General features: G+C 47.5%; 1 non-coding gene and 14 pseudogenes across 1 annotated transcript; all 15 read left to right on the top strand.

Annotated features, from left to right (window-relative positions):
- The first annotated feature begins 1,261 nt into the window (after nt 1-1,261).
- Nucleotides 1,262-1,403, top strand: LOC142474133 (U1 spliceosomal RNA; annotated as a pseudogene).
- A 22,228-nt stretch (nt 1,404-23,631) lies between these two features.
- On the top strand, nt 23,632-23,795 carry LOC142474134 (U1 spliceosomal RNA). The gene has a single exon (XR_012790130.1). It is a non-coding gene; the product is annotated as a U1 spliceosomal RNA (small nuclear RNA).
- A 1,440-nt stretch (nt 23,796-25,235) lies between these two features.
- Nucleotides 25,236-25,408, top strand: LOC142474136 (U1 spliceosomal RNA; annotated as a pseudogene).
- Nucleotides 25,409-26,848: 1,440 nt separating this feature from the next.
- Nucleotides 26,849-27,021, top strand: LOC142474124 (U1 spliceosomal RNA; annotated as a pseudogene).
- A 1,453-nt stretch (nt 27,022-28,474) lies between these two features.
- Nucleotides 28,475-28,647, top strand: LOC142474137 (U1 spliceosomal RNA; annotated as a pseudogene).
- A 1,441-nt stretch (nt 28,648-30,088) lies between these two features.
- LOC142474139 (U1 spliceosomal RNA) lies at nt 30,089-30,261 on the top strand (annotated as a pseudogene).
- Nucleotides 30,262-31,718: 1,457 nt separating this feature from the next.
- Nucleotides 31,719-31,891, top strand: LOC142474125 (U1 spliceosomal RNA; annotated as a pseudogene).
- A 1,443-nt stretch (nt 31,892-33,334) lies between these two features.
- On the top strand, nt 33,335-33,507 carry LOC142474126 (U1 spliceosomal RNA; annotated as a pseudogene).
- A 1,459-nt stretch (nt 33,508-34,966) lies between these two features.
- On the top strand, nt 34,967-35,139 carry LOC142474128 (U1 spliceosomal RNA; annotated as a pseudogene).
- Nucleotides 35,140-36,577: 1,438 nt separating this feature from the next.
- On the top strand, nt 36,578-36,750 carry LOC142474129 (U1 spliceosomal RNA; annotated as a pseudogene).
- Nucleotides 36,751-38,205: 1,455 nt separating this feature from the next.
- LOC142474130 (U1 spliceosomal RNA) lies at nt 38,206-38,378 on the top strand (annotated as a pseudogene).
- A 1,437-nt stretch (nt 38,379-39,815) lies between these two features.
- LOC142474131 (U1 spliceosomal RNA) lies at nt 39,816-39,988 on the top strand (annotated as a pseudogene).
- Nucleotides 39,989-41,474: 1,486 nt separating this feature from the next.
- On the top strand, nt 41,475-41,647 carry LOC142474123 (U1 spliceosomal RNA; annotated as a pseudogene).
- Nucleotides 41,648-43,077: 1,430 nt separating this feature from the next.
- Nucleotides 43,078-43,250, top strand: LOC142474135 (U1 spliceosomal RNA; annotated as a pseudogene).
- Nucleotides 43,251-44,705: 1,455 nt separating this feature from the next.
- Nucleotides 44,706-44,878, top strand: LOC142474132 (U1 spliceosomal RNA; annotated as a pseudogene).
- The last annotated feature ends 26,462 nt before the right edge of the window (nt 44,879-71,340 follow it).

Below are 71,340 nucleotides of genomic sequence, written 5' to 3' on the forward strand. Positions count from 1 at the left end.
TCTAGCAGAGTCAGAAATATGCCCTAGAGAAGGGTGTGGAGGAGTAGAGGATGTGGTCCATCTGTTCTGGAATTGTAGCTTTGTCAGAAGGGTATGGAAGTGTCTGGGGAAGCTGATAAAAGAGCTGATAGGAATCAGGACTCTAGAATTCAATATGATGATGTATGGGTTGTGTGAGGTGGAGGTGGAGAGGAGGAGCGTGTTGTGGAAGATAATAAACTGTATACAAGAAGTGGTGTGGGATGTAAGGAATGTGTTAATATTTAATAGAGAAGAGATTGGAGTGAATGTGTGTGAACCACAGCAGAACTAGCTGCACACTATATCAGCACCTGTCACAAGCTGAGAGATGTACATTAACCCCCACACCCCTGTGTGAAACTGTTACCCATATACCCTGCAATCATTATACCCTATCCCCTAGTATTCGTGTCATTATTGTCCCCCACCCCCTATTATTCACGCTTTGGCAATACTGAAATGTTCTTTAAAGCTGATTTGATTTAATTTGATTTGATTTGTGTGTGAGAGTTGTTCTGAGCAAAATGTATACATATTATCTGTTGGATGTGAAGCGGTTGGGGGAAAATGAAGGAAGAGAATTATGGAAACCAAAAGTGTGGAATAAAATGGTTAAAAATGTATAAAAGAGTGGGGAGAGGAGAGATTATCTGGGTTTTCTTTATAGCGATAGGAAAATGTATTACTGTTTGTGCAAAATGTATAGAAAAATATAGAGGGAAAAAAAGAGGTGAAAATGTTGATGTGTTAATAGATTGAGAAATTGAGGGGTGTTTTGGGAGTGAAAGGGAGTGTGGTGAGAGTGTATGGGGGGGGGGGGGGCATATGCTCTTACCAAAGGGAGAGAGAAAGAAAGCTTCCCGGAAAGGGGGGAAAGTAATTGTGAGGAGCAATAATGTGCTACGAGGGTCCGTTTGGTGGAGTATCGGAGAGAAGGGGCCGGTGCTCCCCTCCGGTGGGAGACCGTCGGAGGAAGAGCATATGGGGAGTGTGCGAGCTGGAAAGAGGGAGAATGTGTTGGATGAGGGAAAACAGGACAGGTGTTTGTCCCTGCATAGGGTGCTAGTTAATGAGGGGAAAGCGTTTTTCTTTATTATAAAATGTATTTGAATGTTGAAATATGAAATGTATTAACAAAATGTATGGGTTGTTGTAATGAAAGGGGGGTTTGTTATTTTCCGAAAAGTAACTCTGTAAATAAATATAAAAACATTTAATAGAAAAATAAAAAAAATAATAAAAAATGATCCTGCAGGTGGCTCTCCCAGGGCGAGGCTTGCTCATTGCACTTGGAGCTAGCTGACCTCTGCGATTTCCCCACATGCGGGAAACTCGACTGCACAATTTCTGGTAGTGGGGGACTGCGTGCGCGCTCTCCCCTGTTTTTGGACTGTTAGAAAAAACAGAAACAAAAATCAACAACAACAACAACCACCCACAGCACAGGTGTTTGTTCAGACAAGCTGCTATTGCCACTGCTTGGGCTTTGGGCCTGGTCAATAACTGTGGCATAAAAGGAGCACCCACCCACCCACCAACTAGCCAGGTAGCAACATCTCAAACAGGGAGAAATTACAATTAAGCACCTGGATAGAAACAAAAAAAGAACAGCGCAAAAAAACCATAGTGTAGTATATTTAAATAGTTTTATAAAAAATAAGGGTGAGTATTGCACGTACATCAAAAAGAAGGGTTAATAGCAAGACATGTTAGGGACATGTTACCACTCGGCAGGCATAACGGGATACAGGCACCGGGAATTGGACGTCCTCCCTCAAGAAGCTGGTGTTTGGATGCAGAGTATACTGCTCAGCTCGGTTCACAGCGTTGGGGAACCTTCCCGCGCCTTCACGGAGCTCACAGCAGTTGTTCTCAGGGGTGGATCACCGAGTCTCTTCCTGGTTAGTCCACGTTGGCGTGTGACGTCATCCGGCAGCGTCTCTCGGCCGGTCGCGTCTTTAGTGCGTCACTCCTTGGCGATATGCAGTCGAGCAGTATACAGAGTCCCTTGCAGGTCCCGCAATGAAACAAATGTCCCAATATAATGCCGCAATGGGGGTATAGGTAAAGAATAAAGGAGCGCGTTAACATGTCTTGCTATTAACCCTTCTTTTTGATGTACGTGCAATACTCACCCTTATTTTTTATAAAACTATTTAAATATACTACACTATGGTTTTTTTGCGCTGTTCTTTTTTTGTTTCTATCTAGCTTGGTGTTTGAACCATTCCCACTGATCAGCAGCACAAAACATCACCTATCAGGTTGTATTATTAATTTATATATAAGTCACTATTCTCTAGCACAGACCACATTGAGCGCAACATTTTTCTGTTTTCAAATTAAGCACCTGCGCAGACATTTAGGAATAAATTCAGGTGGATTGGGAAATAGGGAAACACATATAATTCATGAAAAAAACATTCTAAACAAAAAGGGCCAAGAACTGTAGAATATGAGTCTCAGCAGCAGCAGCAGCAGCAGCAGCAGCAGCAGCAGCAGCAGCAGCAGCAGCAGCAGCAGCAGCAGCAGCAGCAGCAGCAGCAGCAGCAGCAGCAGCAGCAGCAGCAGCAAAAATGTATCTGCTGAGCGCTGCAAAAAACAATCTCTATCTATCTATCTATCTATCTCTATCCAGGGAGCAGCAGACAGTGTCAGCTTGCTTCTATATGTAGCCCTCTTTCCCCCCCCCTAAGTGAGATTGGGGTGGGTAGGTGTATCTGACTACTTCTCAGTGTGGTGCGGTACCTGTTTGGCAACCAGGAGAGCTGAGCTTCCGCCATGGGGAACCTGGGGTATGTACTTACACTCGGTGCAGCGCCTCCACTGATGAGGGATCCCAACGGGGTGGAAGTGTGCCCTCACCAGAACAACCATACAGTAAATACACACCGTGTGAATAAACAGTATTTACTGAGCATGACTTGTAACTTCACTCTCTTTGCATAACATCAAACAATATATGAATAACAGTGCATCACTCTGAATGCATACCATCCCCTCACCCACATGTCCATCATCACATTCCCCTCAGTCTCTTGAGTGTCCACAACAGTAAAGAAAGTGTGTGTGAGGGATAGCGCTTCCTGTGTTGGGGCCCGGTGGTGCACTTAATGTATACTACCTCCCTGACCAGTCCTGGTCAGGAAAATCCTTGGACGCAGCAACACCGCACAGTGATCCCACGGCGTGCTGCGTTGCTCTCTGCAGGAATGGATGCACACGTTGACTCCACAGGGAAAAGAATCTCCAGCCGGAATGATCCTTGAACACAGTCTCTGATACACGCTGTACTGACAGTCAGGTACTGTCAGACAGAAATCCTCTTGCTCTCTAAATATGGTGAAAGAGTCCCTGTCCTAAGGCCGACCCTATACCATACAGCTTCCTCTGGTGTCATAGGGGACTAACTGGGCCCTGGGGTATGCCTCTACCCTAGTCCCTGCACGCAGAAGAACTCTCCCTGTAGCTTCTGTCTGATCCCAGACTCTGGCAGCTCACCACATGCAACTGCCACTGGTGATATAACACACACTGAACAACTAGAAAGCAACCCCCCTTCTTCCTATGAGGGGACTCTCACTGACACAGCCAAATAACTGCTGTGGCTGCACTACAAAGCTACTCTGTATATTCTAGTCATAGCACACACCACGGCAGCTGTGCCACTGACTAGACTTACACACACCTAAGGGCAGGGTCCCTATCTAAGGGGCCTTCCCTAAGAACTTACCCACAAGCCTAGTGGGGAGTGGGACCTACCTGGGACCTGTTGGTAACCTGGCCTAGTGTAAGAGCCTTGCTCCTTACACACTTCCTCCCCCTTCCTGCTCCCAGCTCCAACTGACAACGTGGTCCCCGCAACATTGTATCCTTCCTCCACAGGAGAAGCTGCAAAACCCTATTTGCTGGCTGGCTGCATGTGATGTGGGTGAAAGGGCAGTCCCCAGAGGCTGCTGGGAATTGTAGTCCACTCAGGACCTCTGTAGCATTGGGACCGCATGCGCTATCTTTACTGCGCACGCGCGATCCTGTAATGGCTACCGCGGTGGTAAGGGGGCTAGGGGGAAGACTGCTACACTCTCCCCCTGGTGAAAAATCCAAAGTCCCCGCTTGGGGAACGACGTCACTCAGCATACGTTTATACAATAAAAATGCAGAGCATGATATGTACAACTTATCACACTTGACGCTAAATAATAGGGTACAGTTCAGTTCACATAAAATAAACGAGGCCGGGGTGCATGCTGGGAGATTGGAGAGCATGGAGGCATAATCCTGTAGCTCTGTGCCCCTCTCCAACATAAGTAAGCAAAAAAGACGAATAACTACACCGATTTACACCAAAAAAGCACAAACGCTGCACAATAACCCCAGGATGTCAAAGAAACTGGCGAAAACCCCAGGAAAGCGGGGCTTACCAGCATATTTCGGCGAGAGCAGAGCCCGCAGAGCGGCCTCAGCAATGGCCCCCGCATCAAGACCAGGCTCTGAGTCAGAAGGAGAAGAGAACCCAGACAACCAGGGGCTGCTGCCGTATATTGAGCGGCTCTTTCAAGATTTAAAAAACGTTCTGCAAGCAGAGATAAGAGCCCTGGCCAAGGAAGTAGGAGGTCTGGGGGCCCGGACACAGGAGTTAGAGGTGCGGGTCGACGCGAACGCAAAAGCAATTCAGAAGGGCGCTAAAATCACGGTGGATCTCCAGTCCCAGATTAATGAAATACGGAACCGGCAAGAGGACGCCGAAAACAGGGACCGCCGCAATAATGTGCGCCTTCGCGGCATCCCTGAGGACATTGGGGACTGTGAGGAATTTGTAGGGCGCTGGATGGAGCATATCTGCCCGGAGTCCCCAAAAGAGAGGCTCGTGATGGACCGCTGCCATCGGGCATTGCGCGCTCGCCCCCAGCCCAATGAACTCCCTAGAGACGTTATAGTGCGTCTACATCATTACCGCACACGGGAGGAGATTCTACAAAAATCACGAAATATCCCCTTCATGGCGTTTGAGGGAGCTAAGATTGCGGTGTATCAGGATTTGTCACCCATCACACTGGCCAGACGGAGGGACCTGTGGCCTGTTACCAGGGTGCTAAGGGAGAAAGCGGTCCGGTACCGGTGGACGTTCCCCTTCGGCCTCATGGTGATCCGTAACGGGCGACCCATACACCTCAAGGCACCAGAGGAGGGGAACAAGTTCCTACAGAAACTGGGACTCGGCACGGCTCCTGGCGCTGGCAACGAGGAGCCTGAAGCCCCGGCGGTAAGCCCCGTGTGGAACACAGTCGGGAGCCCAGCCGGAGGAGGGGTCGTCTAAGTTACTAGTTTATCGCTGTTAAAATAAACCCCCAAGTTTTACAAGTTTTAAATGGTTCTGGATTAAAGTTGCACCAGCCCCAGCGAATATGCTGACACACGTTCCATACGGCGGGACTCCCCACGACAGAGGACCGGGGGGGGGGGAGGAAATAGCCCCCGTAATCTCCCACACGGCGCTGAGCCCTACGGAAGGAAAAGGAGACTGAACAAAAATTTCTGCTTACCTCGTGGTCCAGTCATGGCGACCGAGGTTGCAATGGCGGCTCCCCAGCTTGCAACGCAGAACACGGAAGCGGAGAGCGCGGGAAGAGCTCACCAGGCGGGAAAAAGGACCAGGTAGGAGGAGCGGCTTCAGCTGCGTCTTCCTCGGGCGACTGCCTACTCCAAGATGGCGGAGGGAGCAAGACGTCACAGGAAGGGGCGTCCCCAAAGGCGGCCATCTTGAGTGGGGCGGAACAAGGGGGAACAAGGAAGGACGTGACGCACGGAAGTCGACGCGGTTCCGGCGGCGACGGCCATTCTACACCGGAGGGAGGCAGCATAAGGCGCAAGAGGAGAAACGGAGGGACAAGCGCAACCGGAGAGCAGAGGCCGAGCGGACAGCCGAACCAAGCCGCGGGGAAGAGCGGCATAGCAACAATTAGACAGAGGGAGGGGATGAGGGAAGACAACAAGGGACAATAGGAGCCCCGGTAGCAGCTTAGTAAGGGGAGTTAGAGAGATAAGAGAGACCGGACGCTGAGTAGGTAGAGTAGATGGTATTGAGTGGTAGAAAGTGTGGGGAAGTGGCAAGCACGAGCGGATAGAGAGAGAGTACTGTAAGTGAGAGGCAGAGGTTAGAGCTAAGAACATATGTGAAAGGAAAAGCAGGGGGAAGTGAACGCAGAAGGGGAGGAGTCGGAGTAGCAAGTGACGGGAGCAAGAAAGAAAAGTAAGTGAGAACAAGATGGGGATAGGCAAGTGTGCAGGGAGGTGGCAGGTTATAGGGCACGTGAAGGAGAAGGAGGTGAGGCGAGAAAAGAGGTGAGGGGAAAGGAAGCCTAATAGCGGCAGAGTACCTAGGGAGAGGTAAGAAGGAAAAAAGAGGTGAGAGGGGGAGCTAGAAGACAATGGGGAGCTCAAGGAAGTCAGCTGCAGAGGAGCAGAGTACTTAGGAGGTGGGAGGCACGATATATGCTGGTGCAGACTGGCATAAAAAAGATATTAAAAAAAAAAAAAAAAAAAGGGGAGGGAATTAGCGGAGGAGAAATTAGCCAAGTGGAGACAGGAAGTCCTCATAGGTAGAGAGAGAATGTGAGAGAGAATGTGGAAGGTCACATAGTGGGCAGCACAAGAGGTTGGGGGTGAGATGCAACACGGGGTTATTAGTGAAAGTTATAAGCGTAGTTATTCGTTCATTTAGAGATAACGGGAAACAAACGGGGAGGGGCGGGGGGGTAGAGGCCTGCCCTGATCTCCGCATGTGCTCCGAGTCGGGACTGGCTGGGTTTAGGCTAGTGGATTCCGACAAAGTCCCCAGGTTGGGTTGGGCGACGGGGGAGGGGGAGGGACGCCAAGAGGGAGTGCGGGAACCCCCCCCCCCCCGTCGGTTACCCAGGGGCGAGGATCACGGGCCTGCGGCACGGGTGCCAATGCCACGTGACCCATGTTCTGATATCTGTTTTTTCTTTGTTATTTGTCTATATGTTCCCCTCCCCACCCCCCTTTTGTGTCAGCCCTCCCTGGATGTCAATCCCAGAAACAAAGGCTTGGTGCACAGAGAGAGAGAAGCGGGAGACTGATCGGCGAAAAAGACATCAGGAGACAGGTTACCTACCGGTCCAACAACGGCGGTTACGTAGATGGTTCACGATATACTGTTCAGATGAGTAATGAGATTATTATGGTTTCACATAATGTGAAGGGGTTCAACAGTCCCGTTAAGCGGAGAATTGCCTTTAGGGAATATACCCGGCGGAAGGCCGACATTATTTTCCTACAGGAAACTCATTTTTCCCGCGTAAACCACCCGAAATTTCTAGATAAGAGCTATAAAACATTCCACCTGGCATCGGCAAATGTCAAAAAGAGGGGCGTAGCAATTATCACGCACAACAGGCTTGCCCTGACCATAGATAAGCAATACTCTGACCCATAGGGTAGATTCTTAATCTTAACGGGCAAGATACAAAATCAACAGGTAACACTAGCGTCAGTATATGCCCCGTGCGAACAAAACCCTGTTTTCTTTGAACAGTTTTTCTCCATACTACATAAAATGGCAAAGGGAAATACCTTCCTCGCTGGGGACCTGAACCGCACACTGGACCCTGACCTTGACAGATGCACCCAACCTAACACTACCCACAGACAGGACATATTAACCCTCCGCAAGGGCCTTCAAGACTGTCAGTTGACGGATATCTGGAGAGAGCAACACCCGGTGACCCGAGAATATACTTTCTACTCACATCCCCATGACAGATATAGCCGAATAGACTACTTCCTGGTATCAAACAGAGTGGTTCCAGTGGTGGGCCACACAGAGATTCACGAGATCTCGTGGTCCGACCATGCGCCTATAGAGCTGAGGTGCACGATTGTAGGGCTAGACAGACCCGGAGCAAACTGGAAGCTCAATGAGCTTCTTCTCAAGGCCCCGGCCACCGAAAGGGCGATACGGGACCGGATAAAAGATTTCTTTAGGGAAAACGAGGGAAGCGTACAGTCGCAGGCCACGCTTTGCGAAGCCCATAAGGCTACTCTTAGGGGGTTCCTTATGAATATCGCTGGTAAGCGGAGACGAGAGAAAGCTTCTAAAATACATGAGCTGCAGGCGAGATTGACACTTCTCACTGCACAACACTCCGCGGATAAAAACCAGAACACGTGGCAAGAATTGTTAGATACCAAGGCGGCCCTTAATTTGGTGTTATCATCCCAGGCCGAGAAGGAGTTAGCTTGGTCCAAACGCAGATTTTATGAAAAAGCCAACAAGCCAGATACCTTACTAGCCAACAAGCTCCGAAACAAGCTTCCAAACTTTCGGATAGCAGCAATTAGAACCCAGCAGGGTGATCTTACCTCTGATCCGAAACAAATAGTGGAAACATTCCGGAAATACTATGCTACACTGTATGATGGAGATAAGGTCACCCATAACCCAAAAACATCGGCTGCCCTCAAGAGGTTTCTGTCTGAGGCACAGCTTCCGACCCTGGGCAGGGTTGAGAAGGAGGCCCTGCAGGGTGATTTCACCCTGGAAGAGATCACAGAGGTAATTAAGTCCCTCAAACCAGCCAAGGCCCCAGGCCCTGACGGATACTCAAATTTATACTATAAAATTTTTTGTAAGACCCTAGCCCCTCATCTTCTGAAGTTATTTAACGGAATCCTAGAGGGAGAGCCCTTCCCGACCCAGATGCTCCAGGCATCTATCTCGGTGATCCACAAGCCTGGAAAGGACCCGGCAGACTTCAAGAGCTACCGGCCAATCTCCCTGATTAATTCGGACATAAAAATCTTCTCCAAACTATTAGCAAACAGGGTGGGTAGTGTCCTTCCAGGCCTGATACATCCGGATCAAGTAGGCTTTATTGCAGGTAGACAGGCGGCAGATAACACCAGACGGATAATTGATCTAATAGATTTGGCAAGACAAAAACACATTCCGTCCATGGTGTTGAGTCTGGATGCCGAGAAGGCATTTGACCGTATCGATTGGTCCTACCTCCGAGAGACGCTGGGGGTGTTTGGGTTTGGGGGCCGCCTTCTTGAAGCAATAATGGCCCTATACGCAGGCCCCACAGCGAAAGTGCGGCATCAGGGCTTCCCTTCCGAGCTATTTAACATTCGAAGTGGAACTCGCCAGGGTTGCCCGCTGTCCCCTTTACTTTTTGCCCTTTGTATCGAACCCCTCGCAGCCCACATTAGATTAAGCCCTAATATATCAGGAATCCAATTGGGGGGACAGCATCACAAAGCTGCGCTATATGCAGACGACGTGATCCTGACCATCTCTAAACCGCTGACAACCCTGCCCAATGTCTTTGAGATCTTGGGCGCCTTTGGCAGGATTTCAGGGTTCAAGATTAACCAGGCCAAGTCTGAGGCGCTCAACATCAATCTACCTAAACCGATCGAAAAATTATTAGAATTAAATTTCAATTTTAAGTGGCAATCCTCCGCTATCAAATATTTAGGGGTATACATCACTAGGGATTATAATACTTTATATAAGGCAAATTTCCCCAAGATGATGAAGAAGCTCAAGGAAGATCTCAGGGTATGGGCGGGGTACGGGATATCATGGTTCGGCAGAATTCATAGTGTAAAGATGAATTTACTGCCCAAAATGTTATATCTGTTTCAGACCCTACCAATACCTTTAATTAAATCTGAGATCCAAGCCCTTCAAGCTCACATCATCCAATTTATTTGGAACAAAAAACGCCCACGAATAGCAAAAAGCCTACTGACAAAACCAGTAGTAAAAGGAGGACTTTCGGTACCTTGCTTGATGGCGTATTATAAAGCGGCACAATTAGGCCAAATCATTCAATGGCACACGGACCCCACAAACAGAAGATGGACAGAGCTAGAAAGGGAATGTTGTGCCCCAGTGGCACTTCAAGATTTGATCTGGCTACCAAAACAATGCAAGAAAGGCATTGGAACGCCGCTCTGCGCAGTGGCGAACTCCTTAGCGGTCTGGGAGACATCTAAATTTAAAGCTAACTTAACCACCCCCCACACATTAATGTCCCCCCTATGGGGCAACCCGGACTTTGCTCCGGGGCTGTCGAGTGATAAATTTGTAAAGTGGACGCAGGCAGGGTACAACCGATTAAAGGACCTGGGGGGTAAGGGATCTATCAAGACGTTCGATTGGTTTAAAGAGGCATCAAATTTCCCAAATTCAGAATTATTTAGATTCCTCCAGGTCAGGGCATTTTATAACAAATTTCCTGTTCGTCCTGCACCAACTAATTTTGAACAGCTGTGCTCCAGACCAACGGACACACGGGGACTGACATCTCGGATGTACAGGGAGGTAGTCTGTCCGGCTGGTAAGGACTCCCTCCGCCTACGATACATGCGACAGTGGGAGACAGAGCTAGGGGAGACATTAGAGGACGACGACTGGAAATACATATTGCAAACTGCAGCGAAAAGTTCAATATGTGTCACATTAAAGGAGAACGCATATAAAGTCCTCATGCGGTGGTACCACACCCCAGTCAAATTATCTAAATTTGTCAAAGGTTATTCGCCGCTCTGCCCTAAACAGTGCGGAGAATTAGCTGACCTTAAACACATGCTGTGGTCTTGCCCAAGGGTGGTCCCGATTTGGGAAAAAATTCGAAACTGGCTGGAAGGGATGCTCGACTTAGAGATCCCCCTGGACCCGTGGCTGTTCCTTGTGGGCAGGCGGCCCCAGGGCATGTCTAAAACAACACATAAACTGGTCATGCATTTTGCGACCGCCACCCGATGCGAGATCGCAGCACTGTGGAAGCAGAATGAGATCCCAATTATCCCCAAAATCAGGAACCGAATTTGGCACGTCTGCCAGATGGAGCAGTTGACGAGTTGGGTCAACGACTCTGGCGCTAAATTTCTAAAAGTCTGGGGCCCGTGGCTGGAACAAACCAACATCCCAGGGGTGGACGCCGCCTCAATTTTGCACTAATAGTATGAAAAATGCGTTCTCCTTGGATGGGACAGACGGGACATAGACGTAGGGAGACGTTATTTAGGGCCACCCACACACTACAATGAGCAACAGGCCTATCAAAGTGAATCTCCAGCTACTTGTGGTCGCTTCAACCCCTCGCCAGAACATCGCAAGAACGCCCCCCCCCCTCTTCCCCCTCCACCATACGTCTCCTCCCCAGTCCCGTAAGTCAAGTACGTCCTGTCTTAAATCCCTAATTGGGGTTCGTTTGGTGCTGTCAGTGTCGACAGCTGTTTTCTCATAAAAATGTGGTTTGACCATAATGTACGCCCATGGGCGGTGCGTGTCTGTAGATCGGATTTCCACAAATAAAAATGAAAGTTGAAAAAAAAAATAACCGAGTCCAGCTGAGTGTTAGCTGCTTGCTGAGACCAATTGTGGGGTGCCCCTAACTGATAATGTGGAGGTACCTCACTTTGACTTTTGTGAGCCTCCGTCTGGGTAATCTCTTGGAAATCATGCTCTGGGGTAACAGTCATTGGTTCCGAACTACTTCCTCCCCCTGGTGGAAGGAATAGCACAGTGTCTCTTGGCCAGACCTTTACCTGGCCATCTGCGGCATGGATGCGGTAGGCCAGGAGGTCTTGACCCTTTCCTTGGTCCACCACATGGCGAATGAAACACTCCATGTCGCGCTTAGCAAAGGCAAATTTCACTGGATCACTAACAACACAGTCCTTGTCCCTAAGTACCTGGGAGGCTTCCACTGGGAAGCGAGCAATTAGCAATGTCTCTGTACTCAAAGTCTCTGTTACATCCTGCAGGGGGTAAAGGGTTGATACCTTACCACTGCGGTGATTCATGGTGGCCAACAGGTCCTCGGGGACGCTGTCAGTTCCCACCTCGGCTGTCTTGGGACCTGTCCCCGGCACTTCTGGGGCAGTCCACTCACTGTCTTTAATCGGGAGCGTTGGATCCCAGTCCTGGGACCATTTGGGTTGGAGCGCACGGGCTCACACTCAGTTCAGTCACAGTAATACTTATAGCAGCACTGGACATCATGATGGGGCTGTCTTTCCTCTTCACCTGGACGATAGGCGGTGGGTACTGGTCCACTCGCACCACTGGACAGCGGTCTTCAAAGGAGGACACCTCCGTCAGGACGCGATGCCGAGTGGAGCCAATCGCCCTGGTGGCCAGACTTAAGGAGCTACTGTGCTCCGCGGTCACCTGGAACCTCACACCCGACACCCCTGGGGCAGTCAACTCACCCTTGTCGTCGTTAGGTACTGATCCCAAGCCTAGGACCGATGGTACCATCGTAGTAGGCCGGACTGGCAGTGGTAAGGCACACGGCCCCACAGCAGGCGAGCAAACGGCTCTTTGTCCTCAGCTTCACTTGTCATCTGTGGTTCCGGCATTTGAACCGAATCTGGAACCGCGGTTAGGGCGCATGGGCCCTCCGTAGTTGAGGTAGGTTGGTTAGCCGCATCTTCCTCTGCGGGTTCCGTAGCACACAGCAGCACTGGTTTTACGAACTGTGCCTCACAGCAGGCACACTTGGGTCCCCAGCTCAATTCGCCATCTGGAAAATCACACTTGGGGCATAGGCACCTGACGTACCTTTTACCTTCCACTTTCACAACCTGAACCCCTCGTGGTCGCTGATAGGGATCAAAGTTCATACCACCAGAGAGATTAAGGTCTTTCTGTAAGCACGGGCACAAAAGAAATGTTACATACAGTCCCTCTGCTGGCCAAACACCATACAACTGCGGATGTGGTTCGCTGCATCCTGTACTGTCCTTAGTGGAGACAGCAGTTACTGATTGAGACTCACTGTGCTGGCTCCCCCTGGTGGACTCCAGAGGAGGAGCACCTTCTTTCAAGGAGTGGTTCTGACTCTGCGCTGAGCCACTCACAGCGCAGGGGCGGGGCTCTGTTTTTCGCATCAGACCCGGACAATATTCTGCAACAATTTCTTGTACAGTCCTGGTGCTCGCCCGACTTGGAGGGAGCCGCCATCTTAGGTGTGACTCACTGCTTGAGAGAGCCTCCATTTTAATCACAGTCTCATCAATTACACTATGACTCTCTGCATAGATAGGGGGGTAGCCTTCTGGTTTTCCTGACATTTCAGGGTAGATAACAGGACACCATACTTTAGTGAGGGTTCCATGGAGCAATATTTTGGATGGGCCTCCTTCTCTTATTAAAGCTTGTTCGGCCCTCACCAACACTGAGCACCACACTCCATCTGCATCTAGGCAGCAGCCTAAGACTTTTGCACCCCATAAGCCTGGGTACTGACACAATATTAAGCAAATATCACAGGAGGGAGTGTCAGCAGGAACTCGTCCTATAGCAAGGGTTTGCGAGGGCGGGACTTGCCCCTTTAATGCCCATTCGTACACTTCTTGGCAGGATGGCAATGATAATGAGAACAACATAATTTATACTGAATTCGGGCACCCCTGGTCCGGATCTCAGCAGCGCCTCCAAATGTAGCCCTCTTTCCCCCCCCTAAGTGAGATTGGGGTGGGTAGGTGTATCTGACTACTTCTCAGTGTGGTGCGGTACCTGTTTGGCAACCAGGAGAGCTGAGCTTCCGCCACGGGGAACCTGGGGTATGTACTTACACTCGGTGCAGCGCCTCCACTGATGAGGGATCCCAACGGGGTGGGAGTGTGCCCTCACCAGAACAACCATACAGTAAATACACACCGTGGGAAAAAATGTATTTACTGAGCATGACTTGTAACTTCAATAACACTCTCTTTGCATAACATCAAACAATATATGAATAACAGTGCATCACTCTGAATGTATACCATCCCCTCACCCACATGTCCATCATCACATTCCCCTCAGTCTCTTGAGTGTCCACAACAGTAAAGAAAGTGTGTGTGAGGGATAGCGCTTCCCTGTGTTGGGGCCCGTTGGTGCACTTAATGTATACTACCTCCCTGACCAGTCCTGGAAAATCCTTGGACGCAGCAACACCGCACAGTGATCCCACGGCGTGCTGCGCTGCTCTCTGAAGGAATGGATGCACACGCTGACTCCACGGGGAAAAGAATCTCCAGCCGGAATGATCCTTGAACACAATCTCCTCCTCTTGCTCTCTAAATATGGTGAAGGAGTCCCACTCCTAAGGCCGACCCTATACCATACAGCTTCCTCTGGTGTCATAGGGGACTAACTGGGCCCTGGGGTATACCTCTACCCTAGTCCCTGCACGCAGAAGAACTCTCCCTGTAGCTTCTGTCTGATCCCAGACTCTGGCAGCTCACCACATGCAACTGCCACTGGTGATATAACACACACTGAACAACTAGAAAGCAACCCCCCTTCTTCCTATGAGGGGCCTCTCACTGACACAGCCAAATAACTGCTGTGGCTGCACTACAAAGCCACTCTGTATATTCTAGTCAGAGCACACACCACGGCAGCTGTGCCACTGACTAGACTTACACACACCTAAGGGCAGGGTCCCTATCTAAGGGGCCTTCCCTAAGAACTTACCCACTAACCTAGTTGGGAGTGGGACCTACCTGGGACCTGGGGGTAACCTGGCCTAGTGTAAGAGCCTTGCTCCTTACACACTTCCTCCCCCTTCCTGCTCCCAGCTCCAACTGACAACCTGGTCCCCGCAACATTGTATCCTTCCTCCACAGGAGAAACTGCAAAACCCTATTTGCTGTCTGGCTGCACGTGATGTGGGTGAAAGGGCAATCCCCAGAGGCTGCTGGGAATTGTAGTCCACTCAGGACCTCTGTAGCATTGGGACCGCGTGCGCGATCTTTACTGCACACGCGCGATCCTGTAATGGCTACCGCGGTGGTAAGGGAGCTATGGGGAAGCCTGCTACACATATTTATGCAAATGCCAGGTAAGCAGCTATGCTGGTAAGGGGCAAAGTGACAAGTGTGCCAGCAGGACAGGGCACCTCTCCAGCAGCAGCAGCAGCAGCAGGTGTCAGTGAAGGTCAGAAAAAGAGAGTGCCAGCAGGTAGGGGAGATGAAGAAAGCCACCGCAGAAATATGGTGTCCCCCTGTCTGTCTGTCTGTCTGTCGGTCTCTCCGCCAGCTGAAATGACAGAGCTGAGCGGTGTTCAAAGTGATTGCTTCTTCCTTTTAAAACCACGAAAAAGTACCTTGCGGCGAAGCTTGGCTTCTCCGGGTGCTTGTTGGATGGGCGGGGGAGGGGCTTTGCTTCTAGGGAGGGGATATTTTGGATCTATGTTGTTTGACAAATATTCGCTGCTGCTGCTGCTGCTGCTGCTGCTGCTGCTGCTGCTGCTGCTGCTGCTGCTGCACAAATGTTTGCATGGAATGGCCTAAGCTGATCCTTGCTGCAGGTTCTGGCTCAGATACTGGGCCTCAGCTACTGTGGTGGTTGCCGCTGCTGCCGCTGCACCAATGACCAGGCTGCTCTCTCCACAAGGGTGACACTTGTCCTGGGACAGGGCTAGTTGCCCCCCCAGCACCATTGCAACTCATACTTACCTGGCAGGGGAGTACACTACGCAGTGTCGAAGCTCCTCTGCAGGGATCTAGCTGGGACTGTGCCCCCTTGGCCCTGTGGCATCGGCTCCTTCGGGAGTCTTAAGCCACTTGCTGCATTTGGGGGGGCACGCTATCCTGAGCGGTCTAGGAAGGCGATTTGAAGAAAGATGGCGACAGACGCGCATCTTAAGAACACGATCCGGTTCCTGATTGATGCAGAGGAAAGAAACCGTGTTGGGCTGAAGTTCGTGGTTGAGGACGTGCTGCGGAGAGTCGGAGTAGACACTGGGAAAGTGTTCTGCCTGCAGGATTTCCAGCGCCAGGGCATCTTTGATGTGATGTTCCATATGGAAGGAGAATGCCTGGATCTTTACGAGAGAGTGAAGGAGATGATGGCGGACCCAAGTATGCGAGGAGTGAAAGTCATTCCGAGCTTTCAGATGGAGGAGAAGATGGTGACGATACATATGTATAACCCGTTCGTGCCAAAGGAAGACCTGGTAATGTTCTTGAAGCGATACAGCACAAGTGTCAAAGGTGGTGTAGAAGTAAAGAACGCTTACGGGATGTACAACGGAAAAAGGAGGTTCTGGGTCCGGCTCAGACCTGACCCGGGCGGAATAGGAGGGGTGGCGCATCCACCTTCAGTGTTCAGCCTCGGGGGCAATCGAGGTTTTTTGAACTATTATGGCCAACCGACATATTGTAGGAATTGTTACCAGTATGGACATACTAAAGACTGTTGTGAGAAAACTGGGATAATTTGCAGGAACTGTGGAAGAGAAGGACATTTGGCAGCAGATTGTGATATACCAAAAAAATGCGATCTGTGTGGGGACATTGGACACTTTGCGAGACAATGTTCAAAGAAAAGCTATGCGAAAGCTGCCAAAATGGGGTTTGGTACAGAGGAAGCAGATGATTTTGTAGTTACTGATAGATTACAGAAGAGAGCAGGGAAAACACAAGTGGAGGAGGTGGATGCAACCTTGCTAGAGCAGACAAGGGAAGTTTTGGGAAAAAAAGAGGAAGATGTCTTTCTAGAGTCCCTCGTGCAGAAGCCCGAAGTGGTAATGCAGGGGGCTATGTTGCAGAAAGAGACAGGGGGAGTAGAAGTAGAAACCCTGGTGGTGGGGAGTCCTAGTTGGGCAGAAAGTATGGAAATACAAGATGTACAAGAAAAGGGGGAGATTTCCCAAGAGGAGGTGGAGGAAATGGAAGTAGGAGAGAAGAAATCACAAAAACGGAAAAATCAGCAAAGAAAAGAGGGTAACCAAGATAGAGAGGAGGAAAGTAGAGGAGGACCCAGGGAGAAAGTTGAGAGGGTATGTGGGGAACAGGCAGAAGAAGTACCAAGTAAGAGTACTTTAAAGGAGAAAATGCTAGAGTTTGAGAAGGCAGTAGGGGAGGTAGAGTTTTGGACAATAATTTTTAGAAAACAACATGTAGGGAGTACAGAACAGCAAATAATAGAGAGACTAGACAAACTAATGCATCAAAGGAAAAACATTACAAAAGGGGAATACGAGGAATTGAAAAAAGAGCATATACAGTGGGTGGAGATAAAGGAGGGCAGAGCAGTCCCTAATGAAAGAGAGGAGGTAAGGGAGCTCTGGGGAGAACTGGAGGACGTGAATGAGGAGGAGAAAGGACAAGATTTAGTGAGCCCTTCAGAGGTGACAGTGGTGGAGGAGACCCCGGAAAGTATCAGGCCAGATAGAGGGGAGAAAGAGAAAAGAGATTGTGAAGGGTATCCGAGTATTCTGGAAACCCAAGCACTGGGAGCAGCACCATCAATAGCAAGAAGTAGTGGGAGTGATTGGGGACAGATCTCCTCGTCAGAAAGTGAAGGAGGAAGGGCGCAGAAAGAGGGAAAGACAACCCCAAGTAAGGAGATAGAAGGGGTGAAGACAACAGGGATGCCAAAACTGAAGGTGGGAGGAACGAGTAGAAGTGAAAGTGAGGGAGGAGCTCTCTCTGTGGGAGAGAGCGGGGGAGAGGAAACAAAAAAAGGAGATTCTACAGGTATGGGAACAAGCACGAGAGCGGAGACTAGTGGGGGTACTCAACAGCAAAGAGCATTGGCAACGGGAAAAGAAGTAGGGCTCACAAAGGAAGAGGTTTTGCACAAACGACTAGGGTGGAAATTTGGGCAGAATTATTGGGACGTGAAAGAAAGAAGGGACAGGTATGAATCTGATGTGAGGAATGGATACCAGGTAGAGCAAAGTAAGAGAAATTTGGAACGTGCGGAGGAAGAATTAAGAAAGATGATCACAGCATTAGAGAGCGGGGGAAGGCGTTGAGTTTTAAGGTTTGGTTTGTAAGGAAAAGATGAAAGAATCTTGAAGGAATGGGATCTCTCTCAGCAAATATATGAAATGTATTGTGATATGTTCTGTTTGTTACTATCTGTAAAGTGATACTTACTGATTGTTAATAATGTGAACGTTAATAAAAAAAAAAAAAAAAGCCATGATCCTGCGGGGGGCGCTGCTGGAGCAGGCATAGCCTTGTGCTTGGAAAGCAGAGCTTTGAAGTATCGTGTTTGGGTGGAAGACCTTTTTTTTTTGAAGAAACAGAATGGAGAATCGTGGGCAGTTTGTTCCAAACACCATTAGATTCAGACTGGATAATGCTCCCAGATTCCTGAGGTTGGAGGAGTTCTACAGCCAGATATTGGAAGACACACTGAAGATTGGACATGAGGATAGTTATTGCATTCAGGAATTTCCAAATCACCGTTTCTATGATGTGGCTCTTCATATATGTGAGCAATGTACGGGTGTTATGGAAAGAGCAAAGGAGGAAAAGGATGTGGACTGTATGCGAGGTGTAGAGCTGGTACCCTTGTTTGCAAGAGGAGAAGTTGCTATAATTGTGCACACGTATAACCCTTTTACACCAGACGAGGATATTTTGGTGTTCCTGTCACAGTATTGTGAGAGTGTCAAGGAAGGACAGAGACTGAAAAGCCGGCTTGGCATTTATAATGGAAAGACTAGATATTGGTGCAAGCTGAGGATGTCCCCAGATGGAGTGGGGGGAGTCATGCACCCCCCGGGGACCTTTAACATTGGAGGAAACCGGGGGTACTTGTACTACCGGGACCAGCCGCAATATTGCAGGAAGTGCATGGAGTATGGTCACACACAGGAGGGCTGTACTAAAGAAGATGTAATAGTTTGTCGCAAATGCAGGAAGGAGGGACACCACGCTGCAGAGTGCAAGGAGCCATCTAGATGTGATTTATGTCAAGAAACAGGGCACATGGCTAGATTTTGTGCAAAAAAGAAGTCATATGCACAGGCTGTGAGGAGAAGGGAGATTGCAGAGCGCCCAGAGGGATGGGTTAAGGCGGAGAGTGAGTATGATATGCTGCATGGAGTTGAAAGCAGACAGGCGACGCCCGTGGAACCAGCTGCTGAGGCTCCCACTGATGAGGCCTTAACGAGGGGTGAAGCAGCAGCTGAGGAGGAGCTGCCAGATTCAGACTCAGATCTGTTTGAGTGTATGGAGGAAACACCCGTGCTTTTAGCTGAGAATGTTCTCCAGAACGAGGACCAGGCATGGGGGGAAGCAACAGTTGAGGAGGCGGAGCCGGACACAGGAGAGGGGGAGGAGCCTGACCTGATGCAAGGAGAAGGCGAGGGAACCCCAGGACTGAAGGCCATTTGTTCTGATGTGGAAGGCCTTAATCAGCAAATTACGGAAGAGGGTATGGAGATATTGGAAGGAGGGGAACGTCCGCCGAAGAGGAAGATGGAGGAAGAAAATCTTGCTCCTTCAAAGGCAAAATGCCTGGGAGGAGAAGAGGAAGAGAAGATCAGTGTGATTTTTGATTCGGGGGAGTTGGTGGGCGTGGTGGGTTGGATGCTAGCCCCTTGCGCTCCCCGGCATATCCTTTGACGGGCGTGGCGGATGGGCAGGGTTCACCAGGAGGGCAGAGCCTTTCCTATGCGGATGAAACTGCGGCAGAGAAGTTGATGCTTGGATTTCCGTCTCTGGGGTTCCCCCACGGTGGAAGGTGCTGGACAGAGCTAAGTATATTTTTGATAATTGTTACTTGGGATTGTGCCTTTTTCATGTCTCGCTAGTATAAGAAGAAATGACTTTGACGCTGGCGTCGTTAAATGTACGAAGCTTAAAGAAGCGTACAAGAAGAGTGAGAATATTTGACTTACTGGCAAAAGAAAGATGTGATATTTTTTGTTTACAAGAATGTACGATCACTGAACCCCCAAAAGAAGAAGAGTGGGTGTGGGGGGAATCTGTGTGGTCATGTTGCCTAGAGAGCAGAAACAGTGGGATTGGGATATTATTTAAGGGGAAAGAGTTCAAAATATGCAAATGTGAGGTAATTGAACCGGGAAGGTTATTTTTTGTTTTGGTGAAGTGGAAGGGGGAATGTTTCAGAATATTTAATATATATGCAGCTCCAAAGGAAAATCAAAGAAGGTTGCTGTTTGAGAAACTTAGGTTGTTTTTACCAGGAAGAATGAAAACTTTTGTGTTAGGAGACTTTAATTGTATAATTAGGGAGGGGGATAGGGTGGGGGGTGCAGACAGGAGTAAGCCTGACAATTCTGGGGTACTGTTGAAAACCATTATGGGTGATTTTTCTTTTAGGGATACTTTTCAGGTGTGGGGGAAAGAAAAAAGGGAATTCACTTGGTTTTGTGAGAGTGGAGGGGTAAAGTCTAGAATTTACCGTATTTTTATTTCTGAAGGGTTGAAGGTGGAGAGCTGGAAGGGGTTAAGAGTACTTTTCTCTGACCATGCATGTGTTGTATGTAAAATAGAAGTAGAGGGAGTGGAAAAGTATGGAAGGGGTTACTGGAAACTTAATGTTTCACTATTAGAAAAACCTGGGATCAAGTTTCAGTATGGGAAATTGTATGTTTATTTAAAGAGGAGAATGGGGGAATACAAGGGAATACTGGAATGGTGGGAGTGGGTAAAAATTGAAACAAAAAAGTTTTTTAATAGGAAAGGTAAGGAGTTGGCAAGAAAACAGGAGGAAGATTACAGGAGGGTGATCCTGAGAAAACAGTTTCTCCTCAGGTTAAAAGAGATGGGAAAGGATGTGGAGGGAGATCTTAAAAGGGTTAGGGTGGAGTCTGAGGAATTACTGGAAAAAAGAGGTAGAAGGATAATTCATGCTGCAAGAGTGGAAGCGGTTGAAAAGAATGAAAAATGTACCTCTTTTTTCTTTAAAAAAGCGTTTACAGGGAAGTCAAGCCCAATTCCTGTGTTGAATGAAGAGGGGGCAGAGGTACAGTAAAAGAAACGGAAAAAGTTCTGAAAGTTTGTGAGAATTTTTATTCCAAATTATATGAGGAAAAGGATCGTGATATGTCCTTAGAAAAAGAGCTAGTTGAAAAAATTGAGGAAAAACTAAGTAAAGATGATCAGGTTTTCTTGGTGAGAGATCTAAACAGTGAAGAATTAAATGAGGTAATAAGGAATGGAAGGAAAGGGAAATCACCTGGCAAGGATGGGTTACCACATGAGTTGTACTCCTATATGTGGGACATAATTGGAGAAGAGTTTTTTAAGTTATGCAACACAATTTTTAAGTTAGGAGAAACGCCGGAATCCTTTAAAGAAGGTATAATTGCATTAATATTCAAAAAAAAGGGGGACAAAAGAGATCTTAAAAACTGGCGTCCTATAACTCTGCTGAATTCAGATTATAAAATTGTGGCAAAAGTGGTAATGCTAAGACTGAAGCCTTTCTTATGCAAATTGGTGGAAGAGGAGCAGGTGTGTGGTGTACCAGGGAGACAGATGGTAGGGAATCTAATTCTCCTGAGGGATTTAATTTGGTATTGTTTGGAGCGGCAGCAACCACTAGTTATTGCAAATATTGATTTTGAGAAGGCTTATGACCTTTTGTCTCATGCCTTTTTGTTTAAAGTCCTGGGAAAGTTAGGAATACCAATGGAAATCGTTAGATGGATAGGTAGTTTATATAAAGGTATTAATAGTAGAGTTTTAGTAAATGGCTGTTTTACTGAAAGAATTTGGGTGAAATCAGGGGTAAGGCAGGGGTGTCCTCTGTCCCCGTTGGCATTTATTTGCGCTATAGAGCCTTTGTTGCAGACTATCAGAGCAGACAAGGTGGTGAGAGGGGTTGAAATCCCAGGGAGTGGGGGAAGGAGCATAAAAGTCCTAGGTTACATGGATGAGCTAACCCTGGTGTGTACTACACAGGCGGCTCTTCATAGAGCGCAGTTACATATTGATACCTTTTGTCATGCTTCAGGGCTGAGAGTGAATTGGGGGAAAAGTGCTTGTAAGGCCTTTGGGGCTTGGCATGATTTAGGAAAGTGTGGGATCCCTGTGGAAGGGGAACAGCTAAGACTGTTAGGGGTTTATTTCGATGAGGACTTTACAGGGGAGTTAAATTGGGTAAAGGTAGGGGAAATAATAGAGAAAAAAATCAATTTTTGGACCCTAAGGAAGCTTTCTATGGAAGGGAAGATATTGGTGACAAAAGCGGTGTTGGTACCAATTTTGCTGCATATAGGGCTGGTGTTTCCCCCCTGCGGCAAAATGGATTAGAAAAATTACCCAGTTTTTGTTCATGTTCCTGTGGGGGTCAAAAAATGAGAGATTAAATAGAGAAATTGTATGGAAGGAAAAAGGGAAAGGTGGAAAAGGGGCCCCCAGGATAGAAGTTATCCTGGGAGCAAAATATGCCCAGCTCTGTATAAAGAGAATTCAGAGTGAGGATACAAAGGCGGCCTGTTTAGCAAGGTATGCGGCAGGGGGTATGTTAAGGAGGCTGGGACTGTTCAGGACAGATTTGAGGAGGCCACTCTGTTTTGTGACCCCAGATAATTATAGGGTCATCGAACATTTCATAAGAGGTTTTAATTTAAGGGATGTAGAAAAGTCCTTATGGGAAGATCACAGGAAAATAAGGGCTGTGATTCTGGAGAGAGACAGTTATGAATGCTGCGGAAATCTGAATATTTCACAACTAAAACTGATGTGGAAGAACATAGATTTCAAGGGTCTATCTAATATTCACAAAGATATTGCTTGGATGGCTGTGCACAAGTGTCTGCCAGTCCGAGTCTTCCAAAAGAGACGACGTATGACAGTGTCGGATAGGTGTCCAAGGGAAGGGTGTGGTGGCGTAGAAGACATAGTACATTTATTTTGGAACTGTTTTTTTGTGAGGGCTGTGTGGAAAAACCTAGCGAAGCTAATTAGAGAACTAGGAGGAATCCATATATTGGAGTTCAATATGATGCTTTATGGGTTAAGTGAGTTAAAAGGGGAAAAAGGTTGGGTACTATGGAAAATAATAAATTGTGTAAAAGAGGTTGTGTGGATGGTGAGAAGTATGATGATATTCAATAATGAAACGTTAGATGTGAAAGCATGTACTAGGATAATTTTAAGTAAAATGTATACATACTACTTGTTGGATCAGAAAAGGTTGGGGAAAATGGAAAGTGATGCATTGTGGAAAGTGAATAGCTGGAATAAGATGGTTGTGTGTTAGAAGAGTCAACTAGAGAGAAGGAGGAGGAGGGGTTTGTAACTTGTGTGAATTTGAAGAAGTTTTTGCCAGATCATAAGAAAAAAGGGGATTGTACATCGTGAGATAATGTGATTTTTGGGAATGATATTTGCGGAGGTTAAAAATGGTTAAATTTACCGTTTATGAGTTGTGTGAGTGGGAATGGAAGTGAGTGAATGCGTTTGCTTTTACGGAAAGGGAAAGAGCGTATTTATGAGGAAGAGTTTGAGTTTTTTTGAGAAGTACAGTAGTACAGTCTGGGTCCCTTTACGTGGAGTTACCGGAGAGAAGAGGTGGGCCGGTGCTCCCCTCCACGGCGGGTGCCGTGGGGGAAAAGCATACGGAAATGTATGGAAGGGAGGGATGGCTGGGAAGGAAGAATGGTGACAGAATGGGATGAAAGAGTGTGTAATTGTGATTGTGAACAGTAATTTTCTGTGGGGAAAGGAAGGAGGAAGAAAATGTAAATATAGCATGTTTTGTGTCTTGTTAATGTAATATGGCTGTAAAAAATTATGTGTTTTTTTGGTTGTAAAAAAAAAGTCTGTAAATTTAAAAAAGGTGTTGAATAAAATTTTGAAAAAGAAAAAATAAAAAAAAAAAAAAAAAAAAGCCACGATCCTGCAGGTGGCTCTCCCAGGGCGAGGCTTGCTCATTGCACTTGGAGCTAGCTGACCTCTGCGATTTCCCCACATGCGGGAAACTCGACTGCACAATTTCTGGTAGTGGGGGACTGCGTGCGCGCTCTCCCCTGTTTTTCGACTGTTAGAAAAAACAGAAACAAAAATCAACAACAACAACAACAACAACCACCACCACCCACAGCACAGGTGTTTGTTCAGACAAGCTGCTATTGCCACTGCTTGGGCTTTGGGCCTGGTCAATAACTGTGGCATAAAAGGAGCAACCAACTAGCCAGGTAGCAACATCTCAAACAGGGAGAAATGACAATTAGGCACCTGCGCAGACATTTAGGAATAAATTCAGGTGGATTGGGAAATAGGGAAACACATATAATTCATGAAAAAAACATTCTAAACAAAAAGGGCCAAGAACTGTAGAATATGAGTCGCTGCTGCAGCAGCAGCAGCAGTAAAAATGTATCCCTCTCTTTCCAATGTCCACCTCTCTGGCTGATTGTTTTCTTTTCTTTTTTTGGTTTGAGATACGAATCTCTCTATTATTATACTGAGATAAGTGCAATACACAATGTATAGGTGATTTCAAAGTCACAATTGTATGTTTGATGCCTTTTGAAATATTGTATAAAGCAGCACATTTACAAACAAATCTGGATTCATTTTTTTTTTTTTAAATGGCCATTCCTTGCAGGATATGGGGTTTTTATTTCACCCCCTCCCCACCCTAGTTCTACATGGTATGTATGGGTCTCTGTAGCCAGACCACCCCATGTGATGATATCACAAAGGGAGTATACAGTACGTTCTAGAGTTTCTAGGCTCCAAAGTAACAAAGAGCGGCATTTAAAACCAACAGATTGCAAAATATCTGCTGAGCGGTGCAAAAAACAATATCTATCTATCTATCTCTATCCAGGGAGCAGCAGACAGTGTTAGCTTGCTTCTATATTTATGCAAATGCCAGGTAAGCAGCCATGCTTGTAAAGGGCAAAGTGACAAGTGTGCCAGCAGGACAGGGCACCTCTCCAGCAGCAGCAGCAGCAGCAGCAGCAGCAGCAGCAGCAGGTGTCAGTGGAGGTCAGAAAAAGTGAGTGCCGGCAGGTAGGGTAGATGAAGAAAGCCACCCCAGAAATATGGTGTCCCCCTGTCCCCCTGTCTCTCCGCCAGCTGAAATGACAGAGCTGAGCGGTGTTCAAAGTGATTGCTTCTTCCTTTTAAAACCAAGAAGAAGTACCTTGCGGCGAAGCTTGGCTTCTCTGGGTGCTTGTCGGATGGGCGGGGGAGGGGCTTTGCTTCTAGGGAGGGGATGTCTTGGATCTATGTTGTTTGACAAATATTCGCTGCTGCTGCTGCTGCTGCACAAATGTTTGCATGGAATGGCCTAAGCTGATCCTTGCTGCAGGTTCTGGCTCAGATACTAGGCCTCAGCTACTGTGGTGCTTGCCGATGCTGCTGCTGCTGCTGCCGCTGCACCAATGACCAGGCTGCTCTCTCCACAAGGGTGACACTTGTCCTGGGACAGGGCTAGTTGCCCCCCAGCGCCATTCCAACTCATACTTACCTGGCAGGGGAGTAAATTATCCAGCCACGATCCTGCAGGTGGCTCTCCCAGGGCGAGGCTTGCTCATTGCACTTGGAGCTAGCTGACCTCTGCGATTTCCCCACATGCGGGAAACTCGACTGCACAATTTATGGTAGTGGGGGACTGCGTGCGCGCTCTCCCCTGTTTTTCGACTGTTAGAAAAAACAGAAACAAAAATCAACAACAACAACAACAACCACCACCACCCACAGCACAGGTGTTTGTTCAGACAAGCTGCTATTGCCACTGCTTGGGCTTTGGGCCTGGTCAATAACTGTGGCATAAAAGGAGCACCCACCCACCCACCAACTAGCCAGGTAGCAACATCTCAAACAGGGAGAAATGACAATTAGGCACCTGCGCAGACATTTAGGAATAAATTCAGGTGGATTGGGAAATAGGGAAACACATATAATTCATGAAAAAAACATTCTAAACAAAAAGGGCCAAGAACTGTAGAATATGAGTCGCTGCAGCAGCAGCAGCAGCAGCAGTAAAAATGTATCCCTCTCTTTCCAATGTCCACCTCTCTGGCTGATTGTTTTCTTTTCTTTTTTTGGTTTGAGATACGAATCTCTCTATTATTATACTGAGATAAGTGCAATACACAATGTATAGGTGATTTCAAAGTCACAATTGTATGTTTGATGCCTTTTGAAATATTGTATAAAGCAGCACATTTACAAACAAATCTGGATTCATTTTTTTTTTTTTAAATGGCCATTCCTTGCAGGATATAGGGTTTTTATTTCACCCCCTCCCCACCCTAGTTCTACATGGTATGTATGGGTCTCTGTAGCCAGACCACCCCATGTGATGATATCACAAAGGGAGTATACAGTACGTTCTAGAGTTTCTAGGCTCCAAAGTAACAAAGAGCGGCATTTAAAACCAACAGATTGCAAAATATCTGCTGAGCGGTGCAAAAAACAATATCTATCTATCTATCTCTATCCAGGGAGCAGCAGACAGTGTTAGCTTGCTTCTATATTTATGCAAATGCCAGGTAAGCAGCCATGCTTGTAAAGGGCAAAGTGACAAGTGTGCCAGCAGGACAGGGCACCTCTCCAGCAGCAGCAGCAGCAGCAGCAGCAGCAGCAGGTGTCAGTGGAGGTCAGAAAAAGTGAGTGCCGGCAGGTAGGGTAGATGAAGAAAGCCACCCCAGAAATATGGTGTCCCCCTGTCTCTCCGCCAGCTGAAATGACAGAGCTGAGCGGTGTTCAAAGTGATTGCTTCTTCCTTTTAAAACCAAGAAGAAGTACCTTGCGGCGAAGCTTGGCTTCTCTGGGTGCTTGTCGGATGGGCGGGGGAGGGGCTTTGCTTCTAGGGAGGGGATGTCTTGGATCTATGTTGTTTGACAAATATTCGCTGCTGCTGCTGCTGCTGCACAAATGTTTGCATGGAATGGCCTAAGCTGATCCTTGCTGCAGGTTCTGGCTCAGATACTAGGCCTCAGCTACTGTGGTGCTTGCCGATGCTGCTGCTGCTGCTGCTGCCGCTGCACCAATGACCAGGCTGCTCTCTCCACAAGGGTGACACTTGTCCTGGGACAGGGCTAGTTGCCCCCCAGCGCCATTCCAACTCATACTTACCTGGCAGGGGAGTAAATTATGCAGCCACGATCCTGCAGGTGGCTCTCCCAGGGCGAGGCTTGCTCATTGCACTTGGAGCTAGCTGACCTCTGCGATTTCCCCACATGCGGGAAACTCGACTGCACAATTTCTGGTAGTGGGGGACTGCGTGCGCGCTCTCCCCTGTTTTTCGACTGTTAGAAAAAACAGAAACAAAAATCAACAACAACAACAACAACAACAACCACCACCACCCACAGCACAGGTGTTTGTTCAGACAAGCTGCTATTGCCACTGCTTGGGCTTTGGGCCTGGTCAATAACTGTGGCATAAAAGGAGCACCCACCCACCCACCCACCCACCAACTAGCCAGGTAGCAACATCTCAAACAGGGAGAAATGACAATTAGGCACCTGCGCAGACATTTAGGAATAAATTCAGGTGGATTGGGAAATAGGGAAACACATATAATTCATGAAAAAAACATTCTAAACAAAAAGGGCCAAGAACTGTAGAATATGAGTCGCTGCTGCAGCAGCAGTAAAAATGTATCCCTCTCTTTCCAATGTCCACCTCTCTGGCTGATTGTTTTCTTTTCTTTTTTTGGTTTGAGATACGAATCTCTCTATTATTATACTGAGATAAGTGCAATACACAATGTATAGGTGATTTCAAAGTCACAATTGTATGTTTGATGCCTTTTGAAATATTGTATAAAGCAGCACATTTACAAACAAATCTGGATTCATTTTTTTTTTTTTAAATGGCCATTCCTTGCAGGATATGGGGTTTTTATTTCACCCCCTCCCCACCCTAGTTCTACATGGTATGTATGGGTCTCTGTAGCCAGACCACCCCATGTGATGATATCACAAAGGGAGTATACAGTACGTTCTAGAGTTTCTAGGCTCCAAAGTAACAAAGAGCGGCATTTAAAACCAACAGATTGCAAAATATCTGCTGAGCGGTGCAAAAAACAATATCTATCTATCTATCTCTATCCAGGGAGCAGCAGACAGTGTTAGCTTGCTTCTATATTTATGCAAATGCCAGGTAAGCAGCCATGCTTGTAAAGGGCAAAGTGACAAGTGTGCCAGCAGGACAGGGCACCTCTCCAGCAGCAGCAGCAGCAGCAGCAGCAGCAGCAGCAGGTGTCAGTGGAGGTCAGAAAAAGTGAGTGCCGGCAGGTAGGGTAGATGAAGAAAGCCACCCCAGAAATATGGTGTCCCCCTGTCCCCCTGTCTCTCCGCCAGCTGAAATGACAGAGCTGAGCGGTGTTCAAAGTGATTGCTTCTTCCTTTTAAAACCAAGAAGAAGTACCTTGCGGCGAAGCTTGGCTTCTCTGGGTGCTTGTCGGATGGGCGGGGGAGGGGCTTTGCTTCTAGGGAGGGGATGTCTTGGATCTATGTTGTTTGACAAATATTCGCTGCTGCTGCTGCTGCTGCACAAATGTTTGCATGGAATGGCCTAAGCTGATCCTTGCTGCAGGTTCTGGCTCAGATACTAGGCCTCAGCTACTGTGGTGCTTGCCGATGCTGCTGCTGCTGCTGCCGCTGCACCAATGACCAGGCTGCTCTCTCCACAAGGGTGACACTTGTCCTGGGACAGGGCTAGTTGCCCCCCAGCGCCATTCCAACTCATACTTACCTGGCAGGGGAGTAAATTATCCAGCCACGATCCTGCAGGTGGCTCTCCCAGGGCGAGGCTTGCTCATTGCACTTGGAGCTAGCTGACCTCTGCGATTTCCCCACATGCGGGAAACTCGACTGCACAATTTATGGTAGTGGGGGACTGCGTGCGCGCTCTCCCCTGTTTTTCGACTGTTAGAAAAAACAGAAACAAAAATCAACAACAACAACAACAACCACCACCACCCACAGCACAGGTGTTTGTTCAGACAAGCTGCTATTGCCACTGCTTGGGCTTTGGGCCTGGTCAATAACTGTGGCATAAAAGGAGCACCCACCCACCCACCAACTAGCCAGGTAGCAACATCTCAAACAGGGAGAAATGACAATTAGGCACCTGCGCAGACATTTAGGAATAAATTCAGGTGGATTGGGAAATAGGGAAACACATATAATTCATGAAAAAAACATTCTAAACAAAAAGGGCCAAGAACTGTAGAATATGAGTCGCTGCAGCAGCAGCAGCAGCAGCAGTAAAAATGTATCCCTCTCTTTCCAATGTCCACCTCTCTGGCTGATTGTTTTCTTTTCTTTTTTTGGTTTGAGATACGAATCTCTCTATTATTATACTGAGATAAGTGCAATACACAATGTATAGGTGATTTCAAAGTCACAATTGTATGTTTGATGCCTTTTGAAATATTGTATAAAGCAGCACATTTACAAACAAATCTGGATTCATTTTTTTTTTTTTTAAATGGCCATTCCTTGCAGGATATGGGGTTTTTATTTCACCCCCTCCCCACCCTAGTTCTACATGGTATGTATGGGTCTCTGTAGCCAGACCACCCCATGTGATGATATCACAAAGGGAGTATACAGTACGTTCTAGAGTTTCTAGGCTCCAAAGTAACAAAGAGCGGCATTTAAAACCAACAGATTGCAAAATATCTGCTGAGCGGTGCAAAAAACAATATCTATCTATCTATCTCTATCCAGGGAGCAGCAGACAGTGTTAGCTTGCTTCTATATTTATGCAAATGCCAGGTAAGCAGCCATGCTTGTAAAGGGCAAAGTGACAAGTGTGCCAGCAGGACAGGGCACCTCTCCAGCAGCAGCAGTAGCAGCAGCAGCAGCAGCAGCAGGTGTCAGTGGAGGTCAGAAAAAGTGAGTGCCGGCAGGTAGGGTAGATGAAGAAAGCCACCCCAGAAATATGGTGTCCCCCTGTCTCTCCGCCAGCTGAAATGACAGAGCTGAGCGGTGTTCAAAGTGATTGCTTCTTCCTTTTAAAACCAAGAAGAAGTACCTTGCGGCGAAGCTTGGCTTCTCTGGGTGCTTGTCGGATGGGCGGGGGAGGGGCTTTGCTTCTAGGGAGGGGATGTCTTGGATCTATGTTGTTTGACAAATATTCGCTGCTGCTGCTGCTGCTGCACAAATGTTTGCATGGAATGGCCTAAGCTGATCCTTGCTGCACGTTCTGGCTCAGATACTAGGCCTCAGCTACTGTGGTGCTTGCCGATGCTGCTGCTGCTGCTGCCGCTGCACCAATGACCAAGCTGCTCTCTCCACAAGGGTGACACTTGTCCTGGGACAGGGCTAGTTGCCCCCCAGCGCCATTCCAACTCATACTTACCTGGCAGGGGAGTAAATTATCCAGCCACGATCCTGCAGGTGGCTCTCCCAGGGCGAGGCTTGCTCATTGCACTTGGAGCTAGCTGACCTCTGCGATTTCCCCACATGCGGGAAACTCGACTGCACAATTTCTGGTAGTGGGGGACTGCGTGCGCGCTCTCCCCTGTTTTTCGACTGTTAGAAAAAACAGAAACAAAAATCAACAACAACAACAACAACCACCACCACCCACAGCACAGGTGTTTGTTCAGACAAGCTGCTATTGCCACTGCTTGGGCTTTGGGCCTGGTCAATAACTGTGGCATAAAAGGAGCACCCACCCACCCACCAACTAGCCAGGTAGCAACATCTCAAACAGGGAGAAATGACAATTAGGCACCTGCGCAGACATTTAGGAATAAATTCAGGTGGATTGGGAAATAGGGAAACACATATAATTCATGAAAAAAACATTCTAAACAAAAAGGGCCAAGAACTGTAGAATATGAGTCGCTGCAGCAGCAGCAGCAGCAGCAGCAGCAGTAAAAATGTATCCCTCTCTTTCCAATGTCCACCTCTCTGGCTGATTGTTTTCTTTTCTTTTTTTGGTTTGAGATACGAATCTCTCTATTATTATACTGAGATAAGTGCAATACACAATGTATAGGTGATTTCAAAGTCACAATTGTATGTTTGATGCCTTTTGAAATATTGTATAAAGCAGCACATTTACAAACAAATCTGGATTCATTTTTTTTTTTTAAATGGCCATTCCTTGCAGGATATGGGGTTTTTATTTCACCCCCTCCCCACCCTAGTTCTACATGGTATGTATGGGTCTCTGTAGCCAGACCACCCCATGTGATGATATCACAAAGGGAGTATACAGTACGTTCTAGAGTTTCTAGGCTCCAAAGTAACAAAGAGCGGCATTTAAAACCAACAGATTGCAAAATATCTGCTGAGCGGTGCAAAAAACAATATCTATCTATCTATCTATCTCTATCAAGGGAGCAGCAGACAGTGTTAGCTTGCTTCTATATTTATGCAAATGCCAGGTAAGCAGCCATGCTTGTAAAGGGCAAAGTGACAAGTGTGCCAGCAGGACAGGGCACCTCTCCAGCAGCAGCAGCAGCAGCAGCAGCAGCAGCAGCAGGTGTCAGTGGAGGTCAGAAAAAGTGAGTGCCGGCAGGTAGGGTAGATGAAGAAAGCCACCCCAGAAATATGGTGTCCCCCTGTCCCCCTGTCTCTCCGCCAGCTGAAATGACAGAGCTGAGCGGTGTTCAAAGTGATTGCTTCTTCCTTTTAAAACCAAGAAGAAGTACCTTGCGGCGAAGCTTGGCTTCTCTGGGTGCTTGTCGGATGGGCGGGGGAGGGGCTTTGCTTCTAGGGAGGGGATGTCTTGGATCTATGTTGTTTGACAAATATTCGCTGCTGCTGCTGCTGCTGCACAAATGTTTGCATGGAATGGCCTAAGCTGATCCTTGCTGCAGGTTCTGGCTCAGATACTAGGCCTCAGCTACTGTGGTGCTTGCCGATGCTGCTGCTGCTGCTGCCGCTGCACCAATGACCAGGCTGCTCTCTCCACAAGGGTGACACTTGTCCTGGGACAGGGCTAGTTGCCCCCCAGCGCCATTCCAACTCATACTTACCTGGCAGGGGAGTAAATTATGCAGCCACGATCCTGCAGGTGGCTCTCCCAGGGCGAGGCTTGCTCATTGCACTTGGAGCTAGCTGACCTCTGCGATTTCCCCACATGCGGGAAACTCGACTGCACAATTTCTGGTAGTGGGGGACTGCGTGCGCGCTCTCCCCTGTTTTTCGACTGTTAGAAAAAACAGAAACAAAAATCAACAACAACAACAACAACCACCACCACCCACAGCACAGGTGTTTGTTCAGACAAGCTGCTATTGCCACTGCTTGGGCTTTGGGCCTGGTCAATAACTGTGGCATAAAAGGAGCACCCACCCACCCACCCACCAACTAGCCAGGTAGCAACATCTCAAACAGGGAGAAATGACAATTAGGCACCTGCGCAGACATTTAGGAATAAATTCAGGTGGATTGGGAAATAGGGAAACACATATAATTCATGAAAAAAACATTCTAAACAAAAAGGGCCAAGAACTGTAGAATATGAGTCGCTGCAGCAGCAGCAGTAAAAATGTATCCCTCTCTTTCCAATGTCCACCTCTCTGGCTGATTGTTTTCTTTTCTTTTTTTGGTTTGAGATACGAATCTCTCTATTATTATACTGAGATAAGTGCAATACACAATGTATAGGTGATTTCAAAGTCACAATTGTATGTTTGATGCCTTTTGAAATATTGTATAAAGCAGCACATTTACAAACAAATCTGGATTCATTTTTTTTTTTTTAAATGGCCATTCCTTGCAGGATATGGGGTTTTTATTTCACCCCCTCCCCACCCTAGTTCTACATGGTATGTATGGGTCTCTGTAGCCAGACCACCCCATGTGATGATATCACAAAGGGAGTATACAGTACGTTCTAGAGTTTCTAGGCTCCAAAGTAACAAAGAGCGGCATTTAAAACCAACAGATTGCAAACTATCTGCTGAGTGGTGCAAAAAACAATATCTATCTATCTATCTATCTATCTATCTCTATCCAGGGAGCAGCAGACAGTGTTAGCTTGCTTCTATATTTATGCAAATGCCAGGTAAGCAGCCATGCTGGTAAAGGGCAAAGTGACAAGTGTGCCAGCAGGACAGGGCACCTCTCCAGCAGCAGCAGCAGCAGCAGCAGCAGGTGTCAGTGGAGGTCAGAAAAAGTGAGTGCCGGCAGGTAGGGTAGATGAAGAAAGCCACCCCAGAAATATGGTGTCCCCCTGTCCCCCTGTCTCTCCGCCAGCTGAAATGACAGAGCTGAGCGGTGTTCAAAGTGATTGCTTCTTCCTTTTAAAACCAAGAAGAAGTACCTTGCGGCGAAGCTTGGCTTCTCTGGGTGCTTGTCGGATGGGCGGGGGAGGGGCTTTGCTTCTAGGGAGGGGATGTCTTGGATCTATGTTGTTTGACAAATATTCGCTGCTGCTGCAGCTGCACAAATGTTTGCATGGAATGGCCTAAGCTGATCCTTGCTGCAGGTTCTGGCTCAGATACTAGGCCTCAGCTACTGTGGTGCTTGCCGATGCTGCTGCTGCTGCTGCCGCTGCACCAATGACCAGGCTGCTCTCTCCACAAGGGTGACACTTGTCCTGGGACAGGGCTAGTTGCCCCCCAGCGCCATTCCAACTCATACTTACCTGGCAGGGGAGTAAATTATGCAGCCACGATCCTGCAGGTGGCTCTCCCAGGGCGAGGCTTGCTCATTGCACTTGGAGCTAGCTGACCTCTGCGATTTCCCCACATGCGGGAAACTCGACTGCACAATTTCTGGTAGTGGGGGACTGCGTGCGCGCTCTCCCCTGTTTTTCGACTGTTAGAAAAAACAGAAACAAAAATCAACAACAACAACAACAACAACAACAACCACCACCACCCACAGCACAGGTGTTTGTTCAGACAAGCTGCTATTGCCACTGCTTGGGCTTTGGGCCTGGTCAATAACTGTGGCATAAAAGGAGCACCCACCCACCCACCCACCAACTAGCCAGGTAGCAACATCTCAAACAGGGAGAAATGACAATTAGGCACCTGCGCAGACATTTAGGAATAAATTCAGGTGGATTGGGAAATAGGGAAACACATATAATTCATGAAAAAAACATTCTAAACAAAAAGGGCCAAGAACTGTAGAATATGAGTCGCTGCAGCAGCAGCAGCAGCAGCAGTAAAAATGTATCCCTCTCTTTCCAATGTCCACCTCTCTGGCTGATTGTTTTCTTTTCTTTTTTTGGTTTGAGATACGAATCTCTCTATTATTATACTGAGATAAGTGCAATACACAATGTATAGGTGATTTCAAAGTCACAATTGTATGTTTGATGCCTTTTGAAATATTGTATAAAGCAGCACATTTACAAACAAATCTGGATTCATTTTTTTTTTTTTAAATGGCCATTCCTTGCAGGATATGGGGTTTTTATTTCACCCCCTCCCCACCCTAGTTCTACATGGTATGTATGGGTCTCTGTAGCCAGACCACCCCATGTGATGATATCACAAAGGGAGTATACAGTACGTTCTAGAGTTTCTAGGCTCCAAAGTAACAAAGAGCGGCATTTAAAACCAACAGATTGCAAAATATCTGCTGAGCGGTGCAAAAAACAATATCTATCTATCTATCTATCTCTATCCAGGGAGCAGCAGACAGTGTTAGCTTGCTTCTATATTTATGCAAATGCCAGGTAAGCAGCCATGCTTGTAAAGGGCAAAGTGACAAGTGTGCCAGCAGGACAGGGCACCTCTCCAGCAGCAGCAGCAGCAGCAGCAGCAGCAGGTGTCAGTGGAGGTCAGAAAAAGTGAGTGCCGGCAGGTAGGGTAGATGAAGAAAGCCACCCCAGAAATATGGTGTCCCCCTGTCCCCCTGTCTCTCCGCCAGCTGAAATGACAGAGCTGAGCGGTGTTCAAAGTGATTGCTTCTTCCTTTTAAAACCAAGAAGAAGTACCTTGCGGCGAAGCTTGGCTTCTCTGGGTGCTTGTCGGATGGGCGGGGGAGGGGCTTTGCTTCTAGGGAGGGGATGTCTTGGATCTATGTTGTTTGACAAATATTCGCTGCTGCTGCTGCTGCTGCACAAATGTTTGCATGGAATGGCCTAAGCTGATCCTTGCTGCAGGTTCTGGCTCAGATACTAGGCCTCAGCTACTGTGGTGCTTGCCGATGCTGCTGCTGCTGCTGCCGCTGCACCAATGACCAGGCTGCTCTCTCCACAAGGGTGACACTTGTCCTGGGACAGGGCTAGTTGCCCCCCAGCGCCATTCCAACTCATACTTACCTGGCAGGGGAGTAAATTATGCAGCCACGATCCTGCAGGTGGCTCTCCCAGGGCGAGGCTTGCTCATTGCACTTGGAGCTAGCTGACCTCTGCGATTTCCCCACATGCGGGAAACTCGACTGCACAATTTCTGGTAGTGGGGGACTGCGTGCGCGCTCTCCCCTGTTTTTCGACTGTTAGAAAAAACAGAAACAAAAATCAACAACAACAACAACAACCACCACCCACAGCACAGGTGTTTGTTCAGACAAGCTGCTATTGCCACTGCTTGGGCTTTGGGCCTGGTCAATAACTGTGGCATAAAAGGAGCACCCACCCACCCACCCACCAACTAGCCAGGTAGCAACATCTCAAACAGGGAGAAATGACAATTAGGCACCTGCGCAGACATTTAGGAATAAATTCAGGTGGATTGGGAAATAGGGAAACACATATAATTCATGAAAAAAACATTCTAAACAAAAAGGGCCAAGAACTGTAGAATATGAGTCGCTGCAGCAGCAGCAGCAGCAGCAGTAAAAATGTATCCCTCTCTTTCCAATGTCCACCTCTCTGGCTGATTGTTTTCTTTTCTTTTTTTGGTTTGAGATACGAATCTCTCTATTATTATACTGAGATAAGTGCAATACACAATGTATAGGTGATTTCAAAGTCACAATTGTATGTTTGATGCCTTTTGAAATATTGTATAAAGCAGCACATTTACAAACAAATCTGGATTCATTTTTTTTTTTTTAAATGGCCATTCCTTGCAGGATATGGGGTTTTTATTTCACCCCCTCCCCACCCTAGTTCTACATGGTATGTATGGGTCTCTGTAGCCAGACCACCCCATGTGATGATATCACAAAGGGAGTATACAGTACGTTCTAGAGTTTCTAGGCTCCAAAGTAACAAAGAGCGGCATTTAAAACCAACAGATTGCAAACTATCTGCTGAGTGGTGCAAAAAACAATATCTATCTATCTATCTATCTATCTATCTCTATCCAGGGAGCAGCAGACAGTGTTAGCTTGCTTCTATATTTATGCAAATGCCAGGTAAGCAGCCATGCTGGTAAAGGGCAAAGTGACAAGTGTGCCAGCAGGACAGGGCACCTCTCCAGCAGCAGCAGCAGCAGCAGCAGGTGTCAGTGGAGGTCAGAAAAAGTGAGTGCCGGCAGGTAGGGTAGATGAAGAAAGCCACCCCAGAAATATGGTGTCCCCCTGTCCCCCCGCCAGCTGAAATGACAGAGCTGAGCGGTGTTCAAAGTGATTGCTTCTTCCTTTTAAAACCAAGAAGAAGTACCTTGCGGCGAAGCTTGGCTTCTCTGGGTGCTTGTCGGATGGGCGGGGGAGGGGCTTTGCTTCTAGGGAGGGGATGTCTTGGATCTATGTTGTTTGACAAATATTCGCTGCTGCTGCAGCTGCACAAATGTTTGCATGGAATGGCCTAAGCTGATCCTTGCTGCAGGTTCTGGCTCAGATACTAGGCCTCAGCTACTGTGGTGCTTGCCGATGCTGCTGCTGCTGCTGCCGCTGCACCAATGACCAGGCTGCTCTCTCCACAAGGGTGACACTTGTCCTGGGACAGGGCTAGTTGCCCCCCAGCGCCATTCCAACTCATACTTACCTGGCAGGGGAGTAAATTATGCAGCCACGATCCTGCAGGTGGCTCTCCCAGGGCGAGGCTTGCTCATTGCACTTGGAGCTAGCTGACCTCTGCGATTTCCCCACATGCGGGAAACTCGACTGCACAATTTCTGGTAGTGGGGGACTGCGTGCGCGCTCTCCCCTGTTTTTCGACTGTTAGAAAAAACAGAAACAAAAATCAACAACAACAACAACAACAACAACAACCACCACCACCCACAGCACAGGTGTTTGTTCAGACAAGCTGCTATTGCCACTGCTTGGGCTTTGGGCCTGGTCAATAACTGTGGCATAAAAGGAGCACCCACCCACCCACCCACCAACTAGCCAGGTAGCAACATCTCAAACAGGGAGAAATGACAATTAGGCACCTGCGCAGACATTTAGGAATAAATTCAGGTGGATTGGGAAATAGGGAAACACATATAATTCATGAAAAAAACATTCTAAACAAAAAGGGCCAAGAACTGTAGAATATGAGTCGCTGCAGCAGCAGCAGCAGCAGCAGTAAAAATGTATCCCTCTCTTTCCAATGTCCACCTCTCTGGCTGATTGTTTTCTTTTCTTTTTTTGGTTTGAGATACGAATCTCTCTATTATTATACTGAGATAAGTGCAATACACAATGTATAGGTGATTTCAAAGTCACAATTGTATGTTTGATGCCTTTTGAAATATTGTATAAAGCAGCACATTTACAAACAAATCTGGATTCATTTTTTTTTTTTAAATGGCCATTCCTTGCAGGATATGGGGTTTTTATTTCACCCCCTCCCCACCCTAGTTCTACATGGTATGTATGGGTCTCTGTAGCCAGACCACCCCATGTGATGATATCACAAAGGGAGTATACAGTACGTTCTAGAGTTTCTAGGCTCCAAAGTAACAAAGAGCGGCATTTAAAACCAACAGATTGCAAAATATCTGCTGAGCGGTGCAAAAAACAATATCTATCTATCTATCTATCTCTATCCAGGGAGCAGCAGACAGTGTTAGCTTGCTTCTATATTTATGCAAATGCCAGGTAAGCAGCCATGCTTGTAAAGGGCAAAGTGACAAGTGTGCCAGCAGGACAGGGCACCTCTCCAGCAGCAGCAGCAGCAGCAGCAGCAGGTGTCAGTGGAGGTCAGAAAAAGTGAGTGCCGGCAGGTAGGGTAGATGAAGAAAGCCACCCCAGAAATATGGTGTCCCCCTGTCCCCCTGTCTCTCCGCCAGCTGAAATGACAGAGCTGAGCGGTGTTCAAAGTGATTGCTTCTTCCTTTTAAAACCAAGAAGAAGTACCTTGCGGCGAAGCTTGGCTTCTCTGGGTGCTTGTCGGATGGGCGGGGGAGGGGCTTTGCTTCTAGGGAGGGGATGTCTTGGATCTATGTTGTTTGACAAATATTCGCTGCTGCTGCTGCTGCTGCACAAATGTTTGCATGGAATGGCCTAAGCTGATCCTTGCTGCAGGTTCTGGCTCAGATACTAGGCCTCAGCTACTGTGGTGCTTGCCGATGCTGCTGCTGCTGCTGCCGCTGCACCAATGACCAGGCTGCTCTCTCCACAAGGGTGACACTTGTCCTGGGACAGGGCTAGTTGCCCCCCAGCGCCATTCCAACTCATACTTACCTGGCAGGGGAGTAAATTATGCAGCCACGATCCTGCAGGTGGCTCTCCCAGGGCGAGGCTTGCTCATTGCACTTGGAGCTAGCTGACCTCTGCGATTTCCCCACATGCGGGAAACTCGACTGCACAATTTCTGGTAGTGGGGGACTGCGTGCGCGCTCTCCCCTGTTTTTCGACTGTTAGAAAAAACAGAAACAAAAATCAACAACAACAACAACAACCACCACCCACAGCACAGGTGTTTGTTCAGACAAGCTGCTATTGCCACTGCTTGGGCTTTGGGCCTGGTCAATAACTGTGGCATAAAAGGAGCACCCACCCACCCACCCACCAACTAGCCAGGTAGCAACATCTCAAACAGGGAGAAATGACAATTAGGCACCTGCGCAGACATTTAGGAATAAATTCAGGTGGATTGGGAAATAGGGAAACACATATAATTCATGAAAAAAACATTCTAAACAAAAAGGGCCAAGAACTGTAGAATATGAGTCGCTGCAGCAGCAGCAGCAGCAGCAGTAAAAATGTATCCCTCTCTTTCCAATGTCCACCTCTCTGGCTGATTGTTTTCTTTTCTTTTTTTGGTTTGAGATACGAATCTCTCTATTATTATACTGAGATAAGTGCAATACACAATGTATAGGTGATTTCAAAGTCACAATTGTATGTTTGATGCCTTTTGAAATATTGTATAAAGCAGCACATTTACAAACAAATCTGGATTCATTTTTTTTTTTTTAAATGGCCATTCCTTGCAGGATATGGGGTTTTTATTTCACCCCCTCCCCACCCTAGTTCTACATGGTATGTATGGGTCTCTGTAGCCAGACCACCCCATGTGATGATATCACAAAGGGAGTATACAGTACGTTCTAGAGTTTCTAGGCTCCAAAGTAACAAAGAGCGGCATTTAAAACCAACAGATTGCAAACTATCTGCTGAGTGGTGCAAAAAACAATATCTATCTATCTATCTATCTATCTCTATCCAGGGAGCAGCAGACAGTGTTAGCTTGCTTCTATATTTATGCAAATGCCAGGTAAGCAGCCATGCTGGTAAAGGGCAAAGTGACAAGTGTGCCAGCAGGACAGGGCACCTCTCCAGCAGCAGCAGCAGCAGCAGCAGGTGTCAGTGGAGGTCAGAAAAAGTGAGTGCCGGCAGGTAGGGTAGATGAAGAAAGCCACCCCAGAAATATGGTGTCCCCCTGTCCCCCCGCCAGCTGAAATGACAGAGCTGAGCGGTGTTCAAAGTGATTGCTTCTTCCTTTTAAAACCAAGAAGAAGTACCTTGCGGCGAAGCTTGGCTTCTCTGGGTGCTTGTCGGATGGGCGGGGGAGGGGCTTTGCTTCTAGGGAGGGGATGTCTTGGATCTATGTTGTTTGACAAATATTCGCTGCTGCTGCAGCTGCACAAATGTTTGCATGGAATGGCCTAAGCTGATCCTTGCTGCAGGTTCTGGCTCAGATACTAGGCCTCAGCTACTGTGGTGCTTGCCGATGCTGCTGCTGCTGCTGCTGCCGCTGCACCAATGACCAGGCTGCTCTCTCCACAAGGGTGACACTTGTCCTGGGACAGGGCTAGTTGCCCCCCAGCGCCATTCCAACTCATACTTACCTGGCAGGGGAGTAAATTATGCAGCCACGATCCTGCAGGTGGCTCTCCCAGGGCGAGGCTTGCTCATTGCACTTGGAGCTAGCTGACCTCTGCGATTTCCCCACATGCGGGAAACTCGACTGCACAATTTCTGGTAGTGGGGGACTGCGTGCGCGCTCTCCCCTGTTTTTCGACTGTTAGAAAAAACAGAAACAAAAATCAACAACAACAACAACAACAACAACCACCACCACCCACAGCACAGGTGTTTGTTCAGACAAGCTGCTATTGCCACTGCTTGGGCTTTGGGCCTGGTCAATAACTGTGGCATAAAAGGAGCACCCACCCACCCACCCACCAACTAGCCAGGTAGCAACATCTCAAACAGGGAGAAATGACAATTAGGCACCTGCGCAGACATTTAGGAATAAATTCAGGTGGATTGGGAAATAGGGAAACACATATAATTCATGAAAAAAACATTCTAAACAAAAAGGGCCAAGAACTGTAGAATATGAGTCGCTGCAGCAGCAGCAGCAGCAGCAGTAAAAATGTATCCCTCTCTTTCCAATGTCCACCTCTCTGGCTGATTGTTTTCTTTTCTTTTTTTGGTTTGAGATACGAATCTCTCTATTATTATACTGAGATAAGTGCAATACACAATGTATAGGTGATTTCAAAGTCACAATTGTATGTTTGATGCCTTTTGAAATATTGTATAAAGCAGCACATTTACAAACAAATCTGGATTCATTTTTTTTTTTTTAAATGGCCATTCCTTGCAGGATATGGGGTTTTTATTTCACCCCCTCCCCACCCTAGTTCTACATGGTATGTATGGGTCTCTGTAGCCAGACCACCCCATGTGATGATATCACAAAGGGAGTATACAGTACGTTCTAGAGTTTCTAGGCTCCAAAGTAACAAAGAGCGGCATTTAAAACCAACAGATTGCAAACTATCTGCTGAGTGGTGCAAAAAACAATATCTATCTATCTATCTATCTATCTATCTATCTATCTATCTATCTATCTATCTATCTATCTATCTCTATCCAGGGAGCAGCAGACAGTGTTAGCTTGCTTCTATATTTATGCAAATGCCAGGTAAGCAGCCATGCTGGTAAAGGGCAAAGTGACAAGTGTGCCAGCAGGACAGGGCACCTCTCCAGCAGCAGCAGCAGCAGCAGCAGGTGTCAGTGGAGGTCAGAAAAAGTGAGTGCCGGCAGGTAGGGTAGATGAAGAAAGCCACCCCAGAAATATGGTGTCCCCCTGTCCCCCCGCCAGCTGAAATGACAGAGCTGAGCGGTGTTCAAAGTGATTGCTTCTTCCTTTTAAAACCAAGAAGAAGTACCTTGCGGCGAAGCTTGGCTTCTCTGGGTGCTTGTCGGATGGGCGGGGGAGGGGCTTTGCTTCTAGGGAGGGGATGTCTTGGATCTATGTTGTTTGACAAATATTCGCTGCTGCTGCAGCTGCACAAATGTTTGCATGGAATGGCCTAAGCTGATCCTTGCTGCAGGTTCTGGCTCAGATACTAGGCCTCAGCTACTGTGGTGCTTGCCGATGCTGCTGCTGCTGCTGCTGCCGCTGCACCAATGACCAGGCTGCTCTCTCCACAAGGGTGACACTTGTCCTGGGACAGGGCTAGTTGCCCCCCAGCGCCATTCCAACTCATACTTACCTGGCAGGGGAGTAAATTATGCAGCCACGATCCTGCAGGTGGCTCTCCCAGGGCGAGGCTTGCTCATTGCACTTGGAGCTAGCTGACCTCTGCGATTTCCCCACATGCGGAAAACTCGACTGCACAATTTCTGGTAGTGGGGGACTGCGTGCGCGCTCTCCCCTGTTTTTCGACTGTTAGAAAAAACAGAAACAAAAATCAACAACAACAACAACAACAACCACCACCACCCACAGCACAGGTGTTTGTTCAGACAAGCTGCTATTGCCACTGCTTGGGCTTTGGGCCTGGTCAATAACTGTGGCATAAAAGGAGCACCCACCCACCCACCAACTAGCCAGGTAGCAACATCTCAAACAGGGAGAAATGACAATTAGGCACCTGCGCAGACATTTAGGAATAAATTCAGGTGGATTGGGAAATAGGGAAACACATATAATTCATGAAAAAAACATTCTAAACAAAAAGGGCCAAGAACTGTAGAATATGAGTCGCTGCAGCAGCAGCAGTAAAAATGTATCCCTCTCTTTCCAATGTCCACCTCTCTGGCTGATTGTTTTCTTTTCTTTTTTTGGTTTGAGATACGAATCTCTCTATTATTATACTGAGATAAGTGCAATACACAATGTATAGGTGATTTCAAAGTCACAATTGTATGTTTGATGCCTTTTGAAATATTGTATAAAGCAGCACATTTACAAACAAATCTGGATTCATTTTTTTTTTTTTAAATGGCCATTCCTTGCAGGATATGGGGTTTTTATTTCACCCCCTCCCCACCCTAGTTCTACATGGTATGTATGGGTCTCTGTAGCCAGACCACCCCATGTGATGATATCACAAAGGGAGTATACAGTACGTTCTAGAGTTTCTAGGCTCCAAAGTAACAAAGAGCGGCATTTAAAACCAACAGATTGCAAAATATCTGCTGAGCGGTGCAAAAAACAATATCTATCTATCTATCTCTATCCAGGGAGCAACAGAGAGTGTTAGCTTGCTTCTATATTTATGCAAATGCCAGGTAAGCAGCCATGCTGGTAAAGGGCAAAGTGACAAGTGTGCCAGCAGGACAGGGCACCTCTCCAGCAGCAGCAGCAGCAGCAGCAGCAGGTGTCAGTGGAGGTCAGAAAAAGTGAGTGCCGGCAGGTAGGGTAGATGAAGAAAGCCACCCCAGAAATATGGTGTCCCCCTGTCCCCCTGTCTCTCCGCCAGCTGAAATGACAGAGCTGAGCGGTGTTCAAAGTGATTGCTTCTTCCTTTTAAAACCAAGAAGAAGTACCTTGCGGCGAAGCTTGGCTTCTCTGGGTGCTTGTCGGATGGGCGGGGGAGGGGCTTTGCTTCTAGGGAGGGGATGTCTTGGATCTATGTTGTTTGACAAATATTCGCTGCTGCTGCAGCTGCACAAATGTTTGCATGGAATGGCCTAAGCTGATCCTTGCTGCAGGTTCTGGCTCAGATACTAGGCCTCAGCTACTGTGGTGCTTGCCGATGCTGCTGCTGCTGCTGCCGCTGCACCAATGACCAGGCTGCTCTCTCCACAAGGGTGACACTTGTCCTGGGACAGGGCTAGTTGCCCCCCAGCGCCATTCCAACTCATACTTACCTGGCAGGGGAGTAAATTATGCAGCCACGATCCTGCAGGTGGCTCTCCCAGGGCGAGGCTTGCTCATTGCACTTGGAGCTAGCTGACCTCTGCGATTTCCCCACATGCGGAAAACTCGACTGCACAATTTCTGGTAGTGGGGGACTGCGTGCGCGCTCTCCCCTGTTTTTCGACTGTTAGAAAAAACAGAAACAAAAATCAACAACAACAACAACAACCACCACCACCCACAGCACAGGTGTTTGTTCAGACAAGCTGCTATTGCCACTGCTTGGGCTTTGGGCCTGGTCAATAACTGTGGCATAAAAGGAGCACCCACCCACCCACCCACCAACTAGCCAGGTAGCAACATCTCAAACAGGGAGAAATGACAATTAGGCACCTGCGCAGACATTTAGGAATAAATTCAGGTGGATTGGGAAATAGGGAAACACATATAATTCATGAAAAAAACATTCTAAACAAAAAGGGCCAAGAACTGTAGAATATGAGTCGCTGCTGCAGCAGCAGTAAAAATGTATCCCTCTCTTTCCAATGTCCACCTCTCTGGCTGATTGTTTTCTTTTCTTTTTTTGGTTTGAGATACGAATCTCTCTATTATTATACTGAGATAAGTGCAATACACAATGTATAGGTGATTTCAAAGTCACAATTGTATGTTTGATGCCTTTTGAAATATTGTATAAAGCAGCACATTTACAAACAAATCTGGATTCATTTTTTTTTTTTTAAATGGCCATTCCTTGCAGGATATGGGGTTTTTATTTCACCCCCTCCCCACCCTAGTTCTACATGGTATGTATGGGTCTCTGTAGCCAGACCACCCCATGTGATGATATCACAAAGGGAGTATACAGTACGTTCTAGAGTTTCTAGGCTCCAAAGTAACAAAGAGCGGCATTTAAAACCAACAGATTGCAAACTATCTGCTGAGTGGTGCAAAAAACAATATCTATCTATCTATCTATCTATCTATCTATCTATCTATCTATCTATCTCTATCCAGGGAGCAGCAGACAGTGTTAGCTTGCTTCTATATTTATGCAAATGCCAGGTAAGCAGCCATGCTGGTAAAGGGCAAAGTGACAAGTGTGCCAGCAGGACAGGGCACCTCTCCAGCAGCAGCAGCAGCAGCAGCAGGTGTCAGTGGAGGTCAGAAAAAGTGAGTGCCGGCAGGTAGGGTAGATGAAGAAAGCCACCCCAGAAATATGGTGTCCCCCTGTCCCCCCGCCAGCTGAAATGACAGAGCTGAGCGGTGTTCAAAGTGATTGCTTCTTCCTTTTAAAACCAAGAAGAAGTACCTTGCGGCGAAGCTTGGCTTCTCTGGGTGCTTGTCGGATGGGCGGGGGAGGGGCTTTGCTTCTAGGGAGGGGATGTCTTGGATCTATGTTGTTTGACAAATATTCGCTGCTGCTGCAGCTGCACAAATGTTTGCATGGAATGGCCTAAGCTGATCCTTGCTGCAGGTTCTGGCTCAGATACTAGGCCTCAGCTACTGTGGTGCTTGCCGATGCTGCTGCTGCTGCTGCTGCCGCTGCACCAATGACCAGGCTGCTCTCTCCACAAGGGTGACACTTGTCCTGGGACAGGGCTAGTTGCCCCCCAGCGCCATTCCAACTCATACTTACCTGGCAGGGGAGTAAATTATGCAGCCACGATCCTGCAGGTGGCTCTCCCAGGGCGAGGCTTGCTCATTGCACTTGGAGCTAGCTGACCTCTGCGATTTCCCCACATGCGGGAAACTCGACTGCACAATTTCTGGTAGTGGGGGACTGCGTGCGCGCTCTCCCCTGTTTTTCGACTGTTAGAAAAAACAGAAACAAAAATCAACAACAACAACAACAACAACAACCACCACCACCCACAGCACAGGTGTTTGTTCAGACAAGCTGCTATTGCCACTGCTTGGGCTTTGGGCCTGGTCAATAACTGTGGCATAAAAGGAGCACCCACCCACCCACCCACCAACTAGCCAGGTAGCAACATCTCAAACAGGGAGAAATGACAATTAGGCACCTGCGCAGACATTTAGGAATAAATTCAGGTGGATTGGGAAATAGGGAAACACATATAATTCATGAAAAAAACATTCTAAACAAAAAGGGCCAAGAACTGTAGAATATGAGTCGCTGCAGCAGCAGTAAAAATGTATCCCTCTCTTTCCAATGTCCACCTCTCTGGCTGATTGTTTTCTTTTCTTTTTTTGGTTTGAGATACGAATCTCTCTATTATTATACTGAGATAAGTGCAATACACAATGTATAGGTGATTTCAAAGTCACAATTGTATGTTTGATGCCTTTTGAAATATTGTATAAAGCAGCACATTTACAAACAAATCTGGATTCATTTTTTTTTTTTAAATGGCCTTTCCTTGCAGGATATGGGGTTTTTATTTCACCCCCTCCCCACCCTAGTTCTACATGGTATGTATGGGTCTCTGTAGCCAGACCACCCCATGTGATGATATCACAAAGGGAGTATACAGTACGTTCTAGAGTTTCTAGGCTCCAAAGTAACAAAGAGCGGCATTTAAAACCAACAGATTGCAAAATATCTGCTGAGCGGTGCAAAAAAACAATATCTATCTATCTATCTATCTATCTATCTATCTATCTATCTATCTATCTCTATCCAGGGAGCAGCAGACAGTGTTAGCTTGCTTCTATATTTATGCAAATGCCAGGTAAGCAGCCATGCTGGTAAAGGGCAAAGTGACAAGTGTGCCAGCAGGACAGGGCACCTCTCCAGCAGCAGCAGCAGCAGCAGCAGGTGTCAGTGGAGGTCAGAAAAAGTGAGTGCCGGCAGGTAGGGTAGATGAAGAAAGCCACCCCAGAAATATGGTGTCCCCCTGTCCCCCCGCCAGCTGAAATGACAGAGCTGAGCGGTGTTCAAAGTGATTGCTTCTTCCTTTTAAAACCAAGAAGAAGTACCTTGCGGCGAAGCTTGGCTTCTCTGGGTGCTTGTCGGATGGGCGGGGGAGGGGCTGTGCTTCTAGGGAGGGGATGTCTTGGATCTATGTTGTTTGACAAATATTCGCTGCTGCTGAAGCTGCACAAATGTTTGCATGGAATGGCCTAAGCTGATCCTTGCTGCAGGTTCTGGCTCAGATACTAGGCCTCAGCTACTGTGGTGCTTGCCGCTGCTGCTGCTGCCGCTGCACCAATGACCAGGCTGATCTCTCCACAAGGGTGACACTTGTCCTGGGACAGGGCTAGTTGCCCCCCAGCGCCATTCCAACTCATACTTACCTGGCAGGGGAGTACACTACGCTGTGTCGAAGCTCCTCTGCAGGGTACCAGCTGAGACTGTGTCCCCTTGGCCCTGGATCATCGCCCCTTCGGGGGCTTAAGATCCTTGCTGCTTTTGGGGGGCACGCCATCTCGAGCGACGGGAGGCGATCGGGAGCGAGAGAAAGTGAAGGGCCGGCGCCTTTGCCTTGTGGGATCGCCTGAAAGGGCTTAACCCACCTGCTGCAATTAGGGCGCCGCACCTGACCTTAAGAAGGAGAGAATGGCGGTAGGAGCCCATTTGAGAAACACCATCCGACTGGAAGTCATGATGGAGGAGCGAGACCGGGCGGGTCTGAGCTTTATCGTGGAGGAGCTGTTATGGAAGAAGATCGGTTTGGACAAGGCGGAAATGCTGTGCCTGCAAGACTTCCCTCATCAGGGAACCTATGATTTGACCTTCTTCCAGGAAGGAGTCTGCCTCAACGTCTTTGAGAAGCTGAAAGGAATGTCGGATGATCCTGAGATGATAGGAATTCGGCTTATACCAAGCTTTTTGATGGAAGAGAGACCAGTAACGGTTCATGTCTATAACCCATGGGTGGATAAAATGGAGATCCAGATGTTTTTGCGACAGTATTGTACCACCATCAGGGGTGGAATTGACTTACATAACGCTTATGGGATCTTTAATGGAAAGCGAAGGTTTTGGGTGCGTTTTAGACCAGATCCCAAGGGAGTGGGAGGCGTGAAGCACCCTCCCTCCAGTTTCAGAATCGGAGCAAACCGAGGGTACCTGAATTATCCAGGACAGCCAAAGTATTGCAGGAGGTGTTTCCAATATGGACATACACAAGACGAGTGTAAAAAAACAGACGTGGTATGTCGGAATTGTGGAGAAGAAGGCCACACGGCGGCGAGCTGTGCGGTCCCCAAAAAATGTGGAAGGGGAACAGCTAAGACTGTTAGGGGTTTATTTCGATGAGGACTTGACAGGGGAGGTAAATTGGGTAAAGGTAGGGGAAAGAATAGAAAAAAAAATCAATTTTTGGACCCTAAGGAAGCTTTCAATGGAAGGGAAGATTTTGGTGACAAAAGCGGTGTTGGTACCAATTTTGCTGCATATAGGGCTGGTGTTTCCCCCCGCGGCAAAATGGATTAGAAAAATTACTCAGTTTTTGTTCAGTTTTCTGTGGGGGTCAACAAATGAGAGATTAAATAGAGAAATTGTATGGAAGGAAAAAGGGAAAGGTGGAAAAGGGGCCCCCAGGATAGAAGTTATCCTGGGAGCAAAATATGCCCAGCTCTGTATAAAGAGAATTCAGAGTGAGGATACAAAGGCGGCCTGTTTAGCAAGGTATGCGGCAGGGGGCATGTTAAGGAGGCTGGGTCTGTTCAGGACAGATTTGAGGAGGCCACTCTGTTTTGTGACCCCAGATAATTATGGGGTCATTGAACATTTCATAAGAGGTTTTAATTTAAGGGATGTAGAAAAGTCCTTATGGGAAGATCACAGGAAAATAAGGGCTGTGATTCTGGAGAGAGACAGTTATGAATGCTGCGGAAATCTGAATATGTCACAATTAAAACTGATGTGGAAGAACATAGATTTCAAGGGTCTATCTAATATTCACAAAGATATTGCTTGGATGGCTGTGCACAAGTGTCTGCCAGTCCGAGTCTTCCAAAAGAGACGACGTATGACAGTGTCGGATAGGTGTCCAAGGGAAGGCTGTGGTGGCGTAGAAGACATAGTACATTTATTTTGGAACTGTTCTTTTGTGAGGGCTGTGTGGAAAAACCTAGCGAAGCTAATTGGAGAACTAGGAGGAATCCATATATTGGAGTTCAATATGATGCTTTATGGGTTAAGTGAGTTAAAAGGGGAAAAAGGTTGGGTATTATGGAAAATAATAAATTGTGTAAAAGAGGTTGTGTGGATGGTGAGAAGTATGATGATATTCAATAATGAAACGTTAGATGTGAAAGCAGGTACTAGAATCATTTTAAGTAAAATGTATACATACTACTTGTTGGATCAGAAAAGGTTGGGGAAAATGGAAAGTGATGCATTGTGGAAAGTGAATAGCTGGAATAAGATGGTTGTGTGTTAGAAGAGTCAACTAGAGAGAAGAAGGAGGAGGGGTATGTAACTTGTGTGAAGTTGAAGAAGTTTTTACCAGATCATAAGAAAAAAGGGGATTGTACATCGTGAGATAATGTGATTTATTTTTGGGAATGATATTTGCGGAGGTTAAAAATGGTTAAATTTACCGGTTATGAGTTGTGTGAGTGGGAATGGAAGTGAGTGAATCCGTTTGCTTTTACGGAAAGGGAAAGAGAATATTAATGAAGAAGAGGTTTGTCTTTTTTTGAGAAGTACAGTAGTACAGTTTGGGTCCCTTTACGTGGAGTTACCGGAGAGAAGAGGTGGGCCGGTGCTCCCCTCCACGGCGGGTGCCGTGGGGAAAAAGCATACGGAAATGTATGGAAGGGAGGGATGGCTGGGAAGGAAGAATGGTGACAGAATGGGATGAAAGAGTGTGTAATTGTGATTGTGAACAGTAATTTTCTGTGGGGAAAAGAAGGAGGAAGAAAATGTAAATATAGCATGTTTTGTGTCTTGTTAATGTTATATGGCTGTTAATATGGTGTGTTTAATGGCTGTAAAAATGATGTGTTTTTTTGGTTGTAAAAAAAGTCTGTAAATTTAAAAAAGGTGTTGAATAAAAAGTAAAAAAAAAAAAAAAAAAAAATCGGACTCCAAAAACTGGGGCCCCTAGGAGCAATAACCACAGCCCTAGGCCTGGTACTTCCAGTGCCCTGGCTACACCTCCCCCAGCTCCTGTTGTCAGTTTAACCCCTGCAGTCCCAGTTCCAATTTGGGCGCCGGTGGCAGCTGCAGGCGTTGACCACAGTAATAACAATGCTGGGGCCACGCCCTGTCTGAGCAGGAAGCTTGGGGTGAGGTGCCCAATGTCACCTGGCCTTAGCATGGAGATTTATGTTAGGGCTGTGGCAGACGTTGTGGGTCCCTCTGCTGTGGTGGCGGCCAGCAAGATGTACGGGAGAGGCGTTTTCTTCCTCCGTACGCTGGCTGCCAAGCACACCCTGGTGCAGAAAGGCATCAGTGTAGGGGGGACCTACATCCCTGTAGAACCCATGGAGGGGTTAGGCACTAGAATTATTCTCTCCAATGTGCCCCCCTTCATCCCAGATAGCCTCATGCGGCTGCACCTGCAAGTCCTGGGAGACATTAAGTCTCCCATAACAAAAATTCCACTGGGCTGCAGGGATAGAGCGCTGAGGCACGTGCTCTCATTTAGGCGGCAGGTACAAGTGCTGCTGCCGGGGAACACAGAATCTGTGAAGGGTTCTTTTAGGGTGCCCTACGAGGGCATAATGTACACAGTGTTCTATGGCACGGAGGGAATCAGATGTTATCTGTGCAAGGAGCTGGGGCACACTCGTAGGAGTTGCCCCAAAGGGAATAGAGGACCTATCCCAACTCCTACACCCGCCCCTCCCTCTGCCAAGACACCCCGTACCGCTGTGCCCACCACAGCAGGGCCCTCAGAGGCCCAGGTCCCTCCAGGGACCACAAGAGATGTTGCTGTCCCATCTGGAACAGTGACTTCTGCACCTCTCCCTGGAGAGCGGAGAGAAGGAGAGGTGGTCGCCCTGGAGCGACCACCCTCTGTTATCACTGTCTCCCCCCGAGGGGGAATACCCTGTGCCGCTGCGCCCACCGCAGCGGAGCCCTCGAGGGCCCAGGTCCCTCCAGGGACCACAGGAGATGTCGCTGTCCCATCTGGAACAGTGACTTCTGCACCTCTCCCTGGAGAGCGGAGAGAAGGAGAGGGGGTCGCCCTGGAGCGACCACCCTCTGTTATCACTGTCTCCCCCCGAGGGGAAATACCCTGTGCCGCTGCGCCCACCGCGGCGGAGCCCTTGAGGGCCCAGCCCTCCCCTGGGTCCACAGAAGATGTCACTGGCCCATCTCAAACAGTGACATCTGAACCTCTCCCCAAAGAACAGAGGGAGAAGGAAAAGACCTCAAGGGCCCAGGTCCCCACTGGGATCACAGAAGATGTCACTGCCTCAACTCAAACAGTGACATCTGAACCTCTCCCCCCTACAAAGAGGGACAAAGGAAAAGTCACCCCACAACAGTCACCCTCTGTTGTCGCTGTCCCACCCAAGAACACCTTACCCCCAATTTAAGCACCGTACAGAGTGTGGGGGAGCAGGAGGAAGCTCCTGTTATGGAGGTAGCGGCACTCTCTCCTGGGGAATCAATTCCCAGAAAGAGGAAATTTAAAACAAATAAGAGGGTGATTGAGGAGGTAGAGGAGGGTGAACCATATTACGTTTACCTTCTGAAGTCTCTGAAGCGGAACGTAACATCAGTTCCGCAAAAGGTGGTCCTGTCCGGCCCACTGGTTACGATTAGCCAGTGTAAACCGGATCCTACACACGTACAGCCCCCCCCCCCCTCGAATTTCTGGAGGGAATACAACTGAAGGTACCCGGCGTCTCTGGGGTGGAAGGCCAAAATGCTCAGCAGCATGAGGCCTTGCCCATAGATATAGACGTTGGGGTGCCTCTCAACGCCCCTCCCGGTTGGAGAGCATCCCCAGGAGAATTGTGCTTTGGTGAATTTGCCTTGCCGAATGCACCTATCTTTGGAGCCAGCCAAGATCCCCCTCCGGCTGTACTGCCTTCGAGTGTCACACCTGAGGCGGAGTCAGGTTTTGCGTCACCAGAAGTAGGGGATGGGTTAGGGCTGACCCCCATGGTTGAGGATGGAGAGGGGGAGGCAGGTGTAGGTAGGGATGCTTTAGTGAGCACTTCGGATTTCAACTGGAGGCTATCTGACGTGAGCCCTCTTAGTGGGGAGTTTTGGTCTTTGTCAAAGATGACTGCCAGGCTAGACTCTCTCCTTGGGGTGCCTACAGAAGAGTGCCCTCCCGTGATTGAGGCAGATGCCCCTAACATTCCGTTTACTTACACGGCGATAGAGGAGACCAGGAGGGTAATGGGTACCTTTTGTGTTCAAAAGGTCACTCCAGAAACCGCTGCCTCTGCCATGCCGCCACCAGATACCCCTGAACATCCTACCCCGGGGTTGGAAGTGGAGGTTTTAGTGGACCCCCTCGTGGAAACACCGAAGGGGGAACCCACTCTAGGACTGAGAGAGACCCCCGCAGGGGAGGGTGAGGGTCTTAAGCCTTTCAGTCAAGAGGAGCTTAGGGAGTTGGGGCTCAGTGAGGAGTCTTCTGGCACCGTGGAGTCGGTGGACTCTTTGACCCCTGTTATCCCTGCCCAGGAGCTAGATGCTTTCCTAGAGGATACCCTCCACAAGCAAAAAAACTTGAAGGTGAAGTTGGCCCTTGAGAAGTGGAAAGATGCCTCGGTCATTCTCCATTCTCTTGGAGCTTACATCAGGGCCAATCACAAGGCCAAAATCTCCGGGGCTATCCATATTCGTGTCCTGAAGTTTGAAAAAGTGGTGCGAGACCACGTAAAGGCTTCTCGGGGTATAGTACCCTGAGCACCTGTGGGGAACCAAAAAACTCCTGATTACCAATGGCATTAAGCATCGGTACGCTAAATGTTAACGGCTGTAAGGATGGGTTTCGCAGGTTCCAGGTACTCTCCTTTTTGCAGAAGGGAAAGTATTCTGTGAGTTTCCTGCAGGAAACCCATACCACTCCAGAGGCTGAAGCCAGCTGGCATTTGGAGTGGCGAGGCAGTGTCTTCTTCAGCCATCTCACTTCAACATCTAGTGGGGTGGTGACCCTGTTCTCTGAGTCTTTTCAACCAGAGCTGCTGCTTGCCAAAGCTGTTGTTCCAGGTCGCCTGTTGCATATCAGGGTCCAACACGAGGACCACACGTTTAATTTCCTGAACGTGTATGCTCCTGCCACTGGACCCTTGAGAAGGCAGTTCTTCGTCAGAATGTCTGAATACCTGGAGACAGTCGACGCGGACGAATACGTGGTGCTCGGGGGTGATTTTAACTGTACCCTCGAGGCTCGGAAGGACCGGAATGGTCAGGAGCCACACCCGTGTTCTGCGTCGGCCTTGCGGGAGGTCATCACCCGCTACTCCTTGGTAGACGTCTGGCGAGAACAACATCCTGAGGCATCCACTGAGTTCACCCATGTTAGGGTGTTTAGGGGTGAACGGATGTCCTGGTCCCGGATCGACAGGCTGTATATTTCTAGCCACAGCCTGTCGCGAACCCAGTCCAGTGCCATTAGGCTGGCGCCGTTTTCGGACCACAATTGTGCGTCCGTGACGGTGATGCTGCTACCTGCAGCACCTTCGGCCGCTTATTGGCATTTCAACAATACGTTGTTGGAGGACAAGGGGTTTGCGACGTCAGTCCGAGACTTTTGGATGGCCTGGAGAGGTTGCAGGTCAGACTTTGCCACGTTAGAGCAGTGGTGGGACGTGGGCAAGGTTCATCTGCGCCTCGTATGTCAGGAGTACACCAGAGGTGCCAGCGGGCGGCGCAATGCTGAGATCGAGGCCCTCAGGGAGGAGGTGCTCGATCTCGAGAAGCGGCTGTCTGTGGCGGGAGACCAATACCTGCAGAGTATGTACGTGGAGAGGAAGTGCGCTCTCCGGGACTTGGAAGATCAGAGAGCTCGGGGGGCGTATGTGCGATCCCGCATCAACTTCCTTCGAGAGATGGATCACGGGTCGCGCCTCTTCTACACACTGGAGAAAAAGAGGGGAAACCGTAGACATATCACATGCCTGTTGGCAGAGGACGGTACCCCTCTGACTGACCCGGAGAGCATCCGGGACAGAACCCGGAGATTCTATGTAGATCTTTTCTCTCCGGAGTCCATCCAGCCAGATAAATGCAGGGTCTTATGGGAGGGGCTTCCCACGGTCGGTGAGGATGGAAGGGAGCGGCTTGAGTTACCTTTGACTCTGGCCGAGCTCTCTGAAGCCCTCAGTCTCATGTCCCGCGGAAAAGCGCCGGGGCTAGACGGGCTGACTGTGGAGTTCTTCCGGTTTTTCTGGGAGATGCTGGGACCTGATTTCACCGAGGTCTTAGCCGAAGCCCTGGAGATCGGTGAGATGCCACTTTCGTGTCGGCGGGCAATACTGTCTTTGCTGCCGAAGAAGGGGGATCTCCGTCAGATCTCTAATTGGCGACCGGTCTCACTGCTCAGCACGGACTATAAGATCGTAGCCAAAGCGCTTTCGCTGAGGCTCAAGTCCGTGCTGGCAGAGGTGATTCACCCCGACCAGTCCTATACTGTCCCGGGCCGGAGCATTCATGACAACATTTTTCTGGTCCGGGACCTGATGCACTACGCGCAGAGGACTGGTCTATCACTCGCCTTCCTGTCCTTAGATTAGGAGAAGGCGTTTGACAGAGTGGATCACCGTTACCTTATACAGACCCTGCGGGCGTTTGGCTTCGGCCCACAATTTGTGGGCTTTCTCCAGATGCTGTACGCTTCTGCAGAGTGTCTGGTGAAGATTAACTGGTCCCTGACGGCACCTTTTGTGTTTGGTCGGGGAGTGCGTCAAGGGTGCCCCCTGTCTGGGCAACTGTACGCGCTGGCCATTGAGCCCTTCCTCTGCCTACTGAGGAAGAGGCTTACCGGGCTGGTGCTGCGGGAGCCCGACATGCGGGTAGTCCTGTCGGCTTATGCCGATGATGTGCTCCTCGTGGCCCAGGACCTAGATGATCTAGAGCGGGCACAGGAGTGCCAAGAGGTCTACACCGCGGCCTCTTCTGCTCGGATCAACTGGTCCAAGTGCTCCGGCATCTTGGTGGGTCCCTTACAGGTGGACTCTTTGCCCCCCGCATTTTGTAATATCTCGTGGGGGAGCGATACTCTCAAGTATCTGGGAGTCTACCTGTCTGCTGCGGAAGACCCAGCCCCAGAAAACTTCAGTGATCTTGAAGAACGGGTCATTGCTCATCTGGGGTCATGGGTGTATCTGTCGAGAATGCTTTCCCTTAGGGGAAGAACCCTGGTGATTAATCAGCTAGTGGCCAGTCAGCTTTGGCACCGGCTGATAGCCATCGGTCCGACCCCCGAATTTATCAACAAGATCCAGAGGAAGTTGATGGATTTTCTCTGGATGGGGAAGCATTGGGTCTCTGTGGGAGTTGCGTGTCTCCCTTTGGAGGAGGGTGGACAGGGAGTGGTGTGTGTCCGCTCCCAGTTACACACTTTCTGCCTCCAATACCTGCAGAGATACCTATTCGCAGATCCGTCTCCGCAGTGGTGCCAGCTGGCAACCTTTTTCTTTCGCCAGCTGCGCAATATGAGGTATGACCGGCAACTCTTTTTCATCAGGCCCGAGGGTTTAGGTAGAAACCTCTCGGAGCTGCCGGCATACTACCGGGACTTACTGAAGGCCTGGAAACTGGTCTCCGCGACCAGGAAGAGGCAGGCGGTGGGGATTGATTTCCTCGCCGAGCCCCTGCTGTATAATCCGGCAGTGGGGGCTCGGATGTTGGATTCACCCTCTATTTGCCGCCGGCTAATCCTGGCGCAGGTGACCAGAGTCGGGGATCTCCTGGACTATGAGCGGCGGGATTGGGTAGGGGCAGAGGTGCTCGCGCCCCGTATGGATCTGCGTTCTGCCCGCATCCCTCGTCGTTTGATCCAGGAGATTAAAGATGCCATACACCCCGACTCCCGCACCTTCATTGAGGGGGTATTGCAGACCGGAAGGCCTTGTCATCCTATCAACTTCGGCTCTCCGGATCTTTGCGTGGAACCAAGGTCACGGCAACCCCCTCGGGCTCTTCTCTCCCCCAACCTCAGCAAGTTGGGGGAAATGTCCCCGGCATGATTCCGCGGCATGCCGAGGAAAGTCCTGTATTCTCTGGTGCTCCATATAGTGCATTACCTCGCCCTTGTCACCCGCCCAGACACCATCTGGAGGCGGGTATTCCCAGCGAACGAGGATGAGAGACCCCGGTGGAGGGAACTCTATTCATCTTTGGTTCCCCGTCCCGCCGGGGATTTGAGTTGGAGAGTCCTCCACGGAGCACTGAGCACAGGAGAGTATTTGGCACACTTCACGGACTCCCCCGCCACCTGTCCCTTCTGTGGCGAGCGGGAGTCCGTATATCACATTTATTCGAGTTGTGCCAGACTGCAGCCCCTCTTTTCCTTCTTGAGGAGCTTGCTCCTGCTGTTCTGGTTGCACTTCTCACCTCATCTTTTTATTTTTGGGTGCCCAGTGTCCCGGGACAATAAGCCTAGGGATCTCCTGGTCAACCTGCTCCTGGCATTGGCTAAGGTAGCCATTTGTAAAACCAGGAAGCAGTGTTTGGAGGGGGGGGTCCCGACAAACATCGTGGTCATGTTCCGGGCGCTGGTGCACTCCTGTATTCAGGCAGAGTACGTCATAACGTCATATTCGTTTGGTTAGGCATCCAGGTACAGCTTGAGTCGTTTTTTATATACTTAAACTCTAACGATAGGGATTTGAAATTTACATTCAACCACCACAAGGAACATATAGAATTTTTAGACCTCGCTATTTATATCAGTAACAACAAAATAGAAACAAAAACTTTCTTCAAGTCTGTCCAGGCTAACAACTACCTTAGGGCAGACAGCCAGCATAACCCTAGCTGGATCCGGAACATTCCTAAGGGTCAGCTCACCCGCCTCAAGCGCAACTGTTCAAATTCAGAGGAGTATGCGCTCCAGGCGAGTGAGCTGAAAGATAAATTCCGTGATAGAAGTTACCCAGACAATTTACTCGAGGCAGCTTCCCTTCAGGTGGAGAAAATTGAGAGAGACACACTGTTGGAATATAAAGATAAGAACAAAAAAGCATCTAATGAAAACAATGGTGTCTCTTTTATAACCCAGTACAATGAGATGGCGCCAAAAATTCGTCAGATTTTTAACAAACATTGGCCCATGCTCTTGTGCGATACGACTCTATCTAAACGTCTCCCAGAAAAACCAAAAATTATTTTCACAAAAGCACCAAACATTAAGATGCGTCTAGCACCTAGTTGTCCATTGGAAAAATTAGAACTAAAACCAAAAAGCATAAGACAGGGTTTTTTTAAATGCACCAAATGTATGGCTTGTTCATTTAGTAATACCACTGATACCTTCCAATCTAATGTTACAGATAAAATATACACTATTAAAACATCAATAAACTGTGATTCCACATTCGTAATTTACCTATTGCAGTGCCCGTGTGGCCTGCAATATGTGGGCAGAACTGGAAGAAGTTATAAAAGAAGAGTGTATGAACACATCTATAATATAAAAAGAGGTTTAAATACACATAGTGTGTCGCACCATTTCAACATCTATCATAACAGAAACCCGATGGGTCTTAAATGTCAAGCCATTGAAATTGTACAACATAACTGGAGAGGTGGCAATTTATTGAAACAGATCAGTAGGCGTGAAGCCTACTGGATCTATGAATTAAAGACACTATCACCTAATGGACTCAACATTGATTTTGATCTAGGCGTCTTTTTAAAATAATTTTAAAATAATTTTATAAAAGGGTTTTTTATAAACAAGAATTTTTTAAAACAAATTTTTTTTTATTAATTATAAGGTTCAAATGAAAGGTATTCATTTTTATATATATTTATATTTTTATAATATATATATTTTTTTAATTAGATCATTCAAAATGGGTATTCAGCAAATAATAGCTACTGCAATTAAAGCCTATAGCGTGCCAATAGAGTTCACATCAATATGGAGAAAAGCTATTTAAAACAGCACTAATTGCACTATGTGCATCCATTATATTATCTGTTATAATCTGATAAAGTTGGTGTATTATACATTATTTGTAATAACTGTTGAATTTTATGTATTTTTAACGTGTTTATGTATATCAATGTTTGTATTTATGTTGTCTAGTTGTATGTTAAGGCTGACTTATACACAGGACGTGATTGACAGGCAGTGCATCCAATCACGGTTTGCAAAACGAACTGTGAGTGACACTTTAATCAACCAATGAAGTATGCCCTGTCTGTATTTAAAGTCACCATGGACTGTGCTCATTTATCCCCTGAAGAAGTGCGCATGCGCACGAAACGCGTTGGGCCATTGAGAATCATATAGCAGCATTACTGGCAGAGGAGCAGACCTTTTCAGCAGCCCCTGGAGCCGCAGTATACAAGTGCTACAATCGGCAGAAGTACCCGGTGTGTAGTCCCGCCCGCTGTGACGCACTTCCGGATGCCAGCGAAGGAGAATCACGTGGAGTGAAGGGAAGCATCGCCATCACCGGCAGGGGTTGAGGGAAGCTCCCACAGGCACCTACACGTGGCGCGTGTCCACCAGCACTGCCCTTCGGACACCTACACCATCCTACCTGCTCGTGTTCTAGGGACCTGCTGTAAGTAGGATTCCGGTTTTAAAACACCGGATCCTAGACCTGCTCGTCACCAGTACCTGCTTTTTTATTGTTCATTAAATATTTCTCCTTATATTAGTCAGCCTACTGTTTAGTGTTATATGTATATGTCTGTCTATGTCTATGTGTTTTTTGTATTAATCTCACAGTATTACACTATGATCTTATCCTCTTGTCTCCCCTGCATGTCCTAATTATCCTGCTGTTGAGGAACCTGCTGTCCACTGGACCAGATCAACATCCATTGGATATTTCTGATCAACAACTGGCATATATTACATTTACAGAGTACATCTACGTCGCACCAAAGGCGGACAGCCTTTGGGGCAGGCGAAGGGCAGACAAAGGGTGTGAGCTATTTGCTGATGTTAAAACTTCTCTATTTCAATCTGAAACTCACCAGCCCTTTGTTTTATCCCTTTTTCCAACTCTATCTGTCCATGAAATGTCTGTGAATTGACTGTATAACTCTGTTCATTGAATGTAACCATGTATTGTTATAACTCTGTGTCCAGGACATACTTGAAAACGAGAGGTAACTCTCAATATATTACTTCCTGGTAAAACATTTTTATAAATAATATATCTACTGATAATTATAAATACTATGTCTCTGCTACAAGCCTACTAACGTTTTTTTTAAAGCCACCAATTTTATATGAAAAGGATTGCTATAGTCCTGAAAGGTTTCAACAGAAGGGTCACCCCCTGCTTTCCTCTTACAAAGTTCAGTCACTTATGAATATTGCTAGGATCCATTTTAAATCTCAGCTTTCAAATTATTGCTACTTTATCCTAGATTAGTCCAGTTCAGGAGTGGCCAACTCCAGTCCTCAAGGGCCACCGGCGGCAGGTCAGGTCATTGACTGAGCCTCTAATTGAGCCACACACATGGCTGAGAAAGGTTCACTCCTTAAGTCAGGAGGCTACAAGGCCCCAAATTCCGGGGAAATATGTAGGGTAAAGGTTAGTTAGCTTGCGAAGCATGTATTTGAGCTCGAGGAAGGTTTTTTGTATTATGCACTACAGTGCGAGGGGAGGAGAAAGTTAATTTTGAATTCTCTCTCTTCTATGTAACTTGGTACTAAATAAACTCACTATGATATTCTGAACCCTTAGACTTATTGATATTATTTGTACGCTTTCACACACTCACTGGATAGTTGAACTTCTAGGCTCTAGGGCGTTCATCCAGCAGCAGAAACAGTAGTGATATAGTCCAAAGATGGAAAAACAGACGCGTTTCGGGTGTTCCTACTCTTTGACAAAGGGCAGGAATGCTTGAAACGCATCAGAGTAGATTCTATACCCACTCACCTTGATGTTCCCCATTTCATTCCCTAATAAATAGGTCTTTAATTAAATTCCTTGATGTTCTGTACTGCATTTTTTCCTCAACATGCTGTGCACCGTTTTTCCATGTTTGGACTATATAATTTCTCCTCAATTGACTGTCACAAACCGGTATTAATGCTGATATTCAGCAGCGGCAGCTTTTATTCTCACATTTCCCGCACGGCAGGATGCGTGCGGGAAACGTGGTGACGCTGCTTGTCGCGGCGTCACTGTGACGTCACTGTCACGTGACGCGCCCGGCTTCCCCGGCTTCCCCGGCTTCCCCGACACCCCTGGAGTGTAAAGTGAGGTAAGCGGGGGTGCGGGGAAGCAGAGGGGCAGAGCAGGAGCCAGGTTCGGGAAGGGGGTTAGAAATGCGCGGGGGTGGAGGGGGGGTGCGCGGAGAAACACGCCAGCTGGAGTAGATCCGCCGGCAAATGTAAGAATAAAAGCTGCCGCTACTGTACATGAATTTACTTGCAGCTGAAAAGTGCTACGGAATGGACGGAACTAGCCAATAGGTACACTTGTTTCTCTCTTTGTATCTCTCGTGTATCTCCTTGTGGAAACAGTCTACAGAAGCTTACAAGCAAGTGAGCACCTCATTTCAAGGACCCATAAAGATGTTCAATTTAATATTTGCACAGATCATCTTACCATTAAAACACGGTGTTCAGAGATTTATTTGTATATATTAATATCCACGTAAAGTACAATTAGTGATACATTTTCTATAACATGCTCATCATCTATCAAATAAGTAATTGATCTTCAGACTGTGGTAATTAGCCGAAAGTGCCGAGCTTCAACCAATGGAAGACACGCAGCGCTCCTTGGCTTTAACACATGAGCATATGCAGTCCAAGTTTTAAAAGGGGGATGGAAGATGAGAGAGAGAAAAAAAGAGGGGCTGGGGGAGAGAGAAAGGGGTAGAGAGGAGTGCGTGATTGTGTTAACAGTAAGAGAATGCGTTTGACACCACATCATGGAACAATCAGGATGCAATGGGGTTAGATGCGTATTCACTATTAAATACTCTGACATTTTAAGCATCAATAAATAGTAAGAATTCTGTTTTCCTTTCTTTTTCTTAGAAGTCATGTAATAAACATTTAGATCCTCATTCAGAAAGCCTCGATAAGGCCCTTATCGAGCACTTATCGACCAAAATGGCTACTCGTATTCAGAAAGCATCGATAACTGCTCGATAACGGCCTGTATCGATGCAAAATTTTATCAACAACAGAAATTCGCCAATTGAGCGGCGATCAGCCGCTTATCGACCATATTCTGAAGGATCATAAACTCGCGCGATTCAGATACCCGCGATTAGGCTGTCGCGGCCTATTGCAGCCCATCGCAGCCCTAAAAGGCGTTCTTCTCCCCAAATCCAATTCACCTCAAACTTTAGGTAAATTGGTGGGGAGATGGCCTTGATGAGCTGCGATGTGTCGGGACTTACAAAAAATCAGGCCCTTTTCCTGCCTCGGATTGATGCCGGGGGTCTCCGAAGCTGATAGCCATTAATAGCAGCTCCGGACCCCCCCCCGGCATGCATCCGAGGCAGGAAAAATGCATGTACAACAACTTCATTACCTTAGCGGCTAACCGCTAAGGTAATGAAGGGGTTAAACAACCGTGCCAGGCTTTCTGTAAAGACATACATTACAATACAATACTGTGGCTAGCAAGGGTGGGTGAAGGGGGAATTTGGCCCTTAGTGGCTTTTTAGGCCTTGCGGGGGAGTTGCGGGGGTGTTGCGGGGGGGAATTAACCCCTTCACTACCTTAGCGGTTACTATCGCTAAGCAATAAAGGGGTTAACCCAACCGCTACCCACCCGCAAGGTCTAGACACCCATCCTTAAGGCTAATACCCCCTTCACCCATCCATGAAGCCTAAGCACCCACCCCTGACTGACTATACCCACCCTATAGCCATTGAGTAGTATAGTGGTACATCATACCCATATAATAATAATATGGGCATGATAAGCCTCTATAGCACTCAATGGGCACCCTAATTACAATACATTAATACACTAGACACACAATAATAAAACCTAACTAAACTCCAAAAAAACACACTTCACTAAATATAAACAGTAGCCAGCTAATCCAATCAATACAAGCAATAACAACATCAACAATGAATTAATTAAACCATTAACAAATCAAACCAATTAATTCCTAAATCAACTCAACATGAATAGTAACACTAACCAATCCAAACAATTAATTACTACAACATTAATGAATTTAAACAGTAAAATACAAAGAAAGAAATTCTAACAATATCTGAACTAACCATAAAACGCATTAGCTAACATAATATAACATTAACTACAAATGAACACAAATCACAAACCTTTTAGTAGCATTAAGCATGAACAAACAAACAATCACATCCACATAATACAATGAAATGAAAAAAAAACCACAGCAATACCAAGTGAGAAATGCCCCCCAAATATTGGCATAATAATGTATTAACCTGTACCCTAAAGAGGTACAGATTAAGATATTATCAGTCAATGTGCCTCCCCAAAAAATCAAAACACACATCCAATGAATAAACCTGTAAAAAGAGACATTTACAAACATTGAATATATTACTTACCAATAGAAGCGTTGGCCCTCCGACTCCCGGGGTAACAGGAAGCTCACGCACCTTGAAGCCCTCCAACAGCATCCGATGCCATCCGCCATGAAGATCCGGATCAGGTACCCAAATCTTCTTTTTTCTAGTTGGGTTCCCGAGGGACTTGTCTGTGCAAGAAGGTGACACACTCCTCTCACAACCCGAGACGCAGGCAATCGACCAAGGTGGTCCCTATACTGGCACCTTCCATCTAATAATTTTATTGACCTTCTTCATACAAACTATATACATGAATAAACCAGTGTGGGTACAAGTCATAACCTATTTACAGTGAACACGAACGAATCCTAGCAACCATCCCGGACTTCTAGTCACCCGAACCCCTCGTGCTCTGTGTGATCTTCAGCTCTGCGGCAGAGTCCAGTGCGGTCAACCCTCCCCCCGCTCTGATGCCCAATCCCCTGAAGGCTCCCTCCCTCTTAAACAAGTTATATTTTGCTTTGGCTGAACTTCAAACCTATTTCCTTCTAGGCCACAGTCCCTTAATAACCTCTCCCCTCCGCATGAGTCCCTTGTTTATTATGGCCGCCCACCCTGACACCCTCCCCCCTCCCCCCACCCAACCTCCACCATCATCCTTATCTCCGGTATGGGGGCTTTTCTTCTTCGCAGGACCTTTTCAGCTTTAGAGGTGTCCACATACCCAGTTCAGCGAAGGTACATAGCGACCGCACTCTCGTTATACTCCCCCCTATACATTGCAGCCGAGCATCTCCCCGTCGGCCCCCCATGGACATCTACTGCAGGTACGTGGAGAGAGAGATTAATCATCTGGACCATAGAAAACATGGAGGTCCACCCTAATTCTTGCCCTCATATCTAAGTCCCTAACCCGCCTGCACTTATAAGACTATCCCTTTTTTCTCTACTTCCCTGTCCCTTCTCTAGACTACTCCTTCTTCCCTCGTCACCCCTTAGCTCCTCAGCAGGGCTGGAGTTTCAGCGCTTTTGCTTGGCCCTGCTTGGCTGAACTCCTCCCTGTCCTACCCTACCGAGAGGATGCTTCTATCCCTTCACCCTCCTAGTCTACCCCCAGCCTTTCTCCCCCACCCTTTCTCCAGCGAGTAGATTAGCTTCCATGTGACCATCCACATCCCCCAGTCTTCTAAACCCCTTCTCCCTTTCCCCTGATCTCTGGCCTGATCTTCGACCCCAGTCTCCCCGCTCCTCCTTCCCTCTCTTCATTTATTCTCTAGCGGCAAGGCCCCCCTCTCCCCCCCCCTTATGAGTTGGATAATTATTAAATTTTAGGGCAGCCATGTCCCAGTTGGATCCTATGGTTCTCCACTGTTCTCCACCGGTGGGCCTCCTGCTCCCGTCTGAGCCCCCGTCGGCGAGATAATGGAGTCCAGCCGGACTCAGTGCCCTCTTCTACCACCTGGGGTCTCTCCCAGCCGTACCCTCATCCTGAGCTTACATGGCCGACATGCACCTTCACGCCACCAGGGGTCCTCGTCACTCATCTCTCCTTCTGCTGCTACCAAGATGGCCGTGATGCATCTTCCCGCCACCAGGGGACTTCTTCTTTATCTCACTCCTCCAGGAAGAATCAAGATGGTCGTGATTCACCTTCCCCTTCCACCAGAGGGACCAACTACACACCGCACAAATCGTATGAAACTCAGAGCCGGGGATGGCTCCTTTAAGTCCTAACTTGGGGATGATTGACACCGGAGAAACACTTAAGCACTGTGTTTGCTCCTCTGCAGCTCCACACGCTTCCATGACGCCTCCGGAGCTGGATCCTCGGCTGGGAGCTGCTGTTCAGGACCCGAGGAAGAGACAGGTAGGCCTGTTTTTTTCAGAAACTCAGCTCTCCCCTCCACATGTTTCAGAGTGAACATTTTTTAACACCATTAATCCAAATGGGAACAGCTATCTATACCGGATCCCATTATCGCATAGGGCTTTGGTAATTGATGACAGGGCTCTCCTCTTTGACAGGGTTGCCGGGGCAAGGTCCTGAAACACCTGGAGTTTCACTCCCTCGAATTCCAGGGACTTAGCCGCTCTGGCGATTTGACATATGTTTTCCTTTATTTTAAAGTAGTGTAGCCTTATGATTATGTCCCTCGGCGAGTCTCCATGTTGCGGTTTGGATCGCAACGCTTGGTGACATCTGTCAAATTGTAGCTCTATTTCAGTCTTGTCTGGTAGCATATGCAACAGCCAGTTGGAGGTAAATTCCTCTGGATCTGACACCGACTCCGGGACACCCCGCAGGTGGATATTATTTCGCTGGTCGCGGTTTTCTGAGTCTTCCTGCCTGTCATTTATGTCCGCAATCATTTTATAGAGTTGGGCCGTGGATTTCTCATTTTTCTGGATGGCTCTAGTACAGTATTTGCATCCACTTTATTTTCCAGTGTGTTGGTTCTGTCACCTAAACTGTCAATATCTTTCCTGAGTTCCCAGAACTCTTTCTGAAAAAAGGTCTTCATCTCCGAGCAGAACACTTTCATGTCCTTTCTTGTGACCCAGTCTTGGTCCGAAGCCTCCGCTCTACTCGCGGGTCTGCTTGTGAATCTTTTACTCTGAGTCGGAGCCCGCCATTTGCCTGCTTTCCTCCCCTACACTCACTCGTGTCAGCTCACCTTTCGGGAAATAAACTGTTACCATCGGGGTTCTCTTTCGAGATCTCGTTCTCCTTGGCATCCTTGGGGGCCCCGGCGTCTGAATTTCTGGTTTTCACTGTTATTCTCCTGTTTTTTGTGCTGTAAGTACATACATTAATTGCCGGCACGGGCGGAGTGAAAGGATGAGGAGGGGGGAGTGAGAGGATGAGGAGGGGGGAGTGAGAGGATGAGGAGGGGGGAGTGAGAGGATGAGGAGGGGGAGTGCGAAGGAGAGAGGGGGGAGTGAGAGGATGAGGAGGGGGAGTGAGAGGATGAGGAGGGAGTGAGAGGATGAGGAGGGGGTGAGAGGATGAGGAGGGTGGGAGAGGATTAGGAGGGGTGGGTGAGAGAATGAGGAGGTAGTGAGAGGAGGATGAGGATGGGGAGAAGCGAGATGAGGAGAGGGATTGAGAGCAGGAGGAGGGGGGAGTGAGAGGATAAGGAGGGGGAGAAGCAAGATGATGAGGATGGAGGAGTGAGAGGAGACGGAGGGGGAGTAAGAGGATGAGGAGAGGGATTGAGAGGATGAGGAGGGGGTGAGTTTTAGGATGAGGTGGGGGAGTGAAAGGATGAGGAGGGGTGTAGTGAGGATGAGGGAGGGTGTAGTGAGAGGATAAGGATGAGGAGTGGTGGGAGTGAGAGCATGAGGAGCAGTGTAGTGAGAGGATGAGGAGGGGGGAGTGAGATGATGAGGAGGCATGGAAAGATGGTGAGGAGGGGCAGAGGCGGAGAAGGGGTTGAGAGGCTGGGCAGGAAGCAGAGAGGATGAGGAGGGGGAGAGGTGGGGGAGAGGTGGGGGGAAGAGAGGGGGAGACGATGAGGAGAGGGAGAGGATTAGGAGGGGAAGAGGATGAGGAGGGTGGAGGTAGGATAAACAGGGGGGAGTGAGAGGATGAAAAGGGAGAGAAAGGATAATGAGGGGGAGAGTATGAGGAGGAAGGGGAGAGGATGAGGAGGGGGAGAGAGGATGAGGAGTGGGGAGTGAGAGGATAAGAAGGGGGAAAATGAGGGGGAGATAGGATGGGGAGAGATGATGTGGTAGGAGAGAGGATAAGGAGGGGAGGAAAGCGGATGAGGAGGGGGATAGGAGAGAGAAAGAATGGGGAGGGGTGGGAGAGGGAATGGGGGAGGGGTGGGAGAGAGATAATGGGGATATAACAAAAAATATATACTTCATAAAACTCATATGGGTTTTGTTGAGATATGGGTCTCTCTCGGCCCACTTGGTTTGGACATGCGAGAAGGACTTACAGAAGAGCAAAACCTAGAAATCCAATCGGATAAGGCTCTTTCTGCACAACTCCCAGCTACTAGAATATCCCCCTGTGTCTATCCAAGAGGAGGTTTTAGTGTACTGACAAAAAACATCCCAAAATAAATTGTAATTAAGGCCGCGAGGTGTCACTGTATATAGAATATACATCCAGTAGCACTCTCATTGTAAAAGACTCATCTCTATCCCCCCACAAATAAGCAGGGGGACCCATTCAAAGCCCATAATGTGTATGTCTGAAGCATTAAAGCAAAGTGCAGTGCTGTACCAAAGTAGTAGTTTAGTTTAGACTGCCCTTGAATGGAGTTGAACACTTCCCCAGTGCTGGAATTAGGACATAAAGGGTCTATGCAGCAACATAGAGTAATTGTGTTTAGACGCATGGCTCTATTTTTTGGAGCAGAGCCGCAGCATATATACTGTAAGAACAGTTTCTTACTTCTGACGCGGTATGTTAGACTTATGGCACTTCAGATATGGAGGATTTTTTGGGGGCAAATAAAAAGTAAAAAAAAAAAGTATCAGAGAAATGCAAGTTGTGATACATCTCAAAAGAATCTGTGCACCATGTAACTCCCCCAACTCCTCCTACTAACTCTCCCCAAGGTGAATGCTGGGACAGACGCACAATGTGATACATCTCCTTATAATCTGTGCACCATGTAACTCCTCCCCAACTCCTCCTACTGACTCTCCCCAAGGTGCATGCTGGGGCAGAGAAGTAGACTGTGATACATCTCATTATAATCTGTGCACCATGTAACTCCCCCCCAACTCCTCCTACTGACTCTCCCCAAGGTGCATGCTGGGACAGAGACGCAGACTGTGATACATCTCATTATAATCTGTGCACCATGTAACTCCCCCCCAACTCCTCCTACTGACTCTCCCCAAGGTGCATGCTGGGACAGAGACGCAGATTGTGATACATCTCATTATAATCTGTGCACCATGTAACTCCCCCCCAACTCCTACTACTGACTCTCCCCAAGGTGCAAGCTGGGACAGACTCAGAATGTAATACATCTCATTATAATCTGTGCACCATGTAACTTTTCCCCAACTCCTCCTACTGACCCTCCCCAATGTACAAGCTGAGGAATATGGGGCACAATTTGGGCGCAAGGCTTAGATACAGTAAATACAGTAGGTGCAGGGTTTTGCTCCAAAATTGCCTTGATACATAGACCCCAGAGAGAGAGAGCTACAAATGTGTTTAAAAAGGAGAAATACTGAGCCTGGCCTTAGTAGGACATACACAGTAACTTCTCAGCATTTTACATGTGACATACATAAGGGGATGATACTTTATCTTGCCATGAAGTCAATGAATTTGAACCCAGTGATACAGTATGTTGATCCCACTGCTGTCAGTGGCACTGTCCATATGTGTACTTGTGTCACCCAATGTACGTAATACAATGTATCACAGCAGCTGTGGTTTTTATGACTGCTACTCTAGTTAACCACTTCTCAACCCTTTGAAATTAAATGTCAAAGCAACTGATTTCTCTATTATGACATCACGAGACAGTATCATTGAGCCTCCTAGGAGATGCCAGCAGCCGTGTTCTGTAATGACATCATGGAATCGCATTAGAGACTGAGATAAATACACAAATGTAAACTTGTTTGTGCGTGACTTAAATTAGTTCCCAAAGGAAACCGGTACTTTTGTGGACATCTCAGAGATAGGAAAAGTGTGGCGCTGTACAGAGAGACTAATTATCTCCACCTTAACTCTGTATCATGGCAGGTAGGAAGCAACATGACCTTTAAATACTGTACCAAAAAAGAAATGGATAATATCTATATTTTTGAATTGTTTACTTGCACAATGTTTTATGGGGTACAGAACAGATAATATGACTCCTATCAATGGATGGGAGAAAGAAGACGGATGGAGGGGGAGGGGGTGGCGGCAGACAACACACAAGGGGTTAGGTACATGGCCTTGATCGGATAAAATTTTTTTTATAAATGTCAAAACTGATTTATTATAGATACATACACACATTTGTTTTATTGTATTACTTTTATATCTGGCTTGTAATTCAAAATCTTAAATGATTTGAACAGTAATGTATAGAAAAGAACACATGTACTGTATACATAAATGTCAAAGCGGCAAACGTCTATGGGATCTATGGGATAGTAAAAAAAGACAGAGGGACCTTAGTGTATACAGTAGGATTAGTTATGTGTGAGGCATGCTTTTTCCTTGCCCTAAGTTTAGGTCAATAACTATTGGACCAATTCTACACCCTGGGGTGTAATGTTCGACTACTTTCAGCCATATCCTTAAATTATTGTCTACAGCAGTGTTTTTCAACCAAGGTTCCAAGGAACCCTAGGTTTCCCCGGGCATCCATAAAGAGTTTACTGTAATTTCAGGTCATTTTTAAATTGTACTTAATACAGAAGAATTTACAGTACAATGCATCAGATCTTAAAAGCGCTATTAGAGAGGGTTGGGGTTCCTCACACTTCATCTGATCTCAGACATGCTATTAGATAGGGTTGGGATATATTACAATGCATCTCATCTTAGAATCGCTGTTAGAGAGGGTTGGGGTCCCACAGAATTTCACATTGGGTTCCTTAACCAAAAGAAGGTTGGAAACCACTACTCTACAGTTATACAAAGGCCCCCAAAAAAACAAAGCCACATAACGAGGGCAGAATCTGCCACTTGATTTACAGATATAGCTGACCTGAGTGCTCCTCCAGATACCTCAATATACCAGACATGTCTCAGAATACCACACCATAATATTACCACAAACTACCACAGTAGGAACAGGCAATTTTTATTTTTTTATTTTTAAAGATCCAGTTCCGAAAGCTATGGTACATCTACAATTGTCATTGTGTTCAGAGGTGGACATGAAAGCAGGTGATGGACTGCACAAGTTATATATGTCAGTTGCCACATGGTGTCGAAAACTACCTAGAAATAGTTTTCTGTCTGTGGTACATCCCAGCACATCATTAATGTGTATATATATATATATATATATATATATATATATATATATATATATATATATATAAATATAAATATATGCTGTGAGTGGGTTTACTGGCTTTGCATCTCCCAATCCCTTGCTTAAAAGCTGTGTCTAAAGCAGCATGCATTGGCTATGGGTTGCTCATGTAATGTGAGCTTGAGATAAAAGGTGGCACTGTGTGCTCATTTGCATGTCATTTCCCAGAATCCCTTGCTGCATTGGAAGTGCTGTGTGCTGGGTGATAAGGGTGAAAGACAGGGTTGCAGACCTGTCTAAGACATGCAAATGAATATACAGGAATATTTACAGTTGCTTTATGCTTTACTGTGGATGGAGCTTGCTTAAAAATGTATTTAAAATATTGAAGCTTCTGACCACTATTGATCAGAGTAGCGGTCTGTAACATTGATAATCAAATAAATGTGTTTCCCAGCAAGCTATTTTCCCTGTTAGTGCTTGCTATTCATAACAAAACAAAGACCCCCAAAAACTTTATTCAAAACCAGAACCAAAACCCCAAATATTTTAAAGGCAAAATAAAAATACCAAGCCAAGTGAGCATCTCTGTGTATTTCATATGTATTTGATATCAAGAATATCTTTTCACAGGTCTGTTAAAGCAGTCCTAACCCCCCAAAGTCAGGCTTATAGGATATCCCAGCTTCAGCGCAGGTGGCTCAATCAGTCCCTGCTTCAGCACAGCTGGTTCAATCAGTCCCTGCTTCAGCACAGGTGACTCAATCAGAGGCTGATTGAGTGATTGTGCCACCTGTGCTAAAGCTGGAATAACCTGAAAAGTTAACCTGTTGGGGGGGCTTGAAAAATGGAGTTGAGTCCCCGTGTGTTAAAGAAATGTGCCTTGATTGTGCTTTTCACGCCCTTCACTTTTACCTTTCTTCCTTACAGATCAGTTTTTAAATGCCTCTGCTGTGAACCCTCCACCGACCTGCAGTGATCCTGCAGTTACCAATGCTTACCCTTCATTGAGCAACAGCTCCCACCCAGTAGGGAGGAATACTAAAGTCTACAGACATGGGGCCCAAGGCATGATTTTGCAACAAGGGTCTGCAGGAACACCAATGTATCAACAGCAGATCCCACAGGCAACACGCGCTTACCCTCGTGTATCGGACATGAACGGAGGATTCTACCACACTGCTACAGGAGGATACACAGGATTTGCAGGACAGGTTAGGGGAGAAGCCACAACGCAGCCTGTTACTTTCCGTCCCAACAAACAGTTGGAAAGACGTGCTACAATAGGGCCTTGTATAATGACCACCCAGTATGCACAACTTCAGCAGCCACCATTCATACCCCTTAGAGGAATGCAGACCTTACAAGGTGAGATATGGAGAATCTTTACTAATCATTGTTCAAAATCTTCTCCTTGACTGATACCATTACCTGTTATAAAGATCTTTAATTACGGTCATTCGCCACTGTAGTGTTACAAATATATAGAACTCTACAGTATGTAGTCCTCGCCAATACTGAAGGGATTAAGCATGTGTTTGCTTTTCTTTCTTTGTGTTATTATGTACAATGTGTTGGTATTTATGATAATTGATTATTTCTCCTTTTTGATTTTGTTACAGTGTGTCAGACCTCGCTTGGAGCCCAACATATTTCCCAGGCCAGTTTAATTACACAAGGAGCAGTTCAGCTTGCTGCTATTGAAAAAAGTGAACCACCTCTAATGTACCCAACTCAACCAGCTCGGAAGCTGAGCCACCTCCCAAAGTTACATATTGAAGTGCAAAGCAACAAAGAGTTACTGCACCGACACACTTTATTCGAGCAAATACCCAGTATGTACCTGGCAGATACCTGGAATGCGCCGCTCCTCACCTCTGACAAGCCCCGTTGCGTTTGCCTTCCCAGCCTGGGTTCATGCCTGGCTGATGGTTGGCTGATCTGTTAAATGATAATGATTAGGATTTAATAGGCTGCAATGCTTCGCGTGTCTACCAGATGGCATAAATTCATGAATTGTAATGCAGTATATATATATATATACTGTGCAGTATTGCAGCCAGCGGGAATAAAATGCTTCAATCCCTGCCTGGAAAATAACCCAATGTACTCGGGCAGAAAACAGTCACAAACCTCAATACACCCGGGTATACCCGAATTCGTGGGACTAGCCGAGCTCGAATAAAGTGTGTCGCCAGTGTATATGTGCCAGTGTGGAAAAGGGGTGGGTTGAAAGATATGGAGAAGAGATCTTCAGAGGTGAAGGCCCCCTCACATATGGCTCAGAAGATTCGTAATAACGTGCTGAGTTCAGTGAAGACTAAGTGTCCGTCAAAGTCTGAGGGGGTACCAAAGTGCTCCACAGTGGAAACAAAGAAGAAAAAGATCTTTTCTTCAGCTGCAAAGGATCAAGTCCCTCAAACTGCACTGCAAAAGAAGGTAAAACCAATGTCAAAGCCAGTAAATCATTCTTCTGCTCCTATACCAGGGAAGTCACCCCATGGCCCACAATCTGGTGACGAGGCTGTTCTGTTAAAAAAGATGAAACATGTGTGTCTCTCAGGTGCCCACATTTCCAATAAGGTATCTGAAAAGATGCTGCAAAGCCGTGAAGGTTCAATGGATGCAAAGACACCTGCTGTTACTCATATTAATCCTAAACTGAAGAAAACTCAGGAGATCGGGATCAAACGTAAAAATGCAAAGACTCCTGCAGTTACTCATAGTCCTGAGCGCAAGACACCTCAGGA

Source organism: Ascaphus truei (assembly GCF_040206685.1).
Source record: "Ascaphus truei isolate aAscTru1 chromosome 13 unlocalized genomic scaffold, aAscTru1.hap1 SUPER_13_unloc_6, whole genome shotgun sequence".
In the NCBI taxonomy this organism is placed as follows: Eukaryota; Metazoa; Chordata; class Amphibia; order Anura; family Ascaphidae; genus Ascaphus; species Ascaphus truei.